This window comes from Eucalyptus grandis, chromosome 3, assembly GCF_016545825.1.
Source record: "Eucalyptus grandis isolate ANBG69807.140 chromosome 3, ASM1654582v1, whole genome shotgun sequence".
Taxonomy (NCBI): domain Eukaryota; kingdom Viridiplantae; phylum Streptophyta; class Magnoliopsida; order Myrtales; family Myrtaceae; genus Eucalyptus; species Eucalyptus grandis.
This window is the reverse complement of record NC_052614.1, coordinates 21163521-21235609: the sequence shown is the minus strand read 5'-3', so window position 1 is coordinate 21235609 and position 72089 is coordinate 21163521. Positions and strand designations below refer to the sequence as shown.

The window sequence follows — 72089 nt, the reverse complement described above, 5'->3', positions numbered from 1 at the left end:
AAGCCAACGCTCAACGTAATTGCCTCTTCTCTTTGGCATCCTTCTTGGCTTGCTTCTCAAGTTCTTCAATCTTCCTCTTGTGACGATTAAGCTCCGCTTGCCGAGTGGGCCTTTCAGTCACATCTAGGACCTTTGGGAGATACTCGGTTGGAATCTTGTGCTGACGGATGTATCGAGTAGTGGCATAGTAAGTCTTTTCCCTCCCTTCAAGCTCATCTTCAGGCAAGCTCAACTTTTGCTCGTGACATGCAAGCCAAGCTTGTTCGATACAACGGAGCCATTTTTTGTGATCACCATCCTTGGCAGTGAATCGGACTTGGAACAAACCAAGCTTGAGAGGGGGCGGTAGATCCTGCACGACTCGATATTGACGGGCCACTCGAGTGGGTAGTAGGAAGTGGCACCGATGATCCCCAATAGCGGGATCGGCTCATCATCACCATGAAAGAGACGTGCCTTGGAGACTTGGAACCATTTAGCATGCCATAGGAAAATCTTGGTATTGGGATTTTTCAACAATTTGACCCATTTTGAGTAAGAAAGATTTGGAGTTCGATTCTGATGATTTTTTAATACCTCGATGGGATGATGGGAATTAGTGACATTAATAATATTCATGCGAATATTGATCTTACTCATATGAGAAAAGAACCAAATTTGTAAGAGTTCAATTGGTGCATGAAAGGTTTTATCTTCATTTTCCTTAAATCGGTGAGTGACAAAAATGTTTCAGCTAGAATAGTGTTGACAAAACTAATCCTAGCACACACTTGTTTAACCACCCATGCGACAGCATGATTAATGGCATCTTTACGAAGGGGAAAAATAATAAACCCAAAAAAGGCTAGAAGGAATATTTTGCTTTTTAAGAGAGTGTTAGCACTAGCAAAACTCCGATCTAGGAAGGAAAAAGGACATGCAAGACAATTATCTTTCAGCACTCTTTTAATCTGATTCTTATCCATCCTAAGAAAGTTAGACAAAATTGATTCAGGTTCTATTCCAAGAGGTGGGTTTATTATTTCCAACTCCAAAGGTTTTCCTATGGCAATGCTATATTCCTCCAAAGTCGGGGCCAACTCGTGCTTACCGAATATGAACGTTGATGTTTGGGGGCACCAAAAATGAGCGAGTGCTTGCATGACGCCACTTTGAACATCAATGTCGAGGAGGGGAACAAGACGACCAAGTCCGCTTTCCACATAGCTTTGACCATCGTGGCCTAGACGATCCCACCATGATTTGAGTTCACCCTTCGGTGTAGGCACGAATCGAATGTCGGATCTCCCCATTGTTTATAGACCAAGACTCGACCAACCTAATGTCATGGACCGACCAAAGACATAATAAGTAAATTGCAAGAGTAAAGGGTAGGAAACTTACTTCACCAGACAATTAAAGCAACCACATAGACAAGCGCATGAAGTGTGAGGTTCGATTTCTAACTAGGAAGGCTAAACAAGGTGGAGTTAAAAGGGTGGGATGACTTAGTTGCAGCCTCGCATACTAAGTCAAGTCCTCCTAACTCCGGCTCAGTCAAGAATGATACCCCAATGCGACGCAGCCTCGCGGGCAGAGGTAAACATCTTTAACACCAAGAAAAAAACTTTCGGGATTGAGTTGGGCAACCTCTACTACGCGGCCTCGCGGTCGAAGTCGTATCCAACTCAATACCATCCTAAATGTCCTAGTGCGGCCCAGGTCCGGCGGCAGGTTGTGTGTGCAATAATGTAATGTTAGATGCAAGGCATGCACGACAGTTTATATCAAGCAACACTTCATTTATGAAAATAAACCATACATTCCTACATCTCCCTGCAAAACAAAGGTTAGCAAGCACTACTCCCTTTATATCTCCCCATCTGCAAAAACATTTAACACCTTAAATGTTAGGGACGTACCTGGGATCCTTGCTGCCAAACAAAAACATTTTTCAAAAAATAAAAAATTGGCCTAAGTCCACTAAGAGTTTTAACTCAAGTCCCCAGTGAGTCGCCAAGCTGTCGTGACCAATTTTTCGGGTGTGAAACCACCTAGGGTTTGGCTAATGGATTGTTAAGCCTAAACTTAACTCGGGCTCTCCCAAGCCCATACCAATTTGCGCGACTTAGGTTCAAGTTCTTAACATGCAAATGATTTTTCAATTAGGAGTCGCCACTAATCTATTTTTGGTGGTCGATTAGAAACCCAAGTAAAATAACGGGAGATTTATTTTACTCCTACGAACCAGAGACTATGGTTCGGGGACTTGGTTACGCTAGACTTTTCTAACGCCCTTTCGGTACCTTTCTTTTATTTCAAAAAAATGTTTTTGCAGGCAGCTTTGATTGATTTTAAATCTAATTCTCTAACATGTGAGGCATTCATGCGGGTACGCAATCCATCAATTCAACACCTAAGAAAACAAATATAAAATGCAGGATTTACCTCGTAGCAACAAAAGTATCTGCAATGTTAATTCAAAATCCACATCAACAACCTTGATATGGTTTCTAATTAACACACAATTTCTTTTTTTTGTTTTCACTTATTTAATGAAAATTATGCAATATGCAATGCAATATTAACTAAATGACCTAATTCTAATGACATGTAATTTCTAATTGAATTGACCTAGCAAAAATACTAAATGACATGCATTTCAATGAATCTAACCTAATGATGACGTGACATTTTTATTTTCTTTTTTTCTTTTTTTTCCTAAAAGAATGCATTTTATCCTAAATAATAAAACTAATTCAACCTATGACATTTTTTTTTGTATTTTTTATGAAATTCGAAATTAGGTGAAATGTGAAAATTACCTAATTAGATTAAGATCCTATTTAATTTATATTAGGAATTAGGTTGAGCCAAATCCTAATTTAAACTAAAATATTATTTTAACCTAAATAATCCTAAAATGCAATCTATTTAAAAATACCTACACTTATAATAAATTAAAAAATATTATCTAAAATTAAACTAAGTGCAATTTAACCCTAATATGCAATGACGTGCAAAATATGTCCTAATTCTACATGACATATGCATGATGATTTTTTTTTGCTGTTTTTATTAATTTTCGAAATTAATAATTACCAACTAATTAAATATGCAACCTAAATTAAAATCTAACAACCCAAATTGATTTATTTGAATTTTGATTTTTTTTTCTTAAATTTGAAATAAAATTCATATTCTAAACATGTAAACCCTAAGACATGCAATATTCTAACTCAAATATATCTCGAGATAAACAAGGCAATTAAGACGAGACAATTCATTCAAAATCATCAAAAATATCGCACATCATTCAGATCAAGAGATAATATTTCGCTAATAAAATCGATAAATTGATCTTAAGCCTTAAAGATCAAAATATCAATTTTACTCCCGCTTGATTAATTATTTCATCTAAAGCCTTATAGATGAAAAAAAAAACTGGCGCGGTTGCGAATCGGGTGATATATTGGGATCTCCAATTATGCATAGATGGGTATTTCAACTAAAGAAAACAACATATAAAGAGATAATAATAAACCAAAAAAAAAAAAAAAAAAAAGCCTAAACTTGCCTAATAAAGTAAAGTTATTATCTTAAAGGCAAGATAATATTGTTCATTATCTGAAAATTGATTTCCTGGTTATCTCTAAATTTAGATTGATAGAGTAAAATTACTGCAAATTTCTTCTATTTAAAAACTACACTCTCCTTCTTTGCCACAAAATTGATGAGAGCTTTCAGTGCCTTTAGAAATTTTTATGAGGTATGATATTTTGCAACTCCACATCACTACCGTCAATAGTGATCCCTCTCATGATATGGCATGAGAACCATTAGCATCTTTGAAGCTTTTGTTCATCTTTTAATAATTAAAACTTTACTATTGATTGTGTTTGGTTGAGAGTGTTCAAAATTTAGTTTGCAAGTTGAAAGTTAAGTATTCAATCCTCCAGTCTATCCCTAATCTCAGGATTCCTTGATTAGTTAGCAAATAATGGGCTTGAACTTAGGTGTATCATTGGTTTTGGGCTTCTCCACTCACACCTGGTAGGACTACTATGACGGGTGGCTTGCCTCGTGGACAATTGATGTTTCATTAGTGCTTTCACCTAAATATTTCAAAGACGGATGAGGTATATCCTGACCCGGTCCAAATTTTTTTAGCTTATGAAGTTCAATTTTCTTACCTGATAAACAATAATGATATTAGTGAATTGAGACGGGTTCTTTTAATGTTATAAAAATAAATGGATGTGCTACTTTTGTTATTTACAACTAATTGATATTTATAACAACTATATAGCTTATGAATCGTAAAGTAATAAAATAAACAAAAAGCATATTATCATTTAGACACGTTAACCATTGTTTACAGCTATTACATAAACGCTTATTATTTTCAATAACCAGATACTGTTTTGATGAAAAGATGCGTAAACAAATCAGAACAAGATGAATGTTTTCACTATTTATAAATAAACCCAATATAATACGAAGCTGGACCGTCGGCGAACGCGTGCGGGCAGAGAGGTCTGTCGTCTCTTCAGAGGGTGTGGGCTTGGGGCTTTTGAACTGAACGTGGATTTGTGACTTTTCCAGGACGGGCCGACCCATCAATCGGGCATGAGCCCCTGTTAGTAAATCCTGAAAGTTATGACGAGTGATGATCCATTCGTAATGTATGAATATCGAACATAATGCCTTGAAACAAGCGTGCATCATGATTCTGAAAAAAATAATCATTTTATATGTTATATCTTTAAGAGACAAGAAGCTCATTTTATAATTTTAATCCTTGAGGTGTGTTCTCCAGTATAATCAAATCGTGATGAAGCAATATCGCATCTGCGAAAGTGACTTGCGTGCTAGGGCTTAGCAAAGGTCCAGGTTGAATTGGAACCGGCTCAATCGGTTCCATTCCAAAACGACTTTCAGGAGATCTTGATTTAGTTCGCAATTTCGAAAATTTGGAGTCAGACAAGACTAGTTTGATTCTCGATTTTGGCCTTGGAATCGGCATTTATATTGGGAAATGAGGCTGACCAAGGTCTTTTAGTGAGATCTGATGTAACATGAATTTTAAGCACTGACCTTTATAAATTTGTTTGATGACGAATGCATTTTGAAAAAAAAAGTCGCATTTTTACAGAATTATCCTTATAAAAGAAATGATGCTGAATGATGTTGCATTTTAAAACGTAGCCCTTATAAGTGCCATTTGAGAGCATAACTTATAAGATAAAGCCCTAGAAACTTTTGTGAGGTAAATAGAAACATTTTATCAAGGAAATATTATATCAACAGTTCTATACATTTTGGCCAATAAACAATCAAATCTTATATGTTTGAAAATGTGCAATGAAATCCTAAACGTTTTAAAATCAGTACAAACAAGTTCTTTTGGCAACTTCTTCATCAATTTTACTAACGTGGCATGCCGGAATCCAATGTGGCGTTTCTTTTGTACTTTTGAGCATATGCGACAGTGATGTGGCGTTACTTCATAAAAAGTCAAAATTTTTCAAAAATTAAGAAAACCATAAGGCGAAGGAATGAAAAAAATTGGAGGAAGAAATGTCCAAAAAATAAATAAAATTGGGCTTATTCAAATTTTGCATTTTTCTAACATTACGTTACATTACCGCCACATATGCTTAAAAATATAAAGAAACGCTGCGTTGAATTTCTAGCATAGCTCATCAGCAAAATTGACAGAGCTATTGTTGCGAAAGACTTGATTTCATCAATTTTAAAACATTTAGAATTTGATTATACTTTTTCAAATGTTTAGGACTAGATGGTACATTGAATAAATATTTAAGACTGTTAATACTATTTTCCCTTTATAAGTTACAAAGACTCATGCAAATATTTCATTGGCTAAATAAGGGCTTGGAAAACAAATATAATATGAAGTAGGGATAAAATTGTCAAAAAAAATTATGAACCTATCGTGCGTAATAGTTAATTCAGTCATAAACTTTTTAATCTGATCAATTTTTTTTGGTAGAAAAAGTCATTTATTGATAATATTAGGGAAAAGGAGAGCCCATATAGCAATCATTACATGACAATTCTGAAAGGACCTGAGGGGAGAAGATAACCAGTGACTTGGCAAGGCTTTTTTCTAATGTGTTTTAGCAACCTAGTCAGCAATCAAATTGGCTTTTCTAAAACAATGGGGTACCCATACATCTGAAAATCAGGATAGCAGCTCGCTACGCTCATTGATAAGTGCTCTCACTTCCCAAGTGAACTGATCTGAGGTCCTTAGATGCATTGCTAATAATAGGTTGAAGTTATCTCCTTCAAAAACAACAGCTTCGTTCTTTCGAGATTGGAAGTATTGAAGAGAGAGGAGTAAAGCTAGGGTTTCCGTCTGTGTGAATTTGGTCAATTTAATCCCAAATTTTTGCGTCAAATTCTAATATAGTCCTTTCGGCTCTAGAAATCATTAATGTGGCAATGTGCCATATAAAATGGCCAATGATGAGTAGATCGTCATGTCAATGATTTCGACGAAAATTGATTGAAAGAACTGTTAGGATATAATGTGCGAAACGATAGGATCTTGCAATTTATGTTAACGCGAAATTACCAGAGAAATAAACGAGAAAAATAAGGACACCGAAATTTACGTGGTTCGGTCCGAGATCGGCACTCACGCCCACGGAGAGAATGCCAAAAGAAATAATCTACTATAATCGGAAAGATCGTAGTTTACAATCGCCGATCGCCAGTGTTTTCTTACACTTAGATTTAACCACAAACCCAAAGTGTTTATAAATAAACAACTCATTTGGAAATAAATTCACGGCACAAAATTACCGCACGACAAAACTCTCTATGTACGACTTCACGAGACTTCAAGATCTTGCGAATCTTCTTCAAGCGGCCTGGACGTCTTCTCACGTACGTAGGGCTTCGGCCGAACGTGGAGCGGCAATTTCGAAAGAAGGGAGAGAAACCTGCAAAATTCTGCTTTTATATGTGGGTGTGCGCAAGGTCAAAAGTTTGAGCTTGGGCCCCACCTTTTGCAATTCTTCACGTTCAGAGGACTTCACGCCAAAAAGGGTTTCGGCAATGGAAATAAAGAAACAGAGACCTGGGCCCACTTATTGGCTTCTTTGCGTCCCCAGCTTCTTGCGCGTGCAGACTCTGACTCGGCAGCGTGCGGCTTCTGCAGGTTCCGCAAAATAGAAGAAGAAACTTTGCTTAATTTTTTTCTTTTTCATATTTCCTCTTTTGTAAATCTAGCAAATCGCATTTTTGTAAATGCTCAAACTTGAGTCATAATTCAACAAGAACTATATTGAAAATTTGCAAATGTTCAAATTGAAAAAATTGAAAATTTAGGATTAAGTTGAGATTTGTATAATAAATTTAGGATTGATTGAATAATGTTGATAAAGTGGAGTCCATCGACAATAGAGTTCAACTCTAATCAAAAGAGATTATCAAGGACACGTCTAAGTATTGGAGCAAAGAAATTGATAGAGAGAAGAGGTCGTGTAACCGTAGTGGATGCAACATTTAAGGTGGTAACCATCAACGAAGTGGAGATGATGCGGCAATGTTGGAGTAGATGCTTTGGGAAGTAAATCTGAATAAATAGCACTGGCCACTGCATAGTGGAATTCATGTATATCTAGTGCATTTTTCTTAGTAACCGTTATTAACTATAAGTACCTAAATTGAAATCTATAGAAAGGATCACCAATCAAGTAAAGAACACCATTTGTATCTTTACTTCCGGTTTATCTTTACCTTTAGGTACTTTTACATGGCCGGCAACAATTATTCTCAGTCTTAATACTTGGTAATGTTAGAATTTTCATAATTTACATTCTATGTCCGGTAATCAATAATAAAAGAAAAAACCCTTCACAATTGTCGAATTGCTTCTCGATCTATTAAGCTCAACATATTTCATCCAACTTTCCGGTGAAATACAAAGTTATCACAACTTGATGTACCCAAAAAACCGCTCATGAGATCATAAATATGTATTAACGCACGCCCGAGCAAATGGATTGAACTAACCCGAGTCGAAAAAGTTTGTAAGCTAGTCACTCTGTCAAGCATCCGCATCGGGATGAGCCACTGACACACATGGAAAGTTAGACTTGCGATAGAATAAGAAAGCATCGAAAACTAAACTTGAGGCGTGAAGGATAGGGTTTGAAAACAATGTTCGATTAAATGAAATACCCACAAAATTACAGCAACATTTAAAGACCGAAATCAACATTAGAAAATGAAAATCGACATTGAAAATGCAAGCGCAGCCTATTTGGAATCACATAAGACACAGAGGTCGAATCACGTCGTGTTTCTGAGGGATATCACGGGATTCTTAAAGCTTTCATGCTCCGACGATGCGCAAAAAGATTGTTTCATGCTCCGACGATGCGCAAAAAGATTGTTAGCAGGTTTAACATGAAGTAATTCCACTGGAGAGAATGAATATAAAAAAATAAAAAATAAAAACCGAATGTTCACCTTAATGCGAAGTCGGACCAAGGCATCATGCGAGGAGCATCGAGGTCGTGTCAGGACTCGGGCGGATGTTAGGAAATCCCTTGAACGGCAGGCAGCAGCGAATCCTCGACCTAACGATCATAATCATCGATCTTCTTCTCTCTGTTTTTTTTTTTTTTTTTTTTTTTTTTAAAGCTAAGGGGAGAGAAAGAAAAAGGACGAGGCTGGCCTTTCGGGCTCGACCTTGAGTAACGGAATGGGCTTAGACCTCGCACGGATGTTAAGGTTCTCTGTCCAAAACCTCTAGAAGAACTTCATGCCTAAATTTACTGCTAAAATTTGCTGGTTCAGGGCGCAGAACGGGGGCTCGCAAAAATTCGCGATCTTGTCTAAATTGACGTTGGATACGAACATGCTATTATTTTTGAGTAAAAAAGTCACCCTAGTTTCTAAATTCACAGGATTGTAATGGTGAATGAGAATGCGATACATACAATGTTGATATTTTTGTTTAGGGGTTAAATTCGAACGTTACCAGTGAATTTAATCCCTAATTTTTATGAAATGAGAGGAGATTGGAGCATAACATTTAGATGTCAATAACACATATTGCTGGTTACATTACAGTTTAAAATTTGCTTATGCGTGATGCACATAATTCGTAATTCACCAATTAGAGGAATGGTAAAAGGAAATTCCTTCCCAACAAAGATGGAGAAATGCATAACTAGGGAAAAAAAAAAAGAGTTGTAATAGAGCTAAGACGTCACATTAAACAATTTTTACGAGATATCCAGTTAGCAAAGATTCATTTGATCAAGCTCTAGAACCATATTGAATAAATTTACCGAAAAAATTAAACTGATAGGCGAGATAATGTGAATATGTATTAGGGATGTGTTAAGACATAAGGGTCACAAATTTAATAAGAAAAAGCAAAGTATAGTTTTTTTTTTTTTTTTTTTTGGCTAGAAAGCAAAGTACAAGAGGTATGCCACCTGCTCGTCTATGTTACTGCTCCATGGATGTCCCAGAGTATACGATCTTGTCCGCAAATACAATGATCCGCCGACGCACCTCAAAGTCACCAAATGCATCTAAGCCTCTCCAAGTATACTGTTCCATCGATGCGGCGCCGAAAACACCTAACAAATTACGTAAACAACCGCCACAACTTGACATACACCAAGAAATCGCCTAAGAACTAACCGAAATCGCACTTAAGATCAACTGCTATCTCATTTAAACTTGTGATCAAATGAAATCCCTTCCCATTAACAGACTATCACAATCTCAAAGAGAAAATTACCAAAAAGTCCTAAACCTATTGCAATTGTGCCAATTCGGTTCCAAACTTATTTTTTTGACCAATTGAGTCCTAAGTTTTTTACAATTATTTCCGATCACCATCCAGCCAAAATTGGCCGGCCGGCGTTGATGTGGCATCGGCCGGCGCCCGGCGAGCTTTTTTAAATAATATTTTATTATTTTTTTAATCTTTTTTTTCCTTTCTCCTCTTTTTTCCCCTTCTCCTTCTTCCTCCCTCCTCCCTCCTCCTTCCTTTGGCTCGCGACCGGCCACCCTAAGGCAATCCAAATGAGCTCGCCTCGCCAATCGCCGAGCTCACACCCAGCGACGGCGGGGCTCGCCCGCTGGATCGCATTGCCGGATCCGGCGGGTTTCGCCGCTAGATCCGGCGGGGGCTCGCCAAACGCAACGGCGACCGCCCTTCCTCGCCGATTTGGCGAGGGCTTGCCTCGCCGACGACCGCGAGGTGAGCCTCACTAGATCTAGCGGGTTTTGCCCCGTCGTCGTTGGACGCGAGCTCGCCGATTGGCGGGGCTCCTCTCGTGAGACCCGGGCCGACGGCAAGGCCGCCCTCGCCGGATCTGGCGAGGCTCGCCCTACCAGTGGCTGGGTGAGCTCGCCCTCACCTAGTGACAAGTGAGGCGAGCTAGCCTAGTTGTCGAGCCAAAGGAAGAAGGAGGGAGGAAGGGATAAGAAAAAAAAAGATAAAAAGGGAAAAAAAAAGGATAAAAAATTAATAAAATATTATTAAAAAAGCTAGCTAGCACTTGCCGGCCAATTTTGGCCGATGGACTAATTGGGAATAATTGTAAAAGGTTTAGGACTTAATTGGTCAAAAAAATAAGTTTAGGACTCAATTGGTCAAAAATAAGTTTAGAACCGAATTAGCACAATTACAATAGGTTTCGACTTTTTGATAATTTTCCCCAAGCTCAAAATCTCCAACATTTCCTAGAACCTAACTTAGAACCTATTGAGATCGAGCATAAAAACCAACCGAAAGAGTGACAGAAGTACGAAATCCTAATAAAGCGGAAACCATCAACCTATAATCTGGCCCAAAATTTGAACCCTAAGCGAAAGAATTGAGTATGGTCGAGATAGACCGACCGGGCCAATGTTCCGTGGAGCAAACCAGCAATAAAATCTTCGGGCATGAGCTCCTGAAAGTTATAATGAATGATGATCTATTTGTGATGTATAAATATAGAAAATAATGCATTAAAAAGAATAAGCATCTCCACCTTTACACAAAAGTTCTTCTCCATGACTCTGGAAAATATACTTTCATATTTTTTTTTTTTTTCAGAAAGAGATAAGAAGCTTATTTTGTAACTTTTATCCTTGAGGCGTGTTCTCAAATATAATCACATCATATTGAAGCAAGAAGCTCTTTTTTTTTTTTTTAATAATCAATAATTTGCCAAAGTGCCTTTCATGATAGAGGTGAGAAAGGTTCGGGTAGAATTGGAACCGGCTCAGTCAGCTAGCCGTTTTCAAGGCGAATTGATTTAGTTCGTGGTCTCGAAAATTTGGAATCAACCAAGGCTAGCTTGATTATCAATTGTGGCCTTGGAATTGGCATCTCTATCGGGCAATGAGACCAACCAAGGTGTTATAAGATAAATGCGAAAAATTAAGCTCTAAAAATTAAGCATTGAATTCTAAGTCATAATATAAGTGCTGAAACTCTAGTAAAATTTACTTGATATAACATGAATTTTAAGCACTGAATTCGATAAATTTGTTTGATGACAAATGCAGCCGAAACTTCAGAAAAAGAAGAGGAAGTCAAAATTTTACGAAATTATCCTTAAAAGAAATAATGCTGAATGATGTTACGTATTTAAAAGTAACCATTACAAAGTGAATGGCCATTTGAGAGCATAACTAATAAGAATTTGATATGTAATCATTTGAACATTTTCAAAGTCATCCTACATATCATGACAAGCCCATGAAACTTTTGTGACGTACACAAAAAATATTTCATCAAGGGAAAACTATACTTACAACACCATACATTTTGTCCAATATACAAAATCTTAAACTTTTGAAAATGTACAATGAAATCCTAAACTTTTTAAATTCGGTGCAATCGAATCCTTTTGTCACCACTCCATTCATTTTGCTCAGGTGACACACCAAAATTTAACGTGGCCTGTCTTTTATATTTTTCAACATTTGTGATGGTGTTGTGGGGTCACTTAAAAAAGATATAATTGAGAAAATTAAAGAAAACCCAAGGCAAGGAATTAAAAGATGGGAGGACAAATAAGTCCAAAAATTAATAAAAGGAAAGTCAAAGTCAGAGAGAAGGGGGTCGTGGCCTCTAATGGAGACCAAACAAAAACCACCCCAACAGAAACACGGCCCCCCCGGGGCGGGGGCCGGCCCAAAAGGTAGCTCCGCTCTCAACTTGTGGCCTTTTTCCTTGAAACTGGGCTCTTTTATTTTCTAATTCTGTCATTTTATGACATGACGCCACATTACTGTCAGGCCCAAACGGTAGCTCCGCTCTCAACTTGTGGCCCTTTTCCCTTGAAATTAGGCTTTTTCATTTTCAAATTCTGTCATTTTATGACATGACGCCACATTACTGCCAGATATGCTAAAAAACATAAAGGCAACGCCCTGTAAATTTCTGATGTGTCCCATCGACAAAATTGACTGAGTTTTTTTTAAATCCTTAAGAATTGATTACATTTTTAAAAATATTTAGGACTTGATTATATAGTGAAACAAACATTTTAGACTATTAATGCAATTTTCCCTTGTATGAATTATAAAGACGAATGCAAATATTTCATTGGCTCTATAAAGGTTTGAACAACCAAATATAATACGAAGTACATGGCAAAAACAAAATGTCTAAGTACAATGACTGCCCGAATTTTCCTATTAAACAACTATGAACGTTTGATATGTAAATCATGATATAAGAATTGAGTCTGAATTCGTGCCGTTTCTTGAAACGAAGGCACCAGAAAAAGTCAATAATGCCATCACTAGATAGTGAAAAAGGAGAAAACTGCCAAAAAAAAGTCATAAATATTTTAATTGTGCTAAATTTAGTCTTAAACTTTTCAAAAATTTATAAATGTAGTCTATTCGGCTAATTTTGATTGAAAATTGTTGATATGTATGTCAGCCATCTTACATGGCACGACCGATTAGATAGTTGGCATTGACGTGGAATTTTTTTTATTAATTTTGTTAAAAAAATTTAATATTTGTGTCGCAACCAAATTTTCAGGGTGTGAACCACCTAGGGTTTGGCTAATGGATTGTTAAGCCTAGACTTAACTTGGGCTCTCCCAAGCTCATACCAATTCGCGACTTAGGTTCAAATTTTTAACATGCAATTGATTTTCAATTAGGAGTCGCCACTAATCTATTTTTTGGTGGGTCGATTAGAAACCCAAGTAAAGTAACGGGAGATTTACTTTACTCCTACGAACCAGAGACTATGGGTACGGGGACTTGATTACACTAGATTTCTCTAATGCTCTTTCGGTACTATTCTTTTATTTTAAAAAATGTTTTTGCAGGCAGATTGAATTGATTTTAAATCTACTTCCCTAAATGTGAAGCGATCATGCGGGTGCGCAAACCACCAATTTAGCACCAAAGTAAAGCAGTAAATAAATTGCAGGACTTACCTCATAGCAATGAAATCGTCTGCAATGTTAAATTAAAATCCACATCAACAACCCTAGATATGGTTTCTAATTAACAAGCAATTACTCAATTTTTGTTTTCTCCTTTTCAACGAGAATATAGTCCCTATGCAATGCAATGCTTCTAATCTAATATGAAATGATATGGCATGGCAATATGTCCTAAATTATATGAATGTGTAAAAAAAAAAAAAACTAATGATTTCTTAATGGACATGCAACAATTAGATATGCAATCTAAATTAACCAAAATGACCTAATTCTAATGACGTGCAATGCAATGCAATGACGTACAAAATTATTTCAACTAAAATGACATGCAACATGCAATTTAATATGCAAGCTATATGTCACGCGACATTTATTAAATGACCTAATCTAATGACGGGTAATTTCTAATGAACCTAACAACAGTCACTAAATGACATGCATTTCATGAACCTAATTCTAATTTTTTTTTCTTTTTTTGTTTTATGAAATTCGAAATTAAAACTACCAAATAATTAAACGTGCAATTCAAATTTAAAACTAATATCCTAAATGAATGCATTTTTGATTTTTTTATTTTTTTAACAAATTCGAAATAAATCCCTATTCTAAATATGCAAGATAACAAGAGATATTCCAAAATCAACCTAATCATTATTCAAATATTTTTTGGATTTTTCCTTTTACGAAAATAAAATTGATTCAAACACCACGACAACAAATCAAGCAAGATAAGATTGATATTCAAAAATTGGTGAACCATATCTTGCGAATGAGATCGGGTTGACCAATTTTAAATTAAATCACGAATCGAATTCCGGGCATGAGATCGGATTGACGATTGTGCAAGAGATTGTGAGTCGGATTTCGGGCGTGAAAATCGGACTATCAATCATAAACTTCAAAGGCAATTTCATGTCGTGAATTCTCATCCTTACACTAAGGAATAATTCTACTAAAAATAATAAAAAAACAAAATAAAATAAATAGAAAGAAAAATTACCTACTTTGCTTTCCTTTTTTTTTTTTTTTTTTTTTTCTAGGGCTTGGCACGGCTAAGGACGGTACGATGGCGACTGAACTAGGGGCTCGTCGCAATAGTTGAACGTCGGTCAAAGAGTAGTTTGGCACAGAGACAAGAACCCGCGATGATATCGACCTTGCTGATCTGGGCGTGACTAGAGCATATGGCAAGGTGTCACCGCAAGGCTTGCCGGAGATTCTGATTTTACTGCGAGAACTAAGCAAACCAAGCCAAAAACCTTCGCTTTGCTTCCTCTCTTTGGGTATCAAGCTCCTTTGTGCATGTCCTTTGTTGACCTGCAGAGAAAGAAGACAAGAACTCTCTCCATGTTTTCTTTTACCGAAAGATTGTGTGCCCTTCTCTTGCCCTCGATTTTTCCTTCAAACAAAACAAGCAATATTAGACAATATATGTGAGAAAATTTGTGCTCGTCAATATTGCTCCATGCGGTGGTGTTTGCTTGCGATGACTCAGGGTCAAGAAACTCCGGGATTCGCTTGGGACGTTGAATCGTAATAGTGGGCAAAGTGGCAACGCGTGGCAGCAAAACCCAAACATGAACAAGGGCGTGCGTGCGTGCAAGGCATGAATTTTGATGGATGCCTAAAGTTTCAAGAGATGGGGTTGGTTCAGGAAGACTCCTGGACTCCAAACTGATGTGGTGCTTTTGACCAAGTTCACGTGTTCTTCCTTTGCCATGAATTCTTCAATTTGTAGCCGTAAAAATGTGAATTTCGTGGCTTGCGGCATGGTGATCGACAGGTGAGACTAGGGCAGCTGCATCGTCTAGGTCGAGGACAGCGATGCTCGGCACAGCAAGGACTAAGAAGCGCTGGGGATCACTAGAAACCTGCAAATAAGGAACAAACGACTGGACGGCAACGTGATCGGACTGAGGCTTGTCTTTTAGCTATTCGTGTGTGGTTCCCGCAATGCTTTTGACGCTGGGCAGAATTTGGAACGATGAAAGATGACGAACGGCGGCTAGATCCGAGGTCGTGGCCACCTCCAATGACCAACGCAGATTATTTTCCTTCCAGCCAATTCCTCTTTTTTTTCGAAGCACCCTCACGTCGTTGGCTTTTCTTCTACCGATCCCCCCTAAAAAAAGTGACAGCCCCTCTTGTGCGGCCGTGTATTCAATTGTGTGCCCCCTTCAAACCCTACGCATTTAATCTATTTATAGGCCACGATTAGGGTTTTAATTTTTCCAAATCCGTTTCCACGAAAATTCCTTTTTCCAAATGCAATATTTGTTTTTGATACGATTTAGGATTGCAAGAGGATTCTTCTAAAATTTGAAATCTCGCACAAATCAATCCGTAAAATCTTTCCGAGGATACGGGCTTGAGCCGATTTACTCCCTTCGTGGACTTAGTCCAATTCACCAAATTAATATTCTGAACCATCAATTTGAACCCATTTGTCACCGGCCCAATGTAAATGCAAATTAAAATAAATGCACCTAAAACTATATGCTATGCAATTAATTAATTAACTAATTTTTTTAAGGGTTAAAATTAATCCCTAATTTTTAATTAAAAGGGTCACCAAAATTTAGGTGTCAACAATTTTTTTTTCTTTTTTTTTTAATATTTGTCATTTTTTTCTTTTTATTTATTTATTTATTATTTTTACTCCTTACTTTGCCAATTGCCCAATCTTGGCGGTGGCCGGTGACTGGCCATAGGCTATGACTAGTGAGGTCACCCTCATCGAGATTGAGATTTGGCTGGAGGCAACCTCGTTGGCCTTGGGCAAGGCTCACCCTTGCCAGATCCGACGAGGTCAAGGCTCGCCTACTTCGAGAGAGATCGGACTAGACAAGAAGTAAGGGGTCGAGCGAGTCATTATCATATTTTTCTTGTACTTCAACCTCGATCTTGCATTTGTCAATTCCCGTGGGCGCGGATGGAGGGAGCAATTTCTTACTCAAATTCGCGAATGATGATTTGGAACTGCACCTTGCTTGGCACTCTTCGCACAATCGTTTTTCACGTAGCTATTGTTGCAATTGTTGGGTACTTACTTCAACGCCTTCCTTCTAGACCGGATTGAAGCTAGTGAGGTTGCCCTTGCCTGAGGCCCCCGCCAAATTCGATGAGGTCGAGCCTTGCTTGAGTTTGGTGAGGGCAACCCTCATCGATTGTAGCTTGTGGCCAACTGCTGGTCATCACCGAGGCCTGGTGACTGGTAGAGTAAGGAGGAAAAAGAAAGAAAAGAAAAGAAAAAGAAAAAGAAGATATAAAAGTGTTAATAAAATCAATAAAATTTATACATGTCAACGTCAGTCATGCTATATAAGACGGTTAACATCTATGTCAATGATTTCTGAATAAAATTAACCGAATAGACTACACTAACAAATTTTTGAAAGACTTAGCACTTAATAGGCACAATTGAAAGGTTTAGTACCGAATTGATACAATTGCAATAGGTTTAGGAATTTTGGTAATTTTCCTAGTAAAAAGGACATAGTTTAAAGGTATCAAAAAAAAAAAAATGAAAAATTGAGAAAATATGTATTCCTTGCTATGACACTCAAGGTTGGCAATTTCTAATAAAAAAGATAATAGAGGTAATTGTCCAATCAATTCTAAATCATGCTAATTCACTCATAAGTTTTCGAATTTATCAATTGAATCTTAAACATTTGTGCAAAATTCCAATGTAATTCTTCCGGCTAATTTATGTCAAAAATTGCTGACGTAGTGGTGGTGGTAGGATGGTTGGCCAAGACTTACCACGGCAGAGGCTTCCAACATAAATTGAATGAAAGGGTTATATTGTTATTTCATGTAGAAGTTTAGACTAGATTAGTAAAATTGAAAATTTTAAAATTGAATATCTATACAATATGTTTAAGACTGATGGAGTAATTTTTCCAAGCAACTCAAATGTGGAGCGAAGTTGTTTTTTTTTTTGGTCGGAAAGATAGGTATTTCATTACTAACTGGTAGCATTACAAAAACTGGGCATTACAATCGGAAGCTATGGCTTTGGCGGCTACCAAACTTTGTAAAATAAACGGAGGAAATATATTCCAGTTATGGACCAGATTAGATCTGCCGTGGGCCTTGGCAGCCCAATCAGCAACTCCATTAGCCTCCCTTTTGCAATGCTACGGTTGCAAATTAGGGCACAGTGATAGCAAGTCTTCGATCTCAGCGAACATCGCACGTTCTTCCTAGGGCAGCTGCCATTTCGCTTTAAGAATCTTGATCAAGAACAAGCAGTCAGATTCGATGATAAGATTTGCCATATTGAGGCCCTAATGCAGTAGATGATGAAGAGCAAAAGCAAGCTCCTGTATTCGGCTTGAAAGGCTGAAACTGCTGTAAATCCTCAAGTGTAGACATCGATAAGAACACCTTGATAATTTCTGCTGATACACGCCATAGTGCCTTCATGACTGCCCGGATGATGAGATCCATCTATATTGCATTTGAGGAATCCACGCTCCGGAGGTTTCCAGATGAGAGCTGATCAACGAGCAGTGGAGTCCCCTGATCACTGATGGTTGGGAGAAGAAAGACAGTGGATCCATGTTTGTGCAAGAGCGTCCACCACAGCTCGGGTTGGATTAGGATGGATTCGACGGAAGATGCTATTGTTGCATAGGCACCAAATTTGCCATAGTACATGGGGAATTATCTCTAGTCCAGGTACAAGTTTCGAATTTTTTGCTCTTGCTATGACCCACTCATCTAAACGGTGAATAGTGAGAGGAGATACTGAAATGTTGAGCTGCGAATGATTCCAAATCTCTTTTGTCCATGAACAAAAGAAGAAGAAGTGTTCAATTGTTTCTGGAGAGTGCTGATTGCATATTTCACAAATAGGATCAGAGATGATATGCCTAGAAAAAAGGTTAGCCTTGGTAGGAAGGGCATTCTGGCATGCTGTCCATAAGAATAGACGGATTTTTTGTGGTGTGTTGATTGTCCATATTTTGCACCAAAGTATGTTGGGTTGTTGGTATGATGATGATGCTTGGTGACCCCTTTGTGTGACTATTTTGCTGACAAGAGTCTTGTAATTGCTTTTAACTGTGTGATGTCCATCCTTTGTGGCTATCCACACTAACTGATCAGTAGCATGTAACGGTCTGATAGGGATTTTAAGTATTTCTATCGTGATATCGACATCAAATAATCTTGTTATAAGAGGAACATTCCATGTATGTTGGATACGGTCAATAAGATCTGCCACCATTCCTGGTTCCTCTCTTGTAGCTGGTCCTCCTATAGGTCCAATTGGCAACCAGCTATGCTCACATATTTTGATATTCTTCCCATCCCCAATAGACCATCGTACATTAGGTAGGATGGCATCTCTACCAAAAAGGAGACTCTGCCAGCCCCAGGATGGCTGCGTTCCATTATCAGCTGATTGAAAGTCTTTTGTTTGGAAGTATAGCCTCTTGAAAATCCGACACCATAATAAGTTAGGCTATTGAAGTAGACGCCATGCCTGCTTACCAAGTAGCGCCTTGTTGAAAGCTAACAGATCTCGGAAGCCTAGCCCGCCATTCTCCTTGCTGGTTTTTAACAAATCCCAATTTTGCCAATGAACTCTGACCCTTCTTTTATCATTCCTCCACTAGAAATTGGAGATTTTCTGTTCAATCTTATGACAAAGTGATATAGGAAGTTTGAAAATGGACATAGCATACTTTAAGGAATAGCCTCGTACAACAGATTTAAGTAGGATTTCCTTACCCCCCCCTTCGACAGTAAAAGCGCTTTCCAACCCTCAAGTTTGGCATTTACCTTACCTAAAATCCACCCAAACATTTCTTTTTTGGATCTTCCCCAATCAGACGGAATGCCTAAATATTACCCATATCTTTGTAACACCGGCACCCTAAATTATGCCGCGAAATTGTGTTGAAGACTCAAGGGACATGATTTTGTAAAAAACATTCCAGACTTATTCCTATTTATGACTTGGCCAGTGGCTAGACAATACCGATTCAAGATATTAGCCAGATTCTGGCATTCCATAAGGGTGCCTTTTAAGAAGAAAACTGAATTATCAGCGAAGAAAAGATGGGAAAGAGTAGGACAAAACCTGTTAAGCTGTATTCCTTGGAGTTGGCCCATATGGACAGCTTGATGAATAAGGGTGGAAAGAACGTTTGCCACTAAAATGAAAATATAAGGGGAAAGAGGGTCCCCCTGACGTAATCCTCTTGACGGCCGAAAGTAGTGCAGTTATTCTCCATTAAAGCGTACACTTAAAGATGTGGTTGTGATACATTGCATCACCAATCTAACCCATGAGGGATGAAAACCCAAAGTAAGTAGATAATCCTACAGGAAATCCCATTCAACCTTGTCGTAAGCTTTCTGCATGTCCATCTTGAGGAGTGCATTAAAATGACGCTTCCTTATCCTTGTCTTGAAATGATGAATAACCTCCTGAACAATTAACACATTATCTTGAATTTGACGCCCACTAACGAAGGCAGCCTGTTCTATTGAGATTAGTTCACCAAGCCAAGGTTTGAGACGATTCGCCAAGACCTTAGAAATAATCTTATAAGCAAAATTACACAGGCTGATCGGTCTAAACTGATCAAGGCTTTCAGGGTGGTTGACTTTAGGAATCAACACTAGTACCGTCTTGTTGAGATCGCTAGGCATGACCCCCGAAGTAAAGAACTCATGAACTAATCGGAATATGTCATTCTGAATGATATCCCAATGGGTTTGATAAAATAGTCCATTCAGACCATCGAGACCTGGAGCTTTCGTCGCACCCAACTGAAAAGTTGCCTTTCTTACCTCCTCTTTTGTGACCACATCAGTTAAATGTTCATTCATCTTTGCAGACACTAACGGTCATTGATCTAGGATCGGTCTGTAATCGCAGTAACCAACAGAGGTGTATAATTGGGAGAAAAAAACATACGTCATCTCCTTTAATATCGGAATATCTCTCACCCAGTTGAGGCTTTCATCCCGTAACATCCCAATCCTATTTCGCTGCCTCCATTCAACTGTAGTGGCGTGAAAAAATTTGTTGTTCTTGTCGCCCCATTGTAACCAGTTAACTCTGGAATGCATAGCCCAAAATTGTTCTTCCTGCTGCCATAGTTTCCTGATTTCCCCTCGCAGATGATCTGCTTCTTTGGCATCAGTGGTGGAAATGTATGGCTTGTTAATAAGAGATTGGAGCTGCTGTTGTAAGGCCGGCACCCTCAAGTGACCATTTTCGAACTTTAACCTACTCCACTTTCGTAGATTATAATAGACAATTTTGAGTTTGTGCAATAGATTGGAATTGCGTACCTGGACTGAGTTCCATGTATCAGAGATCACTCCTCTACACTCCGGATCTCGATTCCAATAAGCCTAAAAAACAAAAGGTCGTCGGTTTCTTGGATATGATATTGATATGGACAAAAGAAAGGGGCTATGATCAGACCCCAGGGCCGGCAAAGCAAAGACCTAGGCTTCAGGGTAAAGAAGTCGCCACTCCGTCGTGCACATAACACGGTCCAACCGTTCTTTAACTTGTTCCAAACCATTCCTATTATTCGACCACGTGAAAGTACATCCCTTGCTTTCAACCTCCATAAAGGCACAGTCATTTATAACAACTTGAAAAGATTGAAGTCTATACCTTTCCGGAGACCGCCTGCCTACCTTTTCCCAAGAGTAGAGGACTTCATTAAAGTCTCCGGCACATATCCAAGGGAGATTGTTTGATGTGCTGATCAATCGAAGATTGTCCCAGAGCAACTGACGATTATGGTAGGAGTATGGGGCATGAAGACAAGTAATTTGCATAAGCTTATCTTCCACTAAATCCCGACAGATCATATCAAAATATTCCACCGAGAACTTTCAATGTCTATCGATAATGTGTCATTCCAAAAAACTGATAGGCCTCCTGCTAAGCCTACTGGATTACATACAAAAGAGTGACTGAAATGTAAGCGTTGTTGCAAACGATGAAGCACAATCTCATGATTCTTTGTCTCCATTAAGAACAATAAGTCGGGCTTTTCTTTGGTCGTCAAGGTCTTTAAAGCTTGAACTGTCAGGGGATTGCCCAAACCCTGACAGTTCCAGCAAATCATCTTCATTTGTAAGGCGGTGGCTATTTAGGGTCAGCCACCAAAGCCCACGGATTCCCTTCAGATGATTCTAACACAGGTGTTTCTAGTAATTGAGTATCATCAAAATTATCTATCATGACATTCCTCATTTCATAGGGAGAATATCTTTTCTATTTTTTTGCTGGTCCCATCTTGGGATTAACTTGGGTACCTTTCAGTTTCTTCTGTTGCGGAATGTCCATGAAATTGCTTATTTGACCCTTCTGATTTTCTTGTGCAGGGATTAATGCCGTCGTAAGGATATGTCCCTGCTGTAGAGAAGGCTGCCGAGGGTACTAGTGTGGCGCGCTCGGGATAGAATGAGGCTGCGCTGCTGGTGGAGCACTAGTGACTGCATTGGTATTTGTCGTTGTGGGCAGTAGAGGGACAATCGACAATAAAGCTGGAGGTGTCTCAGGTACGGTCTCCTCATTCTCGTTTGATTTTCCGGGGGGTTGTAGAATGCTTGCCAATAAGGACTATATTGTCGAACCTCCGCTCTTAACCAGGGACCAAAAGCCATCTTTTCTTTACCATCCATTTTGGCTTCATCAAAAGGATATTCTTCACAATATGTGGCATAATGGCCAATCCTCCAACATGAGTAACAGAAATGAGACAACTATTCATAACGGAAATCCAACCACATCATTTGCCCATCAATCCTAATCAGTTTGCCAGTCTTTAAAGGTTCCTTAAGCTGAAGTTCTACTCTTACCCGCCCAGCCCTTAAAGCCGAACCTTCTTTAAAGTCAACTCGAACTTCTAAAACTTCGCCAATCTGATTCACTGCCTTTCTTATCATCTGTTCCGTAGTCCATTCCAAGGGCAAACCAACAACTTGCACCCAAAATGCACAGCGGGTAAAATCATAACAGTAATGGCGTGTTAGGAATCCAGGGCTTGAAATAGACTAAGTGACTAGAAAAGAGCCACGGACCACCCTCTAAAACTCTTTGCTTCTCAATTTCTGACCGAAATTTCAACAAATATAAACCACCCTCTCGTTGAGCAAAGTCGACATGGTCATTCCGCCATACACGCTTTAATGTACTCTATAAGGCCGAGAAATTAACAGAGGATTGTGTGAGGACTTTACCCACTAGCGTCAATCAACATTCTTCTAATATATCTGGTGTTGGTTCCTCCTCCCATATTTCCATTTCCTATGCAGAGCATAGGCGGCCCAATTGTTGTCACAAAGCGGCTAGGCGCACAGATTCTTCCTGATATCCGAAGCCATAACCGGAAGATGTTTAAGGTAGAGCTAATTCGAAGTAAAAAGAGCAGAGGCCATGATTCAAACAGAACACCATGCCGTCAGACAAATCATAGCAGACTATGGATGAACAGAGAGAAACCAGGGCAACAAATGAAATTAAGTCACCTCGGAATTGAAGCGCGCAGCAAACCGATGCATGCAACCAAAGAAAATATACTGGTAGGATTCCAAGATTCCTCCATAGATGGCTACCTCAAGTGAAAGTCACCCGAAGGAATAAAACGGGAAGAAAGGGAAATCCTTCGCTGAGAGAATGGGCATGCGGTCGCGTGAAGACAGGGCAACAGGTATACGGTTGGGTAATGGTGAGGAAAAGGAATTAGGGCAAAGATGGAAAAGTTAGACTACCATTAGAGATAGACCAAGCTTTGCATGTCGAGAGAAAATTTCGTCGTTGTGCGAGTTAAAGCTCTTTTTTTACCATTAGTTTGATACCATGTGGAGCGAAGTTAATCAGTTTGATTTGAGACTAATTTTGTTCGAATCAAATTCATGTCGACTCATGAGATATGTTTGATAATCATGTCGTATTTGTTTTAAATTCATTGGACACGAATATTAACTCATGCAATCCGTCGTGACTCCTTGACCCGTTATTTTATCATGCTAAATTTCCGATCGCATTCATATCAACTAAGATAACACTGTTAATTAATCGCGTTTTGTTCGAAGTGGTGTATTTTGGGTGCGTTTGGTTCAGTATCTTGAAAGCCCATTGGGAAAATGCAAAGTAATTTAGCTTAAAGGACTTTGGGCAAATGCAAAGGCTGTTTGGTAAACTATGCTTCAAGAAGCAACTTTGAAATAAATGTCATTTGGTAGAAAACGCATTTGAAAAACTCTTTGGATGATTAATACTATTTTTTTAAAATTTTATTCGTTTAAAATTAAAAAAATAATGTATACAACTTTTAAATATAAATTTTGACAATAATACTAAAAAGTTGAATACATATATAATTTTTTTATCAAAAAAAGACCAAACCCTTCATCAGAATTTTTAAATTTTAATTTCTTAAAATTGAAAAAAAATTATGTATGCAACCTTTTAAATATAATTTTCACAATAATGCTAAAAAAATCAAATACATGTATATAATTTTTTTTTAAAGACTAAACCCTTCATCAAAATTTTTAAATTTTCAATTGTTTAGAATTGAAAAAATAATGTATGCAACTTTTTAAATATAAATTTGACAATAATGCTAAAAATAATCAAATATATATATTTTAAAAAAGACCAAATCTTTCGTCAAAATTTTTTAATTTATATTTTTAAAATTTGAAAATAATGTATGCGACTTTTTAATATAAATTTGAAAATAATGCTAAGAAATCATACACACACACACACACGTATATATATATATATATATATATATATATATTTTAAAAAGATCAAACCCTTCGTCGGAATTTTTTAATTTTTATTTGTTTAAAATTGAAAAAATAATGTATCCGACTTTTTTAAATATAAATTTTGACAATAATCATAAAAAAAAAAATCAAATATATAAATAATTTTTTAAAAAGACCAAAAATATATTTAATTTTTTTAGCATTTATATATTTTTTATTTTTTAGCATTGTTTTGGCATTTAAAAAAAATAATGAGGGCAAAATCATAAATTTGAAGAATGAGTGAGGATAATTTTGAAAGAAAAAAGTTCAAAGATTTGGCCAAATGCTTTGAAAGCTCAAAGTTGGTCCTTACTAGTATTGGACTTTCAGCCTGCTACCCACGCCGACTTTCAATTAAAAGCTACTTCAAAATGATTGCCAAACAGTCCATTATTTCCCAATGGGCTTTAGAAGCTGAAAGCCCTTTGGAAATGCCGACAATGCTACTTTTTATATGGAGGCGTAATGAAAAGTAATAGCAAGATTGCTCTAATTGATTATTAATTACCAGCAGTTATTAGGGTTGTGCTTTTTTGGGAATTCAAGCAAATGATCAAGGATATGATTTTCAGGTTGTAAAATACCATACTCACCAGACCACTGACCGTATCGAGTCATTTTGAATGAAGTAGCTTTCCCTTACTAAACCAAAATAGTAATTTTTCTAATTCAAGTCAAGTGGGGGTCATATGGACGTTATCAAACACATCGAATGCCATTTTAATTGTTGAATCTTTTGATTTTGGCACCTGATGATGTTATCGAACCGCCCTTAAGTCGGTTCCCAGGTAGAACCGATGATTCCAGGCCGGTTTCAAAATGAGACCGGCCCCATAACAGATTCGAGACGTCCATAAAATAGAAAGGCTTAATTTTATCCAATTATATTGAAATCATTAATTATTTTAATAAAAAAAAAACTCTATCAAGACCGATCGATTCTGGAACCCAGTCATTGCCGATTCCACGTCCTGAAATTCCACCACCAAAATCGGACCACACGACCCATCCATACGCTCATTACACGCCTTAGTCATATAACCCTGTCAAACGTGTATCATGGTCTATATCAGTCAACATATAGCCTTCTTCTTCTTCTTCTTCTTCTTTTTAAATACTTCAAGATTGATTTAGGGAAAATTATAAGGAGCTGTAATTTGTTCATGACGATGCATTTGAGCCCCACAATTTTTCTTTTTTCCGCACTTTTAACCTCTAGAACTTGCAGCTTTGATGTACTTGAGTGTTTCCATTGATTTGGTCCGTTTTAAGTAGACAAAAGTCTGAGAGTGAAAGTTAAAGTAAGAATAGAGTAAGATCAATAAAAAAAAAGCACAAAAAAAGGTTGTGTGGCTCTTTGTATTATAAGCCACTTACCACTCAAACCTAACAGAGCTAACGAAAGTATTAAAGTTGACAAGTATGATTTAACCATACGAAAGAGTAAATACTAAAAAAAAAAAAAAAAAAACCTTAAAGTATGCCCACCGTAACACAAATACTCCAATTATTTTTTGTATCGCTAAAAACCCTAAACTTATCTATTGTGACACAAACGCCCCCATTTTTTTGTTATAAAAATTTCGAATTTATACAAATGTGACAAATATACTCTAAGGACGCATTTGGCAACCAGCCAAATAGTGAAAATTTTTATTCTTTTGCTTTTGGGGTAGATTTAGAACAAAAATCCGTTTGGTCAATTTTTTTTTTTTTGAAAATAAATTTCTATTTTTTTGTTCCCGAAAGTAAATTTGGAACATAATGGAGAAGTAAAAAAAAGTTGATTCTTTGATCTCGGTAACAATTCCAAAATCAAGCCAACCTATTTTTTCTCTATTCTTTTCTTTCTTTTTGTTCTTCTTCCCTCTCTCTTCTTCTTCAACCACTACCGCCGTTGCCATCGTCTGCCGCCGCCGCCGCCAGTCACCGGTGACCGGTTGGGCAAGGTTCAATGAGCTCGCCCAGCCACCAACGAGGCTCGACCTCACTAGATCCTCGCAAGTGGCCAGGCGGTCCTTGCTCGGGCCTCCCCAAACCACTTGACCTCACCTAGTTGGGCGAGGCTCGACCTCGCCCAAATTTGACAAGCTTGAGCTCACCCAGCCGCCGGTGGGCTTGACCTCGTCCAGCCACCACAAGGTGGGTGTCGCCCGGCAAGGCGAGGCCAACCTTGTGGTGGCTTGGCAAGGTCAAGTTAGGCCGGCGGTTGGGCGAGCTCGCCAAGCGTCGCCCAGCTGTTGGTGAGGCTCGACCTGGCGAGGCGTGGCCTCACTGAGGGCGGCGATGCTCGGCAAGGTCGCCGCCCCTCATTTGGCTGGTCGCCGATCATCCCAAGGTCGGTGACTCGGCTAACCAAAAGGAAGAAGAAGAAAGAAAAACAAAAACAAAAGTAATAAAATTATTCAAAAATTAAATGAAAATTATTTGAATTAGAAATTTTCAGAACGGTACCAAATGCAATTCTATTCTAGACTTAAAAATTTTGGACAATTACCAAATAGTTTAAAATGTTTAAAAATGATTTCCGAATAGAATAAATAAATCATTTATGATTAAAAATTGTTCCCGAAAATAGAAAAGTTATCAAAAGAGCCTTAAATAAAACTGAAATTGAGGATATATATGTCTTACATGTGTAAGTTTGGATTTTTTTCACTACATAAAAGAAAGTTTAGGGTATTTGTGTCATAGTGGGCATGTTTAGGGTTTTTGGTGATATATTAAAAAAAAAACATTCAAGGTATTTGTATCATGGTGGCATAATTTAAAGTTTTTTTCAATGGTATTTGCCCAGTACGAAATGAATTTTTAAAATTTATGTAAATTTATCGTGAATTCGTGATGCGTTTTCTGACTCATATCGCGACAGCTCTCTTTCTCTCTCTTCTGCTCCTACATTTACGCACTTCATTCGTGTAGGCTTTCTATTTTTCTGCTCCTACATTCGCGCACTTCATTCATGTAGACCCTCTGTTTCTGCTCCCAGATTCACGCATTTCATTCATGGAGACTTCCGGCACCGGGCATCCGATGACTTTGGTTTCAACCGGAAGGCAGCAAGCTCGAAGAGCTTTCGTGATCCAAGAGACTCCCTTAAATAATAATGTAATAATGGCTTGAACGACAAATAAGGTTTGACAAGCTCTTTCCCTTAGTTCTCTCCAAAGAAAAATATTCATTGACTTGACTAGGGCACAAGCTTCATCATAAATGCTAGCCAAGCTCAACACGTGCAGCCCCTAGAAGTTACCACTGAGGAAATAAAATAATTGCAAACTCACACTTTCATCATTGACTTCAAATTTGTCACAAATCTCTCGACTCCAACTTCAAGAAGAGGAGAAACAGACATTTGCCTGTACGTGTCTAAGTATCATATAATTTTTTATTAAGCATAGTAATATGAGAAGTAGTCTGTCTTCATTGCATATGGCTCGTTGATGAATACAAATACAATAATCACCGCGAGAGATGAACGCACGTTATACAAAAAAGTGACGTTGATTATGTCGATCTAGTCCAAGGAATAATTGGATTTTGCTCAGTCTTGATTATGCATAACACGAGAAAATAAATAGTATGTTGGAAAACCACAAAATTTCCTTAATTAATTGCTTAACAAATTTTATACCAATACAGCTCAAAGATATTGGATACTTTAAACCCGATTTACAGAGTCGACATGTTAAGCAATGTGGTAGACAAAAGGCGGGATGTGCAACAAACTCGTAAATTAGATCATTTGATACTAAGATGCAGGCTATGTCAACTACATCCAACCATAATTTGACTGATGGTTTATAAATATGAGTGTCGGTCATATTTATACTAAGTTAATTTTTCATGTAGGTGATGTTAATAATTTGTAATCCACCAATTAAAGGTATTGTTGAGAAAATTTGGAGAAAACAATAGCCCCTAAATTCAGTCCCACCTTGGACTTGCAGCTGAAAGTCAAATAAGATCTTCCTATATCACCAACATTTTATAAGCATTCAGGAAAAGTAGAAATTTTTTTGAAAATTCTCGAACTTGCTTACTTGATGCTCATTCAGAGAGAGAGAGAGAGAGATCTGTGAACTTACCTTCTCTTCATTGCTCATGTTGAGAAGAGATGGCATCCATCAACTTCCCTTACTCTCAATTCTCTCTTATTCCAGCAATTTGTCTCCTCCTCCTTTTGATCTTTCTCCTATTGGAAGATATGATTTAGTAATTTGTATCGATAGGGAATCAAGTTTATTTTAGGATTAGAAAGATAGGAAAAGATAGGAGAATATTTAATTTCATTTATTAATTATTTCTTTGTAATTAAAGTACATGATACTGTACAGAAATTACATTATCGAATGAAGAAACAATTTCTTCTTCTACGTCTTCTATTCCTTACGAATCCAGAAGACACATTGCTCTTCTTCATCTCCTTTTGTGACATGGTATCAGAGCCATCTATGGTTCTGAACTGACTTTGGCTTCCGCTCCGATTACCTCACAAAGGAACTCCAAATTCCAGAAAAGTGTTGTCGTAGGAATCACAACCTTTTGATTGCCTAAGAGAGGAACCACATCTGCAGAAGGAGTTACCGGAGGAATCAACTCTTTATTCACCATGACAAAGCCGCAAGACCTTACCTCAACTCCAGTCGACCAATCTGCAGCCGAAGCATCGCTGCAAATCGTGGGAGACCAAGATTCATCCATTGTAATTCCTGCATCAGAACAATAGGAAAGCCGGATCCAGACCCAACCTCAACACGCTCAATGGCAACAGCAGGCTCAGGCTAATCCGGGGCAACCCTTCATAGGCTACCCCTACCAATGGATGCCGTATCCATGGTACCATGGGCCGATCCCCAATGCATCATTGCCTGGCTACCAAAGTAGCGCGCGAGCTGATGGAGGTCTACCAACCAGCGATGGGGCAAATCCAACCATCGGCCTAGAGCAGATGGGTGAGTTGACTGGACCGGGTATGGGAACGAATCCCTACCCGGGTTTTCACAATGCAGGTCACGGATTTGGGTTGAGCGGTCCGGGTCAAGACACAAATCCCTACTCGAATCATATGCCCAATTTCTTTCCATATCAGATCCTCTCTACCAATGGCCGGCCAGAACCCAGCGATCCTCTGTATACAACAAACGGCGACGGACTAGAGCTAAAATCATAAGTCAGCAACTAACAGGTGCTGACAATTATTCAAGTTGGTCGCGCAAATTTCGGTGGGCACTTATAACGAAGGATAAAGAGGATTTCATCGATTGAACATTCCCAATTCCATCCGACGAGCGGATGGCACGGCTTTGGAAGAGATACAACCAATTGGTCAGGACCTGGATTGGAAATTGCATCGCACCTGAAGTCGCGTCCGGACTCCCCCCGACGGAAGATTCAAAGAAAATGTGGGAGAACATAAAAGAGATGTATGGAAAACTTGATCAAGTCAAAATCTTTTCTCTCACACAACAGATCTTAGATCTGAAATAGGGGAACATGATCGTCGCGAGGGTATACAATAAACTCTCGGCTCTATGGAATGAATTAGAGGCAGCCGAGGAAAAGTTCAACTGGCCCGACCACATTCAACAGCAGTACAAGAAAATGCGAGAAAGGGAGAAGGCGATGAGGTTCCTCCTCATCCTCAATGAAGCGTACATGTCGTTCCATTCTTAAATACTGACCATGGAGCCCATACCGAGTCTTGGCCGTATCTATCAACTCGCCATACAGGAGGAGAGCCAACAGAAGACGGCGGACCATGGCAAGGGAGGAGATGGAATGGTCCTGGCGGCAAGGAGCTAGTTCCGCTCCTCGCAGAAGAGCACGGGAAGAAAGAGAGGCGGATCTAGGGTTATTCGAGAACGAAAACCCTAGGTCGCTTTTAAGGAAGGGAACAGACGGTGGAGATTACTTCCACCAATCGAATGGATCACGTCTCTTCCAGGGAGCGGTTGGATCCGACAGCTTGCGTGTCATCCATCTAACTTGATCAAACGGCCCGCGATCATCAAACGTTCATGGGCCGGATGGCTCGCGTGGTCTATTTTTTGCAGGATCCAATGGTCCATATGGGCCCATTTTGGCCCAAGCTTTTCAGCCCATAATCAGGCCCTCATCAAATGCAAAAAATAACGGGCCAAAAGGAAAAGGTAGAATGTACTGTGATTATTGTAAACGTCTGCACCATACAATTGAGAATTGCTGGAAATTGCATGGGAAACCAGAAGAAAATGAAAAAGGGAAATTCTCCTTAGTTTTTCAGGTATTGGGCCAACCAATGGGAAAATCAATTACCCGTGAACAATATCACGAGCTGATGGAAGCATTGAAGAAATTGGATGCCACTGATAAAGGAGGAAGCTTCACAGGTACATCTTACTATTTGATGACCTCAATTTCAACGGATGCATGGATTATTGATTCGGGTGCTAGTGACCACATAGTTTATGATAAGGTTTTTCTTTCCAACATTACGAAATTATCTTTCCCCATATCAATACAACTCCCAAATGGATCTACCACCAAAGTCACCATGACTGGCACTGTGAATCTTAGTTCCCTTATTACTTTTCGAAATGTGCTTTATGTTCCCGATTTTCACTTCAATCTAATCTCAGTTGCTCGAGCTTGTGAAGAAAATTCATGTTGCATTATTTTCCATTCTGATAAATGCTTCTTTTAGGCCCTTTCGACTGGCAAACTGATGGGCTTGGGTAGAGTCAACCGGGGGCTGTATTTTTTGGTGGAATTTCCACATCTTTTTAAATTACCCCTGTTGAGTTCAATAAATCATTGTGTAATGCTACTGCCAATGATATGAATTTTCTTCATCATAAAAGATTGGGTCACAGTGCATCATTTCCTTGTCCTGAATGTCCCGTTTGTCCCATGGCTAAGCAAACACGTGTTCCTTTCCAGAATAGCACTTCCTGAGCAGATGCCATTTTTTCTCTAATTCATGCTGATGTTTAGGGACCTTATCATACCTTGAATCATGATGGGTCTAGGTTCTTTCTCGCAATCGTGGATGATTACTCTCGTGCAACATGGATATTTCTTATGCAATCCAAAAATCAGGTCTTTTCTCATCTAAAGACCTTCCTTTCCTTATCCAAAGCTCAATTTCAAAAACCAATCCGTTAGATACATACTGATAATGGAAGAGAGTTTTTCAATGCTGAATGTGCTTCATTATTTTCTCTAAATGGAATCTTGCATGAGAGTTCATGTACCTATACACCCCAGCAAAATGGCGTTGTTGAGAGAAAGCATTGTCATCTCTTAGAAGTGGCACGTGCACTTAAATTCCAAGCTTCTATTCCTGAAAAGTTTTGGGGAGATTGTGTGGTCACAGCAGCATACCTGATCAATCGCATGCCGTCACGCATCCTAAAGGGAAAGACACATTTTGAGCTATTGTATGGAAGGAAACCAGATCTGAGTCATCTCAGAGTCTTTGGATGTCTATGTTATGCAACTACAGTTGGACATAAAGATAAGATGGCACCCCGTGCTAGACAATGCATATTCATGGGCTATCCAACCTTGCAAAAGGGATATCGGCTTTACGCACCATCTACAGGAGATTTCTTTGTAAGTAGGGATGTTGTCTTTCATGAAGATGTTTTTCCTTTTCGAAATTCACTTCTTTATCTGAAGATGAGAAGACAACGGATAGGCAATTCTTATTGGAAGAGGATTTATCTTCCGGAGGAACGTTCATTATTACTTCCCCTCCAAGACCAGCTGATATCTTGCCTCCAATGCCTTCTGAGAATGCTGTTGAGGATTCCATTTAGCAGCCTCCTGTAGAAGAGCCAGCATTAGAAGAACCAGCACAGTTGAGGGATATTTCAGAAGCAAGAATCACTGATGAATCATCCTTGACACAACATGAGCCACAGCGGTGCTCTAGTTGAGCTACTCGTCCACCTACTTGGACGAAAGATTATGTATGCGGTTCCTCACAATCATCAGGTACTCGTTACCCTATCTCGTCTTATATTTCCTTTGATAGGTTATCATCAGAACATCTATGTTGTATAAGCCGTATTTCTGAAGAACAAGAGCCTTCTAGTTATAATGAGGCAAAAAGTGATCCTCATTGGTAGAAGGCCATGGAATCTAAATTACATGCCTTGATGGAGAATCGTACTTGGGATGTTGTGACATTACCTGCTCATCGCAAACCAATTGGCTGCAAGTGGGTATATAAGTTTAAATACAGAGCAGATGGCTTTGTAGAAAGGTACAAAGCCCGGTTGGTAGCTAAAGGCTTCACACAGCGAGAATGTTTCGACTACCATGAAACATTTTCGCCCGTAGCAAAGGATGTCACGGTTCGTGCTTTTCTATCTGTTGATGCTTTTCGTTACTGGCCACTACATCAAATAGACGTCCATAATGCCTTCCTGCATGGTGATCTCGACGAAGAAATATACATTGAGCTTCCATCAGGATTACGGAGACAGGGGGAGTCAAAGGTATGTCGTCTCCGCAAATCTCTTTATGGATTAAAGCAAGCTTCTCGACAATGGTACGCCAAGTTCACCAATGCACTCATGGCCGCTGGGTTCAAACAATCCAAGTATGACTATGCCTTATTCACATGGACAAAAGGTATGTAATCTATTTATTTGATGATCTATGTTGATGACATACTTATCATGGGAAATGATGATTCTGCTGTAAAGAAACTCAAAGAGTATCTGCATTCCACTTTTCATATCAAAGACTTAGGGCCACCTAAGTATTTTCTTGGAATTGAGATAGCTCGTTCAGATCAAGGAATCTCATTAAGCCAGTGGAAATTCATAATGGATATCATATCAGAAGCAGGATTGTCAAGCTGTAGACCATCAGTTATTCCTATCGAGCAAAATGTCAAATTGACTTCTATTGACTATGATACTAGCATATCTTCTCCTTCTGATGATCCATTATTAAAAGATCCCTCAGGATATCAGAGGCTCGTAGGGAAACTGATATACCTCACCATGACTAGGCCAGACATCTGCTATGCAGTACAGACTCTTAGTCAATTTATGTACAATCCGAAGCAATCTCACTTGAATGCAGCTTTGAAGATTGTGAGATACTTGAAGACATGTCTAGGGTTAGGAATACTCCTTTCTCAAAAGTGCAACATGGAAATGACGGCCTATTGCGATGCAGACTATGCCACATGTCATATGAGCAGAAGGTCTATCACTGGTTTCTGCATCAAATTTGGGGAATCATTACTTTCATGGAAGACAAAGAAGCAGTCTATTGTGTCCTTATCTTCAACTGAAGCCGAATACCGATCTATGGCCAAGACTGTTTGTGAAATAGTCTGGTTAAAAGGGTCTCCTTTTGGATCTCGGAGCACAAGTTAAAGGACCAACTTTACTCTTCTGTGACAATGATTCAGCACTCAAACTTGCAGCAAATCCTATACTGCATGAGAGGACAAAGCAAATTTGAGTATGTTGTATTTTAAGATGTCCCCTACAACTTTCATGAAGAAATCGAAGAGAGATTCTTAGCACAAATCAACATGCAACCACAAATCCAACAAAAGGTCAGTGAAATCTTTCCAGATCTGAGGTCTCCTTAGGATGAGAGTTTAACCCCTCAAATCTCCATCATTTTCCACGAAATTTCAGTATGTTATATTTTAAGATGTTAGCTACAACTTTTATGCAGAAATCGAATCCAAAATCGGACTCTAAACATGCATGCAAACTCACACAACATTCTGACTCAAACTGCTCGAGCGAAAACAGCCATACCATTCAAGATCAAGCTACCCATACTTCGGTTTTTCTCTTCCAATCACCCAAATTCGACACTATATCAACCATACATGTAACAAACACACATGCAAGAGCAGCAAAGGACCCCCAACTTGCCTCTAGACCACACGAACGGTGGTACACGGCGGCGAACACGGCGGTCGGACGGCGGCTCCTCCTCGGCTCCTCCTCCCTCTTGGCCGCTCTCCCTCTCTCTCGCACAATCTCTCTCTCTCTCTCTCTCTCTCTCTCTTTGGGCGAATGAACCGGCCACCCCTCTCTCTCTCTCTCTTCCCTTTTATCCCCCCTAAACCTCATCATTAGTAATGATTGTTTGCCTTCAAATTAGCCAATGCATGGCATCCTCCTTTGTGCCACTTGTCTCATTGCATGCATAATGGGCTTGGGCTTTTGGGCCATCCGGCCACTTCTTGGGCCTCCTCTTGGGCTGGTCGACAGCCCACTTGTGGGCTTCAATGGGCCAGCCAACTTGGCCCATTAAAGTTCCACTCTTGGGCTTAAGGCCCTAATCAAATTTTTACCCCCCCTTTTTTTTTTTAATTTCTTCTATAAGTTTTTAAATTTTAATTTTCAACATGGCCAAAGTCTTGTGACATTTTTATTTAATTTATATATAGTGCATGGCCAAGCTTAGATTATCATCATTAATCCATCTAATTTAAAATCTCACAAACATATGCACAAATCATCTAATCTTAAAAAGAGACTAATGGCTAAAGCATAAACCATAGGTAATTTCATTACCCAATTAGTGACTTTAACACACCTTATAATTTGACTTTGAATTTTGGGATGCCACAAACCCAAAGGCAGCGAGCGCGAAACGTATTTTCGTGATCCAAGGGACGCATCAAATTCTAGGGAGGATGTAGTGGCAAGTGTGCAATAAAATAAAATTTAACGGTAGCAAGTTGTTTCATTGAAATTCTCCTAAAAAAACAACCGATTAAGTTCCCTAGAAGCAAAAACCACTATAGCTCCATTTAAAAGCTCTCCCTCTCTCTCTCGAAATGTAGAGCATCCTCTACCTCAATGGTAGTTTCGTTTTACCTCAAACCCTAACAACCCTGTTAACATCCCTTCTCCTTACTGTCCACTATAATTCTCACTGTCTTTGCAATTCTATCAATCCCTGTCAATGTGGTCATCTCTGGTTTTTCTCAATTTCCATGGTTTCCCCCGAAGTCGTATGGGAATCCGTCGAAGCTCCCGTACCCATGCTTTCATCCATCTTTGCCCTGACCGGTCATCGCATGTCTTAGATTCCCTTTCCACCTAGTTTAGTAGTGCCACAATTCAGTCTCTCCCAACTTGAGCTTCTGCATGGATTAAATTGCCAAATTTTGCGTTCCCTTCTACAATACACATCTCTCTATTTTGGACATTTTGGGTTTCACAGCTTGGCACTTACTCTCTATATACTGCCATATGTTGCCATGTTTGCTTGTCCACATGGACCCAGATGACTAAGAGGAATCTTCACGACTAGCTGCCCTCTGTAACAGGTTGGGCCGTCTTTGTTCTGAACAAGAAATTGAAGTCTGGGATGATGAGCCCCCACCTAAAAAATTGGAGGAATGCCGCTTAATGATAGTAGGTAAAATCCTATCCAATCCCTCTATTAATTTCCAAGCTTTTCAAAGTACCTTGAAGCGAGCTTGGCGAACTGACCAAGTTGAGATATCCCAAAGAGAAGCAGGCCTGTATGTAGCGAAATTTCAATTAGATGCATAAAAACAGCGAGTCCTAGCAGGTGGGCCTTGGCTTTTTTCAAGTCATGGATACCCAATACACCACTATATTGTTATGATTTTTCTAGCTGCACATTCTGGGTACAAGTTTTCGGCTTGCCTTTGGAGTGGTGTACAGAGCAAATGATTAGCAAAGCAGTTAAACATGTTGGTCGAGTTTTATAAGTGAAGGTAGACACCAAAGAGGGCGCAACACTTAGAGCTAGGAGAGCAAGGGTAGAAATAAACTTACGAGTCGTTGGAGACAAAAAGCAAACCGATTCGTATTGATAGATAAATCCTATGGCCAAATTTTCGCTATGAACAAACTATCCAATTTCTGCTATTCTTGTGGCAAGCTATGACATTATGCAATGTATCGTAAGGACTTTCCTTTTGACGAGGCAAAACTAGAAGGCAAAGACAAGATGACCTATGGCCAATGGTTACGCGCGGAGGTCAAAGAACATAGCCCTTATTGGCTAACCTTTTATAATCCGCAGGAAAAATCAGCACAAATTGAAGAAACTGTACCTAAAACACCTCCCTCTTCAACCCAGCTTGTTCCTTTACTGCCTCCAACTGCTCATGTCGAAGTAGTGCCCCTGATGAAACCAGCAATCCCAATTAGTCCTATCGCTACAGCGCCACATCAGCAATGCCATTAGGATGAAATGCTGCAGGGGACCTCTCTCACCACTGCGCTAATACCTGTAACAGCAAAAATGAAAGGGATTCAGACCCAAACTATGGATTTACCGTAACCAAAGAAGCTTAAAAGTACAAGATTTACTCCTAAAGTGGGTGTTGCCAAAAAGTTTAAAAAGCATAATCCCCATGAGATGAGGAGTATGACACAAGAGAATCTCGATGAAGCACATCTATTGGACACAACAGTCTATGCAGCAGAGGAAGCGGGACAGTGGGCTATGGTGGCTGGCCCTCAACAGCCACCCACCCACAAATGAAGTTGATTAGCTGGAACTGTTATGGTTTGGGCAATTCCCTGACAGTTCAAGCTCTTAAGGCCATAACGGCCAAGGAAAAGCCTAACATTGTATTTTTGATGGAAACAAAGAACCAAGAGCTAGTGCTTCAACGTATTCAGCGTCAATTATATTTCCTCAGCTCTCATGTCAGTAACCCAGTAGGGCTAGTTGGAGGAATGGCAGTTTTTTGGAATGACCAGATCTCCTTAAGTATGGTTTGGTCTACGCAGGACTTTTTTGATATGATTTGCAGGGATGTGATGGATGTCAAAACTATGCGCATACCTGTATTCATGCCCTTGCCACCTATCGAACATGCCAAATCTTATGGGATGAGTTACGACAGATAAGCAACTCTAATACTTTACATTGGGTTTGTGCTGGTGATTTTAATGAAATTATCTATCCGTGGGAAAAGGTAGGAAAGAGGTTAGCAGACCCTTATAGACTACTTTCATTTTGAGCCGTCCTAAATGACTGCTCCCTCATGGAAATAGATAACAAGGGCTGTGCTTTTACTTGGATGAACAATTGTGAAGGGGATGACTTAGTGAAAGAACGCTTGGATTGGGTGATGTGCACTTTGGATTGGCACTTTATGTTTCCTGAAGCTGAACTTTTTGCATTGCCTGCTTTGGGATCTGACCACAGTCCCTTACTATTAAACACTTCAGTAACAAATAGAAAACGACGCAGGCCTTTTATTTTTGAAGCCTTTTGGAACTAGGGCCATGAATGCCGTGAGACCATTGCCAAATCATAGAATTCGGAACAGTGCAAGATTCTACTTTGATGCCTAAATTAAAGGCTATTTCTATAGCTTTGGCTAAGTGGAGTCGCTCAAAGTTTTCGAAGGGCCATCTTAAGGTGACAGCCTTGCAACAACTTCAGAATCTCATAAACCAACCGCATTGCAACTTTGATAAAGTGGCAGCATCTAAATTGTAAGAGGAAATCGGGTGAATATGGCAACAAGAAGAACGATATTGGGTTATGCGTTCTAGGATTAACTGGTTGAGATGGGGTGATAAGAACACAAAATTTTTCCACGCTATTACCATTCAACATAGGCAAATGAATAGAATTAGTATGTTGCAGGACGACAACCAAAACTGGGTGCGTGACCCTCATACTTCGCAAGAGATGACGTCCGCCTTCTTTTCAAGATTATATACAACAGTGGGTTATTGCGACTACGGACCTATCCTAGATCAATGCCCACAAGTTGTTACAATAGAGATGAATGACCAATTAACAGCTTTGGTCACTTGTGAGGAGGTTCATAAGGCAACTTTCCAGGTGGGGACTACAAAGGCTCCAGGCCCAGACGGCTTGAATGACCTTTTTTATCAGACTCACTGGGATGTCATTCGAGATGATCTTCTTCTAGCAGTGCAAGATTTCTGTAGGTCAGAGGTGATGCCCACTGCTCTCAATAGGACCATTATTGCTTTGATCCCTAAGATACCACACCTAGAACAACTAGACTAGTACTGCTCAATCAGCCTATCCAATTACGCATATAAAATTATTTCTAAGGTACTTGCCAAATTGTCTGAAACCTTGGCTACCTGATCTGATTTATATGGAATAATCTACTTTTGTGAGTGGGCGCCAAATTCAAGATAATATTTTACTTGTTCAAGAGGTATTTCATCAAATTAAGATTCGAAAATGGAAGCGAAACTTCAACGCAATCCTCAAGACGGATATGCAAAAGGCGTACGACAGAGTTGAATGGGATTTCTACTCAAGTTGGGATTCCATCCAAGATGGGTACAGTGGGTGATGCAATTTATAACATCTTTCAGTGTCAAATTCAATGGCGAGCAACTAGGTTATTTCCATCTGTCATAGGGCCTTCGGCAGGGCGATCCTCTCTCCCCATATATTTTCATCTTACTGGTGAATGCCTTATCAATTCTTATTAACCAAGCTGTCAACATGGGGCACATCAAGGGTATTAAGTTAAACAAATGGTGTCCTACCCTCTCCCATCTATTTTTTGCTGATGATGCAATTTTCTTCTTAGATGGTAACATTCAGGAATGCCGCTAGAACCTCGCTAATATCTTGAATTAGTATTGTGTAGCTACGGGTTAGGCTATTAATTGTAACAAATCTGGAATGTTTTTCAGTAAACATTGTCCTTTGAGACTATAGGAAAATTTGGCGCAGGAGTTTAGAATACTAGTGCTTCAACGGTATGGTAAATATTTGGGTATACCATCTAACTGGGGGCGTTCAAAACGGGAGATGTTTTCTTGGATTTTGGGGAGAGTAAATGCAAACTTGGAGAGATGGAAAGAAAAATTAATCTCAAAGGGTGGTAAGGAAATTCTACTTAAGTCTATTGTACAAACACTCCCACAGTATGCCATGTCTATTTTTAAACTTCCCCTGTCTCTTTGCAAATCAATTGAACAAAGCATCGCTAGGTTTTGGTGGCGGACCGATAATAGCAAATCAGGAATTCATTGGCAGAAATGGGAAGCACTTAAGAGCAGCAAGGATAATGGTGGCCTAGGTTTTCGTGATCTTATAGCATTTAACAAGGCTATGCTTGGGAAGCAAGCCTGGCATTTAATCCAACATCCACTATCGTTATGGGGTAGAATCTTCAAAGGCTTGTATTTTCATTCAAAGGATTTCCGATCTACAGATAGAGGAACTCGGCCATCCTAAGGTTGGAAGAGCCTTCTGCTTGGTAGGGATTCAATTTTACTTAATCTTAGATGGTCAATTGGTGATGGGAAAATGACCAGCATCCGTGAAGATAGGTGGTTACCTATAAGGATTCTCAATGGACTTGCATCAAGAGAAGAACCTATGTTAGTGGCTGACCTTATTGATCCAATCCACCACACTTAGAACATTCCCCTTCTCCACTAGTTTTTCGATGATCGAGTCATAGCAAAAATCCTTACCATTCAAGTAAGACCTCTCTATGCCAATGATCAATTAATTTGGACGGCCACAAAACATGGCTGTTACACTGTGAAAAGCAGTCACCATGCTCTCACCAATATAGCTAGCAACTAGAGCAGCAACAGGGCCTCGACATCATATTAGAACCCCAGGATGTTATGGCGAAGAATCTGGACAATGAAAACAGCCCCCAAAATCCGTACCTTCCTATGGTCTGTTTGCCACAATGCACTAGCAACAAAAGCAAATCTATTTCAACAACACATTATCACAAATCCAATTTGCAACCTCTGTCATCAACACACTCTAGAAACCCTAGAGCATTTATTTTTGTTCTGTTTGTGGACTCACGGCGTCTGGTCTTACCCTCAACTCAATATCAAGCCATCGCCTCACACAGTGCAAAGAATAGACGCATGGCTCACAGAGAGGGTTACAACACCGAAACTCTTACTTGGTCTGGAGACCATTGCCAATGTCTTATGGCAGATTTGGAGGGCGCGTAACAGCCTCATTTTCCATCGTCAGCAGCTGGATCCAACCTTTGCAGTGGAGGCAGCTTTAGCACAGACCTGTATCTCTCAGCTATCTACTTGAAACCAAATGCGAACAGGGCAATTTGTTTTGAATCCTAAACAGCTATGGAGGCCACCAGATCTGGGAATCCTGAAAATCAATATCGTGGAGCTTATCGGCTGGCAAAGACGAAGGATCTATGGCTTGTGTATGCTGTGATCACCACAGTCAACTTACAGATGTTTTCTCCAAACGATTCCTAACCGCTTTAGCCCTGCAAGCGAAGATCTAGGCGCTTACCTTCACTCTTCACCATTTGCTGCAGCAGGGCTTCAACAACGCACATCTCTTGATCGAATCGAATTGCCTCACCCTAGTCAAAACTATGTGAGATGGCAGATCGCTGACATGGGAAGATCGTGCCCTGTTTGCAGAAGCCGCCGATTTGTGTTCCCATTTCCCTAATCTTCGCCTTCGACATTGTAGGCGTGAAGCGAATGTGGTAGCAGACTGGGCCACAAAGGCCCATGGTAGTGCAGCCTTGACCCACGACTGGATTGTTTCCCCTCCTTTTTATCTACTAGATCTGGTTTATGCTCATTCTATAGCCTTGGATTGTAAGTGTTCTATAACCTGAATACAATCTTCCTTTTCGACAAAAAAAAAAAAAAAAAAAAATCCCTAGAAGCTACCAAATTGAGGAAGAAAAATAATCGTATACAAAGAACGGTTCACAAAATCGATAAATCGAATGATGTGACAGAATATTATTGAGTGTTGAATATAGTTCACCTATTTAAAAGCTCGGTTGCAACTTACCTTATTTGTTTATATACCAAGTTTGTAAATCAATTTTAGCACGCCTAATGATTGCACTAGCCAACTTCAGGGGTTTTACAAATATGGCTGATTTGTCTAAAAGAGATTATTGCAATTTTTGCATGAATAGTGCCATATTTATTAAAATTGGTTCACGAAATTCATATGTTACATGATAGTATAGACTAGAAAGAGGGGTTTAAATAGGTGGCTCTTGCTCAACTGCCGGTAAGAGTTTGCCGACTCATTCAAAATGGCAACTTTGTAAATCAATCTTAGCATATTAGCTATTGTTATATACCTATGCTCACCAAATCATATGAGAATGGAAATTGTATAACCAAGCATTAAGGACTGACAACAAGGTTGTCACCATCATAGGTTGAAGGCATGATAGCCCAAAAAAAGGAAAATAAATGGTGGAAATTGCTCCATGAACCTTCTGTTACGATGAGTTGGAAATTTTTTGAGCCAAACATCACCAGTAAAAGTCCACAAAGACCATGACTTCCCAGGAACCGGTATAACGCGTATTGATGCACCAATCAAAAGGCATGAAACCCTAATAGACCTTGAGTTCTTGAGTTGGTACATGTCTATTCTACTGTGTGATGGTTGTACAATCAACGCGCTAGACCTTAAAGGCCTTGACTCCTTGACCATTGAAGTGTGTACTCGACAAGGACCTTGACTTGTTCATGGATATGTACAAGATCCATCCATACATGCATCCGGTTTAATTTCTTCTTCTTCTTTTTCTGTTTTTTTGGCTGGTATGCTGATTCAGTTCTGATTGATTCGTAAAACCACCAAATTTAGAGATTCACATGAGCAAAATATTCTTGGTGACGGATACGATGATAAGGTTTCAAAGGTGCTCATTGTAGGGGACCATGCACAGAGGGTGGAAGAAGGGCAATTGTCAACTTAAAAGGCAGTGCAAGAAAGGATTTGATTGCACAACCACAAGACCCCCATCATTTTTCTCTCTTTATTATGTGTATTTCTGTTATTTTCTTTGGCCAAAAAATGACTATTGTTGCTACCTGCATTCAATTTGGTTAATCTTAACCACCAAAAGAAGCGTGCCCCATGTCCAGGTGATAGCGTTGTACCGTTGTCCCACAGAAGCTAACCCTTTCTCGTTGCTAAATAGTGTCCTTATTACACAAATCTTTTAAGAGGATAATAAAGACTTACAATTTCAATGCACTGAACTTTTTCATAGTAGGTGTAACGAATGCTTTGGAAGGCAAGAATTTCTTATAATAAAATATACTTAACAAGTATGTTGAGAGAACTCGTTAACATGATAAGACACAGAAGACAATGTTAGTGGGGTCAACATAGTGCCGAGGGATGGATTTTTATTACATCACGTAAGATAAGTGTGAAAATTACCCCACTTGGTGAAAGTGAAGTGAAAATGAAATTGTTAAACTATTTAGGACCAAATGGTATAAGTAAAAGGTTTAAGATTGAATTAACCACCGTACAATAGATGTAGGGTTTTTTGGACAATTTTCGCCTTTCTTATGCCCTTTTTCTCTTTTGTATTTGGTGAAGTTGATCCGATTTTTGTATGCTTCTGGATTCAGTTGTAAGAGTTAAAGAAAGCATTTCTACTTCTTGGCATGCATGAGATATTCTTAAAGAAATTATATTTTAAAAATGCATGCATACGGAATGAATATGGAAAATTGTCAAAAAAAAAGTCCTAAATTTATTGCAGGCAATAAGTTCTAGACCTTTTAATTTTGTCAATTAAATCCTAAATTTTTTCATGTTTTGCCAATTGAGTTTATCTGGTCAGCGTGGCATAGTCGACATGGATGCTTGCTATCTATGTGGCACAACTAATATTAATGTGGACAATTCTTAATATTATTTTAAATATTTTTAATAATTTTTAATTTTTTTCTCTTTTCTTCAATATTTTATTTTATTTTATTTTATTTTTAATATTTCCTTTTACCTTTTTCCCTCCACCGCCACTGCTGGGCATGATTGCCAAAGGTTGCTGACCTTAGATGAGGGCCGCCCTCACCAAATCAGGGGAGGATGTCGGTTGTCCTCGGCTGCCTAGGCAAGGGCTGCCCACCTCAGCCATGTGAGGGAGACCCTCACTAGGGGCCGATGAGGGCCGATGAGCACAGCCCTTCCCTCCCTCCCTCCCAAACCAAGGCAACCCTTGCTTGAGGCCGGCGACTTTCACTAGTCATTGACAAGGTGCAGCGATGGCTAGTGGAAAGAAAAATGACAAAAGAAAGAAGAAAAGTATAAGAAAAAAATGAAAAAGAAGGAAAGAGAAGAAAAAAGGAAAAAAAAAAGATAAACGTTTAGGGAATAAATATTAATATTTTATTAAAAATTGTCTATGTCATAGCTGGTTGTGCCACGTAGAACCGCCGGTGTCCACGCGGTGATTTTTGGCAAAAATTGGTCAACTTAGTTGGCAAAATATGAAAAGATTTAGGATTCAATTGGTATGATTAGAAATTTATGACTAAATTGGTAAATGTGTAATAGATTTAGGATTTTTGGGATAATTTTCACAGACCAAAGGCCAAATTTCTTCGTCATTATTGAGTTCTTCATCGTTAGAAGATGGACTCCGTCTATCCCAATTGAGATACTATGGCTGGTGACGTCGTTATTGACTCGACTTGGAGCAGTACAAAGGCCAAGTTTCTTCTTCGTGCGTGTGGGGAGGGTTTGAACTATTCGACCATTAATGACAATCGACAGAAACAAGCTTGGCTGGGTTTAAATTGGACTCGGTTGATGAAGTCTTTGAAGGACCTGTTCAATCGTGAAAGATCATTAAGAGAAAGAAAGTAATCTAGATGAAATGATGAATGCGGAACAAAACATTGGATGTAGAATAAAGGGCTAATCATCCTGACACTGACCTATTTAATAGTTCGAATTATGTATATGTAGATCCGTTCACTAACCATGTCTATTCTATAAACGATTTTGAAACAGCATGAAGGGATTAGCTCCACGTTATTTAAGTGTCTTCCCATGGCAGGCTGGGAATCGCCATTGCTATCCCAAAATGTAGGATACCAAGTTTATGAAAATTTACCTCACAACAAATATTTTTTTATGCCATATGTTGATTATAATTAACGAGTTACTAGTAATTTATCTCATTTCATCTCGGCTATTAATTAATATCCTTTCCATTTTTTTTCCTCGTAAACATTGGTAGGCTGCATCTGCATTAATCTTAGTAGGAGCTTGCCTTAAGGAACCATGCTCATTAGTCCTTCTTATCAATGTCTTCAGCATATATCCCTTGCTGCTTTCAACTTCTTTTTAGAATGCATTCATCAAATTTAATCAAGTTTTTAAAACAGATTGATTATTTAAATGATATTCACAGATCTTTTCCAGCATGAGACACAGCTCGATCGACAATTATATGAACTCTCTGTCTGAATACATACTTGACCTTTTAGATAGGAGAAAGTCAAACAGGATGCGTCTAACTTGACCCTCTTTCGCTGCAAAAAGTATACAAACACAACAGAGAGTGTATAATCAGGAAAGTGGAGAAGAAAACGTGTCAAAATTACTTAAATCAATTACTTCTGTTTTTGTATATATAGCCTTCAACAAAATCAGGCCAAAATTGGCTAGAAATGACTGAATTGGCACAACGTAAAAATATTTAAGACTTAATTGGCACCAAAAAAAGTTTATAACTAAATTGGCACAAATGCAAAAGGTTTAGGATTTTTTAACACTTTTCCCTTAGCCAAATCATTAAGTATGGAAATTTTGTAAATCAATTTTAGCATATCAACTATTATTATTTACTCGTGCTCACGAACCACATCAGACAAGGAGACAAAGTATAACCATACATGATAAAGGACAAAATCGATTGTTGTCGTCAACATCATATCATATGTTGAAGGCATGTTAGTCAAAAAAAGAAAACATAAAGGTGGAAAATTGCTTTATGGACCTTCCTTCACGATGAGTTAGAAACTTTTTTGGGCCAAATATCACCAACAAAAGTCCCCCGAGAGTATGATTTCCCAGGAACCATTGTAACGCGTATTGGTGCGCCAATCAACAGACATGAATCCCCCAAAAGATTTCGAGTTCTTGACCAGGAACCTGTCTATTCTATCGTGTAGCTATGATCTAATGATGGCAGCAAAACACGCCAAACCCCAGAAGACCTGGACTTCTTCAGATTTTAATTGCACACTTGACGAAGACCTTGACTTGTGGATGGATATGAAGACGATCCATCCATGCATGCATGCTGATTTAAGTTCTTTTCTTGTTTTGGGCTGATTTGCTGGTTTAAATTGTAATCTAATAGTAAAATCATGAAATTCAGAGATTCGCAATATTCTTCTAGATGGACATGGTAATAAGGGTTTCAAAGGTGCTCATTGTAGGGGACCATGCACAAAGGGTGGAAAATGGCAAAGGCCCTATTGTCAACTTATAATGCAGTGCAAGAGAGGATTTGATTGCATAAGTACACAATAAGAAACATGCCCCTTGTCACGGTGACAGGGTTAATGCCGTTGTCCCGCAGAAGCTAACCCTTTCTCGCTGCTAAAAAGCGCCCTTAGGACACAAATTTTTTAGAGATTAAAAAAATAAATATGACAGTTTCCAATGCACCGAATGGGTATTCAACGCTTTGGAAGTCGAGCATTTTTTTATAATAAAATATACTTAGCAAGTGTATCGTAGCATAATAAAAGACGTATAAGACAACCTTATTGGTGGGGTCAATAGCCATGCTCCATAGTGTCAAGGGATGGATCCTTATCACAGCACGCAAGATAAGTTGAAAGATGACTCCCCACCTAGGGCAAGCGAAGTGAAAATGAAAACCCGAATATGGTGCTTATGACAATATGATCCCTATATATTTCTACCAATAAACATACAAATTCTACTGATACATGTGAAAGATTTATCATTAAATTGACAAATTGTTAAAAGACTTAGAATAAAATTGGCACAACTGAAATGTTGAGGATCGAGTTGGCCGACGTATAATAAATTTATGACTTTCTAGATAATTTTCTCATTCCTTATACTTTTTTTTTTTTTTGTAATTTGTTGAGGTTAATCCAATTTTTGTATGCTTCTGGATCATTTGTGGGAGTTAAAGAAAGCATTTCTACTTCTTGGCATGCATAAGATATTCTTAAAGAAATTACATTTTAAAGGTGCATGCGTATGGGGAAAAAAAATCTTTTGGCTCCATCTATTCTTATTGAGAAACTATGGCAGGTCACACCGTTATCAAGCCGACTTAAATATGCAGTACAAAGGCCAAATTCTTCTTCTTGCGTGGGAGAAGGGATTGAACTATGCGAACATTAATGGCAATTGACAGAAACAAGCTTGGTTCAGTTTAAACAGGACTCGGTCAATGAAGCGTTTGAAGGACCTGTTAAATCGTGAAAGATCATTAAAAGGGTGAGAACGTATGATAGATGAATTGTTGAATGTGGAACAAAGGGTTGATCATCTTGACATTGACCAATTTAATAGTTTGAATTACGTATATACAAATTAAATCCAGGCATGATCCGTTTACTGCGATTTTGAAATGGCATAAATGCATAAGCTCCATACTATCTAAGAGTCTTCCCATGGCAAGCTGAAAATCGCCATTGCTATTGCAAAATGTACAATACCGAGTTTATGAAAATACACCTTATAACACATTTCCATGCTACTGTTAAGTTCCTGCGACTTATTTCAGGCTTTCTGCTTTGGTCAAAATGTATGTTCATTATGATTGTAGAAGTTACAAGTGATATATCTAATTTCGTCTCAGCCGTTAAGTAATATCCTTCTCATTTTTCTTTTTCTCGTGAACATTGGTAGGCAGCATCTGCATTGATCTTAGCAGAAGCGTGCCTTAAGGAACCATTCTCGTTATCCTTTTTAGTAATGTCGTCAGCATATATCCCTTGCCGCTTTCAACTTCTTTTTAGAATGCACTAATTAAATTTAATCAGGTTTCTAAAACAGATTGATAATTTACGTGATATTCACAAATCTATTCTAGCCCGAGACACAGAAGGATCGACAATTATATGAATTTTCTGCCTAAATACATACTACATGAACGATTTTTAGATAGGTGATAGGCAAACTGCTAAACTGAGTAGGGCCACCCTCGCTCCATTAACGGAAGTGACGTCTTCAAGTTGCAGTCGAAATTTAAACAGAAAAAGTCTACCTAGAGCATTTTTCGCTGCAAAAAAGTAGAGGAGATAACGTAAGTGTCAAGCTTGCTTAATTAGTTATTTCAGTATTTGTATATATAACTCTCTGCAGGCATACCTTCTCATGTTCATGTTCAAGAAGATGTCATCCGTGAACTTCCCTTATTCACAGTTCCTTCTAATTCCAGCAATTAGTCTCATCCTTCTTCTTGTCTTTCTCTATTACACTCCGTTCAATGGAAATCACGATAATCCTGTTTCCGACCTCTCTTTTTCTTACAACAGCCTCAAAATTAGACCATCGTCGTCTGCACTTAATGAGCTTCTCTCGACCTCCATGTATAAAAGCAGTTCGAGACATAACACCAGTCGTATCAAAGTGAGTACCGTCATGTGTATCATTGTGTAATCTATTTCGTATTACCACTTTACAATGTCTATTTTAATGTTTGTGGGTTAACGAGTGAAGTTTTTCTGGCGCATGTAGAAGAAGAGTAGTTTAGATAGAATCGAAGACGATCTGGCTCAAGCCCGTGCGGCGATTCGGAAAGCCATTCGGTCCCGGAGCTATGTTTCCAACAAGGAAGAGACCTTCATACCCAGAGGAAATGTGTATAGGAACCATTACGCCTTTCATCAGTTAAAAGTCCTACACTCTCTCGAGTTCCCTTAGAGAACACAGCTCTTATTTTATAAACGGTTTGAGTATATATTAATCTTCATGATTTATGTTAAGTGCATGCATGCATGCCTAACACAGAGCTTTTCTTACCTTATTTCTGGATTACTGGGACAGAAGCCACATAGAGATGATGAAGAGATTCAAGATATGGACATACAGAGAAGGAGACCAGCCTTTGGTCCACTATGGACCGATGAGAGGCCTATACGGCATCGAAGGCCAGTTCATCGACGAGATGGAGGACAAGCAGAACCCGTTCAGGGCTCGCCGTCCTGACGAGGCGCACGCCTTCTTCCTCCCTTTCAGTGTGGCCAACGTCATCAACTACGTGTACACGCCGATCCTCTCCATGAGCGACTACTCACGCGAGAGATTGCAGAGATTCGCGGGTGATTACGTTAGCGTCGTAGCAAATAGGTATAGGTATTGGAATCGTAGCGGTGGTGCTGATCATTTCATGGCATCTTGTCATGACTGGGTAAGTAAGATCATACTTGTGCCATTCAATGTTTTGAAAATTCTAAATATATTGCATATATGCGGCATTACTAGATATGGAAATTCTTATTGAATTTAGCTTCATTGCTATCATATAATTCCAATCCGAAATTTTAGGCAAATAGGGTGATAGAGAATTAATATGTACATGACCTGTCGAAGCTCTAAACACCATCTCTTGAGTTTAAAGATGGATTTAAAATAGCCCTTGAAGTTAGAAGGGTCGATGAGAGCATAGAGCATTAAATTTTGGAATTTATACGATATTGTATCCGGCGTTTTTTTTTTTTTTTGGTCGGTTCATTGTACCTGGCATGGGCAATATATTAAAAGAGGATGCACAGATCTTCATAGCAGTAAATCCTTTAAGAAAGAGGTTTTTATTTTCTATGGCTTTGCCAAGGATATCAAAATCAGTTTCGTTCTGGTCAAGGTTATTATTAAAAGGAATCTCTTGTAAACTCACCGTGAGGTCCTGCGTTAGATAGCTGCTGTTCAAAGTTTTGAGATATTTGAAGATCAAAAGTCCTTTTATTCTTTTTATGTTATGTAAAAAATTCCCTTTGGATAATTTACATAAAAATCTCCATTACCAATCCTTTATGTATTTTGGTGTTCCTAACCATCCACTAATTTTTGCTCAATCATCTGTTATGGTAACGCATGGAAACCATAGTGAAAACTCTGGTTGATCTTTTGAATTGAACCGCTTCAAGCAAAAATGACTAATCAACCAATCTTCGCGTAAAAGTCTTGCTTGTATGTACTTCTTCTTTTTCTTGTACCAGGAAATGTAACTCAATCTTTCTACTGCTGATTTCTAAGCTATTTTCTTTCACTTGTTATACTTATTTTAGTGATTGGGTGGAAAATTAGTCACCATACAGAAAATACAAGAGATTTATATATTTTCGTGAATTTGTTGTGAGTTGTTCTGTTTTGGGTGTATGAATATAATATTCATATTTCACTATTTTTTTTGTTTTAATTTTTCTGTTAAGAGAGTCAAAAGGAGGAAACATAGGTGATGACGTTTCATTTATCGCCTATCATTCATTAAATTACTGGAATCGAATATCGATCACCCTTTGTGGATCTTTTCTCAATTGCCACCATTCGCAATTTGACTCTCAGCAACATGTTCATATCTTCTTCTCTTGAATTGATCGTTATTCCTGAAGGGTCCAGATATCTCATCAGCCAACCGTGAGCTCTTCAAGAACTTCATCAGAGTCCTCTGCAATGCCAACACTTCAGAAGGATTCAGACCAGAAATAGATGTCTCCATGGCGGATGTCTACTTAACTCGTGGGAAACTCGGCCCTCCTCGCTTAGGGCTAGATCCTAGCAACCGCACAATCCTCGCCTTCTTCGCGGGGGGAGCGCACGGCTTCATCCGTGAACTCTTGCTCGAGCATTGGAAGGACAAAGATGCTGACGTCCAAGTACACGAGTATCTTCCTAAGGGCCAGCACTACACTCAATTGATGGGGAAGAGCAAGTTCTGCTTGTGCCCTAGCGGGTTCGAAGTAGCAAGCCCGAGGATCGTGGAATCGATTTACGCAGGATGCGTTCCTGTGATAATCAAGGACGATTATTGGTTGCCATTCAGCGATGTTCTCAACTGGAGTAAATTCTCAATTCAGATTCCAGTTAAGAAGATAAAAGATATCAAGACGATTTTGCAAGCGATCCCAAATCAAAAGTACGTGAAATTGCAAAAAAGAGTGGTCAAAGTTACAAGGCACTTTGAGTTGCATCGGCCGGCAAAGCCGTTCGATGTGATCCACATGATACTTCATTCCGTGTGGCTAAGAAGGCTAAATTTAAAGCTGGAATAGATTGATTAATCTCTGTCCTTCCTAGTCTTGTAAACAAAAGAAGGTTTAGATGGAAATAATAAAAAAAAAATTGTTGTTGATTTGTAGGAAATAACTAAAGTTACTCACCTTAAAAAAATGACATAGCCCATTAGGGCCCATGGACTTGACACTGCTTGGTAGGGTTGATTGATTTCCAATCAAATCCAATCTTATCCAGAAACTAAGAATCAGACCATGTGGTCCTAGAGTGGGTCCAATACCCAGGCAATCCAGTCCAACAAAAACAATGTAAAGAGAGGATTTTTTTTTTACAGAGTGTATATGCTCTCAAATTTCTCGTCCAGCTGAACGAAACAGATGCTTATATATGGTTAGAGAGAGTGGATTCTGTTCTGGTGTCGTCTCCACGGTGTTCGATTCAATTCAATTTGCTGCGTTGAAGCGCTCCATTTTGCTTTACGTTTGCAGACGTGAGAGAGAGAGAGAGAGAGAGAGAGAGAGAGGGCCTTCTTTTATAGGGCATGGGCTTGGGCTTTTACTTTCTCTAAGCTCAAGTTATTTCTCTTTCGAATGGGCTTCTTGCGTGGCTCACTTGGGCTTTAAGCTAATCGGAGACTTTCAATATCGGTATGGTCTGATCCGTCCATCGCCAGTCACCAATTCCAATTTTTTGGAACTCGGAACAACACCGGTGCTCCTAGGAGCCACCCATAATCGGCTAGTCTAGGTGGTTCCCAGTTCTGAGTGATTTGCACACCCTCACTGCTTTGGTCCAAAACAAGGCACAACCCTATATGAAACTGCCCACCCTTATTTTGAAATGACACGATTTACTCTCAATAGGGATGAGCCAAAATAATGTGAAGGGGAAAAGGATCCAAAAAGGAGCCAAAACTATATTTTTAAAAGCCAAAAATCGATCATAATGAGGAAAGTTGTACTAAAAGAATGTTCGGTACATTGTTCCTACAACAGCTTCAGCTCTGTAAAGGGATGTGCTCGCATTTATAAGATCTTCGACATACTCCTAATAGCTAGGGCACCTTCAGTTCTACCTTAAAACGGCTTTTAGGAAGTTACTTCACTCAGTTTTGAGGTGCTGCAGCTGTAAAATATATATTGCCAAACATATAAGCTACAAAATTTTATATTGCAGCGCCAGCTGACCATGGCTCTAGCGCACCAGAGCTACAACACAACCATAGCTACCGTACAGAATACATAGATTGAGTTGTATCCAAAAGCGTTGGCAAGTATAGATGCCTCCACGATTGATCAAAGGATTAGTGAGGATTTTTCTTCTAAGGCAAAAATTGAAGTAGAATTCAAACCTGCAATGAACCGAATTTCATCAGGGACCATGAGAAGGGTCACGAATAATATGGCCTTGAGAAGGGTCACTGAAGCAGATAGTGTTGGACGGTTCTCTTGCATGAGCATTGTTAGTGAACCAAAGGGTGATCTCGGACAGATTGTGGCAAACCCAAGTAAAACAGTTGACCAGTTCATGAATCGCCGCTTGCTTTCATTGGAACCCACCAAGAGGTAAAGACTAAGAAAGCCTCTAACATATGCAACCCTCACTTTGACTGATTTGCCATAGGATGAATCTGAGAGAACCTTTATATGAGATTTTCTGGACATGTGACGCTTGTTTCGTTTTTAATCCTGTCTATCTGAGCAACTAGCAGCTTGTGAACACTTTGCTTTAGCTGCAGAATGGAGACATGAGGTCAAGTTGAAGAATCTAACAAATCATAAGAAGGCAACGCAACTCACAAATCACAAGCACCATAAAGACACGGAAAATGATTGATCATTCCTCAAATTATCCAAGACAGACCTTCAAATCAACAAGCAATTCAAACATAAGATACTGCTGCAGACCTATGCAGCTTAAATACACGCATCAAGTGTAAATTAACATATATTAAGTTCAAAATAGAGAAGTAAGGTTAGTATATGGCCTAAAAAGGAAAGGTTACTAACCTCATTGAGCCCTCGTTCACTCTTCACAGACACATGAATTGCTCCATCAGGTCCTTCTTTCCTGTACTGGACCATCTCATCGTCATCAACTGTTGTATCTTCAGAAACAAATACAACAGGGGACTCTTGCAACAGATCACTCTTGGATATAACATCAAGCCAGAGTTGATCATTGAACCGTTCCTTGATTTCTTTGTAGATCGAGTACTGCAGAATACAAAATCCAGTGCGTGCAAACTTATTTAATAGCCAGGAGATAAGGAAGCATGCTGCAAACTTTAAAAAGTGGAAAGGTGCGCATAGGGAAGCGAAGCTCCTGTTTCAACTGAATTCGGCACAAACCAAATCTTTGCAGAAATGTGGTGTGAGGAATAATTTGGAACAGCAGCACAAACAAAGCTCAATATTTCATATAAGTGAAAAAGACAAGGATTTCAATTTTCAGTGCTCAAGACCTAGTTTTTCTTGGAACTGAGAGAAATGAATACAGGCACTATTTTATGTCGATCGAATATATATATACATGAACAAAGATTGTGAAAAAAATAATAATTTTTCTATGACACTGTCAACTGTGAGAAATAACTACACGTTTCCCTCCATAACCTTGCCTACATATTAGACACGTTTAAAATGCAAACAATGTAGTTTCAACAAACAACATTTCTCCCAGTAACCTTTGATGTAACAGTGCTGTTACATCAAAGAATTTTCAAAGAATGGGATAATTTTCATGCTAATAACATAGTTGCACAATTGTTTTCAAAAACCATAGTTCACCCAAGCTTGGCCCAATTTATTTCGAACTCAAGTTTAAGTCAAGTATCTTGTCGAGCCAAATCTAATCCCAAAAATACTCGACCCATGCACCTCACGAGCTTAATCGAGCAATTTATCTTCTAAAGTGTACATTTTAAGGTTTCACCATTCTATCTTCTAAATGTCTATCAAACAAAATACTCAAAGTAAAACCTCCACCCTAAATCTATTTTCCAATTTCACCAAAAAAAAAAAAAAAAGAAAAAGAAAAGACAATGCAGTTCCTCTCTTTCATGAATTTTCCATTTTGGTCACTAAAAGTGTTCAACTAGACAGGGCATCCACTCTAGCTTGGGGTCATGAGTATTCCACCTTGAGAACCCCATCAATTTCCCATTTAGAGGAACAAACCCTATGCATCCCAGAGTTAGAGTTGAACATTTCCCCCATTCATACTCCATCTCCACTGTGACTCTGACAAGGCGTGTTAGGCCCTCTGATGACCACCAAGTTTGGGAGCGGGGTACTGAAACTGATTTTGTAGAACAAACCCCTTTTAAAAAAATTGGTTTTGGACCCGCAGGTGAACAAGGAATATAAACAGCAAAAATTAAAAAATTCAGGGAAAGAGAAATTGCGTGCTCAGTTTATAGAAGTTCATAACTTTGTGCCCTACGTCCTCTCTCAGCTCTAGCAACTCAATCAGGCTGAATTCTAATAGACTAGCCAAAAGCACAAATACCGCCTCGCCATAGGAAGGAGTTCCTGGAGTTGACAGTTCATGTGGTCAACTCAAAGCAAAAGATCTAATTATAATCGTTCGCCTGTTTGCTCTCCTTGTAGTCAAGTTTCCGTAGGTACCAACACCAGCTTCCACTTTTTGGCAGCGTCAGGATTGTCCACTGTGAATTTTTCAACAGCTTTCAACCTCTCATCAAATATTCCCAGTAGTTTCATCATGTTTTCCATAACCCCTTTGATTTTTCCAGGAATGCTCTTGATTTCATCTAGTGATTCGTGAGGAACATGCCATGTAGAAGATCTTGCAAAAGGTGGAAGCTGATATTGGTACCTACAGGAACTTCATATGAGCAGGGCAAACAAATGAATGCCTTTTGCTTATCAAGCAAAACAGATGTAGAAGCTTATCAGAAGGGCTTTAGCTCTCAATTGACTCTCATGAACAATCAACTCAAGGAGCTTGTTCTGGGCTTTCAAAGGAACCATAGGCAATAGCGAGCTCACGGCATCAGGTTTATCTTCCACCGGAAAATTGAATTTCCTAATGCCTTTTGCTTAACCCATCTACCTTAGTCTAGGAGCAAACCTCTTGTCTTCATGTACAACTGCTAAATATTTGCCTTGCTTGACTTTTTATACTAAATAAAGTGGAGGTTTCCTTTATACGTTTCTCTCCAATGCTATGTTCTTATCTTGAATGTGTTTTGTGTTTCAATATTAGTCATGTGACCAAATGGGGGACAAGCATCTAGCAAGGGGGAGTATGTTTTAAAATCCTTGGATGAATGCATTTGCTGGTATATTTGTTGTGAGAAACATATAGCAACATGTTGAAGCACACATTCGTTTTGGTTCTATAAAACTTTGGTTCTAAACTTTTTGCTTCTGCAAATGTATATCATGCACACACACACAACTCATTTATGTCTGAAAGCTATGTGTTTTATGGGTTTTGTCATCGTCAACATCCTCCAAGGGACCTTACCAAAAAAAACATCCTCCAAGGGATATTTTCCAACAAGGAGTTCTTCTCACATTTCAGATAGTCAAGCATTCAATTATCCTCAAGCTGATGTTTGAGTTTTCTACAGATTCTCAGCTAGTTCATTGTTTGATATTTGGATATTCTCTACCTTTTCTTTTAAATAATTCAATGACTTCTACATACACAACTAGGCAGTTTTGCATTGTGAAAACTTCAGATTTACGATTTTTTCCCCTTTCGTGAAGTAGTTTTCCCGATATTCTCAGCTCTATAATTTTCTTCATTTGATTGCTGCTATACTCTTGCTTAAAGGCTTCTTCTCTCTGTTCCAACATGCTTGCCCAAGATTTTCTGTAGATAAATGGAGAAAGAAGAAAGTAGGTCCTACTTTTGCATTTATCAACAGGTTGATTGACATTCCACCAAAACAGAAGAACTTGAAATTGGATCAACATCCTTGAACGCGACTTCCACCTCATTCCATAAGATTTGAACATTTATTAAAATAATTAAGCAAACTTCTTGAAAGTCCACTACTGGCCAATGCAACACTGGAGAAAGCACACTTCTTGGAAGTCCATTTCATTTGACAGCAATCAAGTTGAATACTTGACTATCTGAGTTTGGTATCAAGTGAAGCTTGAGTAGGGAAGTAGATACTTGATCAGGCTAGATTGAGCTTCGAGTTTTCAAATTGAAAAACAAGTTCAAGTATCTAATATTAACAACTCGACTCTGCTCGATTGCACCCTAGTTGTAAGTAAATGACTTCCAACTGACTTCTAGGAAAAGAAATAAATCACTCCCAACTGTCCTACTCCACAGCCAGAATGAAAACGTTAACATTAGCAAATATGGATGAAAAACAAGAATAGGAAATAAATATAGCAAAATGTGTTTGAAAAGAAGTTAAAGATAAAAGCAACAGGAATTAAAGACTTCATCACCTCTTGTGGAAGGTCATGGGACAGGATTTGGATCTAATAAAATTTGACAGCTATGATGTGTGTGTTTGTGTGGAGGTATGTATATTTTTGTTTATTTACAATCATGACAGAGATACCTGATCTGAAGCCGACATTCCACATTCTCCAGAGAGATCATGCACATAGAGTATTGCTGTTGGCAAATGTGATAGCACAGCAAGTGTTAACTTCTCCAAATTATTCCTGTTTTCTGCAGATCGACATAAGACAACTGTAAGCACATAGAAAAGTTTCCTTTTAGGTGGATGCATGAAATAAGAAGAAAGCTGATCCTCTACATGGAACCAAGGGTTCAACTCTAGCTATTTGAACTACGCTGAAAAAAAAAAATGTTATTCTGCCAGAAAAGCCACATCTTTTGGTGAATTTGTGTCCTATGTCATCCTAGAAAGCTTAAGATTTTTTGTTCGACTATCAACAGCTTGCTTAGACAAGGCAAAACCATCGATTTAGCCTCTTTTTTTTGACATTTGGCATATCCACATTGACAATGTTACATTGCTTATTCCAAGTGACTCACCATCATGTCTCCTTAGCAAACCAGGGGTGTCTGTCACCTGCAATCAATTCCAAACAATCATCAATACAGCATGAAAATGAATTGAGCATGATTTGGACCTGAGCAATTGACTTAATAAATTCCAAGCAATCCATAACCCACCAACATGTCCAATCTTGGAGATGACAATAAAACAACACAGAACTCCTGCCTTAACATCGTCTAACTAATAATAGAGCAGCTTCAAGATTTGCAGCTCCTGGCTGTCACCCAAAGTTTCCTCAACTTAAGGATTGGAGGCCACAATCAAGAAAAAGAAAAACCTGTTTTCATATCCCTCACCATTTTCATCCCATGATCTTCCAACAAATTAGTTAAAGACACAGCAGCAAGGCAAAAGTAGCCAAACTTTCATTTGCTATCAGAAGAATCGTTTGTGCAGCCAAGAGTCCATTTTAACTGTCCCAAATTTCCTCTTAAAGTATGAAATATTTAACAAGAAGCTATATTTTACATCTCTAATCATTCTCATATGATCTTCCATGTGAAAAAGGTAAATCTGTATGGTGAAATATTGTCCATAAACCTGCTTTCAGTGTGCCAGATTAGAAAACTATGGTAATACATCTTTGAACAAAATTTGATGTTTTACAGTCTGAAGCAAGAAAAGAATGGAAAACTACAACAGATAGTAGACACTAATAAAGATAAAGCTACCAGAAAAACATCAGAACCACCAAAAAGAAGTCAAGGTAAAAATTTCCCCCCAGTATTATATAGCACAAGCAAAACAGATACTCGCTCCTCCATCTCCGGCTCCCAGGAGAAAAAGAAACCCTAGTTACCACTCCACTGTGATAAAGTAGAGCAACCACAGGTAGTCAAGTGAGGGGCTTATCAAAGACAGAAAAAGGTAGTCAAGTTAAGGGACTGGACCTGAAAACGTTGGTAGTTTAAAGCAATGTGACCCATAAGAATTCCTCGTGTGGTGAAGGGGTAGTTGCAGATCTAAGCAAAGAGAAGAAGTGATCACTTAGCCTCAACAAACATCAATGAGCAAGCAATAATTTCTTGACATTAATATCCAGTAGAGTCAAATCAGATTCAGATGCAAATACTTAACAAAGGATGCACAATTTAAGGTTCCCTTTTATTTTCAATATACTTCTAGTTATGATGTAGACAAGTATCTGATGGAAGGGCTCAATGATTGAAATGCATATATTTCCAATCAAGATCAATAGATATGCATGCTAGAACATCCACATTTATGAACATAGTGCACCATCACCAAAGTAGACAATAGGAAACAGTACAAGAACACCTTGGACTACCCTATTCTCCTCAGGATGAGCATTTGCACAGTCACACTAAAGAGGATGCTGATGGGAGTGCAAGAAGATTCCCATGCAAAAATAAGAGAGAACGATAATGGTCTCACAAAATCCAAACCAAAATAACCAAACCATACATATAAAGAGGCATATACTAATTCTTACTGTGACAAAATTGTCACACTGAATAAATAAAGGATATCTCTGCAAAGCTAAGATATTGAATGTACCTCAGGCTTTCCTGTCGAGAGTATACGGACCAAAGAGGACTTTCCCACGTTCGGAGCTCCAACAAGACAAAGAGTTGGGGTTTTAAGATCAACTACTGGCATTGCCCTCAATGTCTGCAAAAGTATTCATAATCAGAGATCTTAAGTAGTCCTCTATTAAACAACTAATAAAAGATCTATAAGCTGAAAATCTTCATGCATAAAGGAGCCCCCTGGAATGAGCTAATGAGTACAGCTAAGTCTAAGACCATGACAGAACTATTAGACTCTATTTTTCACATACAACATAATGTATAATTTCACCAAAGGTTTCGGAAATCAAGCTGGAGGTTGTCAGTTCAAATTTCCTTGAATCAACATAATCCATCAAACACATGTACACAGGCTTTATTGGTGCAATTAACAATTATCCCTAGCATTTCCATAAAACTTAAAAAGAGCCGTCGCTAAAGTTTACCAATAACCAGCACCAACAGACCTTGTGGACATTTTATACTAAGAGATCTGGAAATATTCATTTTATATCAGTCTCTTGGTAAGTTAAGAACTCTTCAGTAGAAGTAAAATCGAAACACCAATGAACAATAGAAAAAGGCTGACAAAAAATTATAAAGAGGAAAGAACAGAATGGTACATGGAGAAATGATATCTACAGTCACTCAATACCTCCCCAATCAGCAAATCAAACAATACCTGTATAGAAATACCCCCAACTCCGTAACTTTTACATCAAGTGTATATAGCGCATGCATAAACCAGGATCCTATAACAGAGCCCGGCATACAAAACCAAACATGTGCCGAAGGTCATCTTATTGAAAGTTGTCAAGTTACTGAATGTGATGGCCCTGGTAGAAAAATCTGTAGCAGGTTGATGTAAGAAAGAAAATAGTATCTTCAAAATGCAAAGCACCTTTGCGATGTCCAACAACTCGTCGATAGCCTTCCCTTCGTGATGAAAGATTTCTTCAAGTTTTTCTTTACCCTGATTCAACCTTTCCTCTGCTTCTCTCTTGGACAAGGACTATACAGTTCACATCAAGTCAGGTGACATATACTGAACACAACCATAGCAATTTCACTACTATTTGCAGAACTGAAAGCAGATAAATCATGACAAGAGAAGGATGAAATACATAATTCTTGCATCAATTTCATCAGGTAAAAGGAATAGCTACAATAACAGTCAGTTGCCAACCAAAGGTGCAGAATGCAACTATATCATTACTGAAGGATACTAAATCTAAAATTAGATATTTACCTTAGCACAGAGAGAAGCATGTTCTTTACCCACAGATATCACCTTCTTCCTCAAAGTATCTACTTTCATCAATACCTGCCACAGAAAGTGTGTGGTCATGAGATTGACAATCCCAAGCCCCTAGAAGAGAACTTCAGTGACATTGTATAGCATCCACATCATCTATATCATGTGATATTCTATTTTTAATGCATATAACACTGTTGTGAAGTCCCACTTGTTTAAGTCTCTGAGTATAGATTTTACAATGTATGTAAAAGATAAGAAGGGAAAAGTGAGCCTGTGAAGATCCCAGCACAACTACATCCCAGCAAATGAAAATGAAGAAGTTGAACCATTCATTCTTGTATTGCTAAGGCGAGTGAAAGAGCAGAATGATGGAGAAGAGAGGTAGTGAGAAACAATTCATAGAAATGTGCATACTCATATTAAATGTTTCACAATGACATTAAGCAGTCATCTTATGTGAAAATATTCTTCAACAGCACTACACTAATTAAGATAGAATAGTGCTTATCCCAATATCACCAAGGAAAAAAGAAAACTAGGTGTTCTGTACACATTGAGAGATTATTCAAAAAAATACTGCTAGTCCTCTGGTAAGTAAAAGAAGGTACAAATTACTTTAATCAAGAACTACCTCTTCATAATTTCCATCTCCAAGGGTCAGTTCAACTAGTGATCTTTCGTACGGGTGCAAATATTTTTCTTAGGAAAATTATCCACATAGTCTCTTAGGGGAGCCGCCAACTCCTGTAGATGTAGACAATGGCAATATCATAGCAGTAAGAAAACTTGGTCACACAAGAGAACATGGCTTCATTCACATATTAAATGCTCAAGATAGAAAAATAATGGCAAGCTTACTTTCATAAGTGCATCAAGTTGTTTTGCACCCTTGTTCCTTTCCCTTTTTGCAACATTTGTGATACCTATTGATATAGATGAATTCATACGTGTTAGCTGTCAATTTAATTGCGTGCACATTAGAAGAGGCTAAAACTTTCTACTTGATCTAAACAGAATGTCCTGATTCAGTACCTTTTGTAGCTGCTATTTTCTTTGCCTTCCTGAGAGATGAATAGAGAATGTCAACTGAAGGCATCACCATTGGTAACTTTTGAAAAGCACCAACATTTTCATTTTCAATGGACACTTCACCCTAACACGATAACCAGAGAAATGGTGAAATTTACATAGGGTATCAAATGACAGTTTATTTAAAAAAATAAAGGAAAGCATTAAAAAGAAAAGGTCTACTATTAAGAGAAGACATTTAGAAGTAAAATAAAGAAACCAAAACTACTTATGGAGAGAATCACTAAAACCCCACTGCAAAGGAAAATTAACACATACAGCAATCCAACCAGCACAACCCAAGTATTCACTAAAACCGACTCATTTATTTAATCCAAAAGCACCAGTATCAAATGCCAGAGAGCTTAATGTAAGTAATGCAATAATGTACTTAAGCTCATATGATCCGTCTATAAAATTATTAGAGACTCAAGCAACTGGAAGTTGGGGTGCAGGGATCTCAAAGTGTTCATATTTGCAGCTTTGCAGTTGTTCTGGCAAAGAAAAGAAAGCAAGGTCAAATTCAAATTTAATAAACATAAGCCTAAAATCCTGCATAGTGAAGCCTGTTATTAGCCAATTAAAGAATTTGGTTTGTCCATCTTACAAGTAAATGTGAAAATGAGTCATTTTATCTTCTTGGCTCTTGGCAATGCTTTCTTTTCTCAGCATAAGTGCTAGAAAGAGCACTGTACTTATGCAGTTAGTGGATTTCAATGTGGTTCAATAGAGTAGGAACACAAAAACATAGCATAAAACATCTATTATGGAGAGAATCGTAGTTAAAATTAGCCTTAGAAAATGCTGAATCACAAAATGGCAGACTTGACTTTTATACAACTATCAACACCAGACCAAAGTCAGGACCACATTTTGACATACTATTCTGCGACTTAGCAACAGAATAACAAGCAGAATGCCAAAGAGGCATTGATCATCCGAAATCAGAATTAAAGAATTTTCAGTAGCTAGACCTATATATTATTAGATCCCATGCTGGGTCTGATGATCCAAAATGATCAGTTAGCCTAGCAAGAGGAAGGACCAAGCCATCATTTGGTCTTCCTGTGATTCCTTGAAAGAGAGTATCATAATCCAAGGAAGAAAATGGCTGAGAACCTTCCACCTAGTAACTAGAGGCATCCGCAACACATGAGCTTAGCATAAGGGTCCAAGTCTTAGGGATCCCAACTCTACGTGTACCCTAACCTACTGATTATTCTTCATTTACTCGTGCACAACGACAAAAATCAGTCCGTTCACTCAGGGTAAATCCTACTTGGTGCAGAGCAGCAATAAGAACTCTTCCCCTCTGAAATCATTTTTATAATGCCTAGCAAATTCAACTCCGCCTTAATCTCCAGATCATGGTTAGGTTTCAGAATTGCCTTTACTCTTGTCCGTGTATCCTTCTACCATAATCGCAACAATTCAGCAATCCCAGTTCCCCTAATAAGCATCAATGTCATACTCGGATTCGACACAATGCGTAAATTGTTAATACAAAAGATACAAATAAGAAGCGCCTCGCCTCGCCTCGCCTCGCCTAGCCCCTTCACCTCCGACAGCTACTTCCCATGATTACATCACCAATAAAGTCAGGAGGTACCTTGGACTTCGGATTTTGTGCAGTTTGGGTGGTAGGCAGATAGCTTCCCTTCACGACCTCATAAGCGTTAGTTTGCAAGCTCTTGCAAAAGCACACGATTGGATAGACACAGCCACGACGTGACAGATATTTCCCTGCACGCGGAACCAGCTTGAGGATCAAGAACTCGCATTCTTCACATGAATACTAAAGAACAACCTCATTCTTCCAATAAAGAGGGAACCGAACAACAACAACAACAACAACCCAGGGAGCGAAACGGGCAAAAGAACGGCACAAGAGCGCCGGAGACAGAGGGACAGAGAGAGGGTCCGCGCGTGTGCGCGCGCGTACCGTGCAAGTGCCTTGAATTCCTCAGCAGGAACTTGGAAGAAGGCAGCAGCTGCCATTGCTGCATGAGGCCGTAGACGCCGTTCATTCTCCCTCTCCGCGAAATGGGTTTTCGCGAGCTGAGAAGAAGATGTCACGAGGGGGGGTTGGCGTGCCTCTCTGTATACGTTCATCTCAAGCTCGAGCTATCCATGGCTGAGCCCGAGCGGTACATTTTGCAGCGTGCAGCTTATGAAGGAATGGCCTTTGGAGAATGAGAGACTCCAGGGGAAGACGATAGAGATTCGTGCGGGCTGGGAGCGGGCCGGGTCCCAAGATCCGGCCCAAGCCCAAATTATTGTCCGATCCAACTCACCCTCAAGTTTTTTTTTTTTTTTCATTTGGTTAAAAATAAAATAAGGCAAAGGATCGAAATGAGAAGTAATTTTAGCAATTATTGCATTTGGTGATGCATCGGAATTTATTCTATAGAATAGTTACCAAGTCTCGGGCTTAATTAATTATATGCTTGTATGCATCCATTTTTTTTTATTTACTCATCTTCATTGATTCTCGCTCATTCTCATGTAATGTGGCAATGAAAATGGCAGGATTGTGGCAATTTATTTCCCCGTATTCCATTTTTGTTCTGCATACATCACAATTTATCAAACGATGTCAAGAAAGGGGATGCGGCTTCCATTCCCATTTCAGATGATTTCATTCTCGATATCCAAATGTGTCCTTAGGTTTCACATGGCGCTTTATCTCTTTCTTTTACTTATTCAAATTTCTTTTGATTTGGGAAAACTTTTTATATATTGTGTAGTTTTTTTTTTATAGCCACAAGGATACTAAAACGGCATATAAAATGACTTCATAATCATTTGAGTACTTTCCTCATGCTTTTCAACGAGAAACCTCATTTGAATCGTAAATATATAATTTAATGATATAATTACATAAATAAATCCAATTATTACATTAATATTTAAAAAAATATAATGTATCTCTTTCTGTCATGAAGAGTGGGACATGGGCAGTGTTATCGTTAAGATAACTGCTTAACATTTCTTGGTATATTTATAAGAGCGCCTCTCTATAAAATTGGGTACATGCTTTACTCTAATAAGCGATGACAACCTTAGAGACCTCGCATTTAGGGAACATTAATTTGTATTAGATGCGATTGGTTCCGGAGTAGGCAAGTTTCAAATCAATAATTTGAAATTTACCCTCAAAGTTGATTTCTAATTTTGTGAGATCATGAATCAAATTGACTCTACAATTGACTCAAGAATGAGGATTAGATTCAAATTTGAAGCAAATACTAAGTAGGGTAAACCATTATCTTAGGATAACAGATTGGGCGAGCAATTTATGTCATAACTAACTAAAAAAAAGATGTTGCACTTTATAATGCAATTGTAAATGAAATGGCGTATAAAAATTTGTGAACTATATGTGAATGTATTATTTACTTATGCATAGGGATCATAATGCCCTTGAAGTTGACATTTAAGGTGAACTAATATGTTCTATCACAAATAACTTATAATCCTCTTGTAAGCAATTCTAATTTCTCACGTACACCCAATTTGTGTGAACTAAATGCGGATGCAAAATGACATTCTACGAAAAATTACTTGAATCCAAAGTGACATAAAATAATTGGGTAGTTAATGCTTAAGGTGTGAGACAACTTCCTCATGTCACTTTTCTTTTCCTCTTTGTGGTATTTAAATAGCAGTTTCCTAGTCGCTAAAGTTTTGCCAATAATTCTTAGAAATTTTCAGAACTAGCATAAAAGATAATTTATTAAGGAATATTTTGTCAAATGTTTTCACAAAATCAAAATGAGAATGTGCCATTGTTCCCTTTTGGGGATTAAACAAGATAATGATTGTCTGTCACTTATTTTTTTTCCCAAAAAGTCCCTTAAAGTTTTGACATGACACATCATGTGAGTAAAAGTTCTCCATATGTCTAACATTGCTTAGCATTTCTTGATAGTGATAAAAGATCAGTGAGTACATGGCATATGCGAAGTCTAATTGTTTAATTTTCTAAACTACGGCTTCGACAAAGTGATTTTTGTTTTCTTTCATTTGATGAAGCTATACAAAATATATTATTCTTGATTTGTAGCTGATTTTATGTGTCAATTGTTAGCCCAAAGTAAAAGGAAGAAAATAAAGGGTTGCAATCACCCCATTTTCCACTAAAAAAGCAAAATTGCCCAAATAATTCCATTGCAATTTAAAGTGATAACCCCAAATTTATTTACCTTCCTTCTTTTTTATTTTTTCTACTTTTATTTAGAATCTATTTTTTTTTAGAATGTAATTTTCATACACAACATTTCACAAGTTTAAAAGAATTAGGTTTCTTGAAAAATTTTCTTTTTGACAAAACTATTTTGTGTAAGGAAAATCTAACAATAAATTGAAAGCATACTACCTTTAATATACAGGGATACCTTAAAAAAAAAAATTCTTAACTATGACAACAAGATCCTACATGGAAATAGGGAAAAAAAAGAAGAAATGAAAAGTATGAATGATTGATGGCAATTTTGGTAAAACATTGGGTGGATTTAGTTATATAAAGAGTGGAAATAGTATAGCTTCTTTTTTTCTTTTTCTTTTTTTGACCAAAAAAAAAAAAGAGGAAAGTGTCACGATCACAAGGTTTTTGCAACCAAGGGCCCGTGCATTTTCGAGGAAGACCTCTTGCGATTGTTAGGATTTCCAACAATAGAGCTTCCGGAACATTCCAAAGGCGAGCGATACGGTAATTGCGACAAGGTCTAGAACTCCCTTGCCATTAGTGTTAGTAGTTGGTAGGTTGGACAGTACAATTTCGTCCATCGAATGAAATATCGATCAATGGTTATAATTTGAGGGCCTCTAGTATAAGAAGGAGTGTCCTCCCCCTCATTTGCATCCATCCAACCATTAGTAGTCAAAGGTTCATTTTCTCTTCTAGAGTTTCTTTCTCTAGAAACTTTATCCCTCTACGATCTGAGTGAGCGAGTGAGCGATCGATCCGAGCAAGGTTTGGCTTAGGCACCCTAACGATTTGAGCCGATCCAAAAGAGCCTAAGTTGCCACACAGTCATGATCCCAATTGATCGGCTCGTGATAAGTGGTATCGGAACAAGAAGGGAGATCCGTTTCAAAAGATAGAGGAGCACCAATTGTTCGAGAAAATGTCGAGCCAAGAAGCTGTCATGGATGGAGAGACTGTCCAAGTCAAGGAGACTCGTGGCCGAACCAAGAGAAGAGAAGCCTCGATGGACGTCGTAGCCGTGCTCGATGAGAAGCTTGCGAAGGTATGGAGTGCCATGGCCGAGTTCATGGAAGGACTCGACGACGTGAGAGACCAAATCATGGAGGTTGAGGTCTCGCTCCATGAAGACTTCACGACCGGCATCAACCAAGCTATGGCCTTGCTGCACGATAAGGACGAAGCACTTGAAGCGTGAATTGATTACTGAGGGAACGCGTCCAAGTGATCAAGGAAGAAAGCCCTTGTAGGGATGAGATTAAAGCCATGAAGGCGAAGATCCAAGAGCTCAAGACTGAGCTCGCCTTGTGCAAGTTGAGCATCGCCAATGGGTCAACACCCACACAAGCAATGCCGAAGCCTAAGGGATTTAAAGGCAACCGATCCGCCAAGGAGGTGGACAATTTCATATAGAGTGTGGAACAATACTTTGGCGTCATCAACATCCAAGACGAGTCGATCAAGGTAAGAACCGCTTTCATGTTCCTCACGGATATTGCAATGCTTTAATGGTGCAATAGGTGTGATGAGACCAAGTGCGGCGCCGATTCTACGCATACATGGGATGATTTCGTGAGGGAGTTCCGAGATTACTTCTTCCCTAAGTTTGCTCGACAAGAAGCTCGTAGCAAGCTCCATCGCCTCGAACAAAGAGGGACGATCCGAGAGTACATGAAGGAATTCACGGAGCTCAAACTCCAAATTCGCAATCTAGGAGAGAAGGAGGTTCTCGGAGCGTTCATGGATGGACTCTAGCCATGGACGCAACTCGAGCTCAAGTGTTGAGACGTGAAGAGTCTCGCAAGGGCACTAAGTGTGGTCGAGCCCCTCGTCAACCTCCCCAAAGATGATTCATCAAGGAGTCGAGCAAGGGATTGGAGGTTAGATCAACACTCCGAGGACGAAGGTGGAGACACTCCCCGTGCGCCGAAAGATCAAGGCAGCCAAGTTAAGTCAAGGGGAGAAGGAACGTCCAAGCCGTGCTCTTTCCAAAAGGGTCAACTCCAAGCGGACTACACCACGAATAAGTTCAATCAACCTCCATCATCCCCTTGCTTTATTTGTAAAGGTCCACATTGGACCCAAAAGTGCCCGAAGAAGGGCAAGATCAATGTCCTCCTTGCCATAGAAAAAGATGAGGAGGAGCCCAAAGAAGAGAAGCAGCAAATCCGGCTTGGAACAGTGAAGTACGTCAATGGTGTCCAAACCCGATCCCTGTCCGAGAAGAAGGAAGCCACCCCGAACACGGACATGTTCCTCGTGGAGATTGAGGTATGTGGGCAAGCCCTCTATGCCTTAGTCGACACAAGTGCTTCGAACATGTTCATGTTGACCAAAGTAGTCAAAGCTTTGGGGCTTTGCATGGAGTCGAACGAGAAATCCTTCAAGGCCATCAACTCGGATGGACTCGCTGGTGTAGGGATGACTCCTTACGTGGACGTTCGGGTCGGAGGATGGAAGGGCAAGCTTTCCTTTAAGGTAATCCCTCTCGATGACTATGATCTCATTCCGGGCATTCGGTTTTTCCATAATGTGAGATCCATGATAGACATGAGGACCAAGACCATTATGATCCTCAATTCATAATGCCCGGCGATGATCCCCATGATGAAAGGAGTAAGACCATTGCCACGATCCAAAGCCTTGACAAGAGTCCGAAGGCCGAGAAGCGCATGAGCAAGCCACAACCAAAGTCGCCATCCATGGAGAAGCCAAAAGAAGAGTTGGATCCTTCTACTCCAACTCGTGACATGTTGATCCAATTACTCTTCCCCAAGGTCAAGTGTTTGCCGTGTGCCATACCCGAGCTAAAGTTGGGGACATATGGTCCACCGTTCGAGAGGCTCCGAACCAAACAAAATTGGAAAAAGAGAGCCCGTGCTCATACCAAGAAGACCGCTCTTCGAGCCGAGAACGACGAGGGCGTCGCTCGAATGAGTGGGGGAGACTATCACAGTCACGAGGTTTATGCAACCAAGTGCCCATGCATTTTCAAGGAAGACCTCTTGCGATTGCTAGGATTTTCAATAAGAGAGCTTCCAAAATGTTTCAAGGGCAGGCAATATGGTAGTTGCGCCGAGGTCTAGAACTCCCCTAGCATTAGTGTTGGTAGTTAGTAGGTTGGGCGATATGATCTCATCCGCTAGATGAAATCTCGATCAATGGTTATAATCCGATGGCTTCTAGTACAAGAAGGGGTGCCCTCCCCCTAATCAAAAGCTCATTTTCTCTTCCAGAGCTTCTCTCTCTAGAAACTTTCTCCCTCTACGATCTGGGTGAGCGAGTGGTGAGCGATCGATCCGAGTAAGGCTTGGCTTAGGTGCCCTGACAATCCGAGCCGATCCAAAAGAGCCTAAGTCGTCGTACGGTTACAATCTCAATCGATTGGCCTGTGACAAAAGTATGGAAGATTGATGGCAATTTTGGTGAAAAATGGATTTAGCTATATAAGGGGTAGACATAACACGCCTAAAATAGACAGTAAAAAATCCGATATTGTGATATCCAGACTTTGCCCGAGCCTCGAATACGTAATGGTTCATGCCCCGTCGACAAGCTTGTTGTTGGACTGCGTTGTTGGCGCCATTCATGGCCACCATTTCGCTACCACCATCACTGTACCGAACCGTCTCGTCTCATAACATTCTCGCGGCATCACCTTATCTCACATCTCTGCCGTACTATGACAGCTCGACCATCACCAAGTCCATCACCTCATTTAAATTCTTCTTCATGAAATGCCACAAACGAGACCAATGCTCATTCTCCGCAACATGTCGCCAAGCTAGTTCCTCATGCGGGCTCCACCCACCCCATGCATACGTACACATGCTGAAGAGAAGAGTCGAGAACCTCCCACCCTCACTACGCCAACTCCACCACATCCCCTTAGTTGTCAACAAAGGAATGTTGACTTAAAATTGCAGCCATGTTGTTGCGATTTCAGCAAAGTGGTGGAGGGGACTTCAGCCAAGAAGCCACGTCCCCTCCACATGCCTTCCTGTTGCGCTGCCATAAAGCTAAAGATTGTTGACTAAATTAGTCAACCGGCGGAGAAGCTAAAGTAAGGGAAAAGAACGCATTTTATTTCCCTTCCCTCATTCTTATTAACGTCTTCAACAAACCCTTACCAGAAAACTCTCACAGCTTCATTCCTCTTTGCTGCTCGATGCCGGCCACTTGCACCACCTCACCGCACCGCCGTCTCGCCCATTTTCGCTGCCGACTGGAGATCTTACAACTTTGCCGTCGTTTAGCTCGCGCCGTCTTGCTGATTTGCCACCAGCCGCGCACCAGCTCGCACCCCGCGGATACAAGGCAAGTGGAGGTCCTACTTCTCTATATTATGTGGTATTGCCGTTACTTAGATTTCCATTCTAGGAATCAACAAAATTAGGTTCGGATGCATCGAGCTACCATTGTATTCGGGTCTGTTTCGTGTCGAGTAGAGTTGGATTCGATATTGACCCGTATAGTCGTGTATTGTGACGACGGTTGGCACTAGTTTTAGGTTGTAAAGCTGTGGACCGCATCAATCATCAAAGAAGTTAGCACTAGTCTTCCGTAGGTCAAGTCGTTGCGGGTCGGTCCGGTCCTGGCGCGGGTCTTGTTCGGACTTGAGGCGAGTAGCATGTAGATGGTACGAGAGTAATCGAGGCCGTAGTCGTGCTAGTAAGCTATGTGGCCACGCAAGGTCATAACAAGTAGGTGTGTACCGTAGTGTTAAGACAATTCTACGTTGATGGTTTAGTGTTTCGGGTGCTAGAATTCCTTAGGCGAATCGGTTAGACTAAGTCGATTTCAGAATAGTATGGTTTCGGTTAGGATGATGGCCTTAGTCTTATGCATCAGTGAGTGGTTCAGTCTAATTATCTTTGGATGAAATCAAATAGAATCCTTAAGTTGCTGCGCCATGAGTTGAATTGATTGATATCGTCGGTCCACCGTTGCGACGATGCCCTGAGTGTTGGGATGCCTGGAGAGGCGTGACAATGGTGCCCTCTAGATGCTTGGGGTATGTGATTGATCCCCAGAGGTCCTTGCGATGCTAAGTAGGGTGCGAGATGCCTAGAGGGGCGTAACGCGACGCTCTTCGGATACTAGGGGAATGAAATAAGAACCTGGAGGTTCTCGTGATGCTAAGTGGGATGCGAGATGCCTAGAGGGATGCAACACAGGTCCCTTTAGAAGATGGTGGTAGCTAGACCTAGGCTAGACTTGATTATTGAGAGTCTCCAAATGTTTGCTTACTTCTTGGTGTGTTATTTTCGTGAAATTCATTTAGGGCGCGTTTGGTAACGATTCTTCCTGGGAACAGATTCTGATCAGAAATGATTTTTTTTTATTCTGTTCCCGGGAACAATTTCTAAGCATTTTAAACCGTTTGGTAATTGTCCAAAATTTCTGATTCTAGAATAGAATTACGTTTGGTACCGTACTTATTGATTATGTTCCAAATCAATTTTTTTAATTGTTAAATAATTATTTTACTTTTTTTCCTTTTTTTTCCTTTTCTTCTTTTCTTTTTCTTTTTTTCCTTTTCTTTTTTTTTTTTTTCTCTCCTATTCTTCTTCTTCTTCAAGTGGCCGGTCGCCGGACCGGCGACTGGCCAGACAAGGGCTGGCAACTTCACCAGAGTGTCGTTGGCCCTCGCCAAGGCCGGCCCTGGTCGACCAAGCCTCGCTGGCAACTAAGCGAGGCTCGCCTGCCACTAGCAAGGCTCACCCAGCCCCACCGAGCCTTGGCCTCGCCGTTGGCCAAGCGAGGCTTGCCGGGGCTAGGCGAGCCTTGCCGGTGGCTAGGCTTGCCTCTAGTGAGCTCGCCAAACCGGTTGTCGGCGACCGACAGTGGCAGAGGTGAACGGCGGCGGACAGCAACCGCAGGATGGCAATCAATGAAGAAGAAGAAGAAGAAGAAGAAGAAGAAGAAGAAGAAGAAGAAGAAGAAGAAGAAGAAGAGTTGGTTTTGATTCTTAGATTTGTTCCCGGAATAAGAATCAACATTTTTTTTATTCTTGATTCTATTCCAAATCTACTTCCAGAACAAAAAAATAAAAAACTTGTTCTCGGGAACAAAATTTTTATCAAACACGATTTTGTTCCAAAACTACTCATTTGAACAAAAAATTAGAATCGGGTATTGTTTAGATGGTTACCAAACAGTCCCTTAGAGTTATTATAGATTAAGTTATTTTGACCTCGTATATTGCACGTTTAGGATTTCGTCGGATGAGTAGTAGTAGACTCATGTGGTATAGTCTAATAGGTTTTCACTTGTTGAGTGGTTGTACTCATCCCCTGTGGGATTATTACATTTTCAAACACGTAACCATGCCTCTCCAACCTGCGTCTTCCACTATGCTCTATGGCATCCCCATTGATCTTACGTGGGACCAAGTGGAGCAAGTTGACCCCGATTTCCTTGATGTTACATTCATCCAGATTATCGTGATCTTGACAGTGGATGCTGGTCTCATGTTGAGCCCCGTACTGATGGGGTTCATTGCACTCTACGGCCGGGTCAATGGGTGCACAGTGGGACCGCTTCCACTCCTGAATGACGACAACGATGGTACTAGCGGGGTCGAGTAGACGGAGGGCCCAGGGAAATGAAGGTAACGTGATACGAAGATGGCCATGTGAATAGGCTGTGGGATGGTCAGGATAGAATTTTGGTTTAGCCAGAAAAAGAAACTTTTTGACCTTAATGTACCGACCTAGGTCATCTAAAATATATAAATAAACAAAGTGCCTAGTTTATATTTTGTGTGCCTCGATTTAAGTTATAATATAGTTATCATTATACGATTCCACACACAAATAATAGCAATAACAAGGGAACGTCGTGGCGACCCTAACAGGCCGAGGGTCGTCACAGATATCCTCAGTTCTTCATCCATAAATGACTTAATGATGTTAATGTCAAAGCAACGATATCCCACAACAATGAATTCATCGGTCAATCTCATATTTTGTTGTTCTTTATCACCAACTAGTTGTGTGTGAGATTTTTGGGACAAGAGACATGTTGTGATCTTCAACACTTGGGGCTTGGAACTACTCTTATATTTCATTGTAAATCGAAGAACGATGATCTCGAGATCCACACAATGATGTACAATGAAAGATGTAAATTCTCCTTTTGACCCAATATATAGAGAACGGCATTATTTTATTTTATTTCATTTTCAGCTTTGCATGGCCAGTTCAATTTAAGCGGTTTGATATGTATGTGTCAAAAAGAGAGAACTATCATTGCAAAAGGTATCTTTGGTTTATCTTGCCTATAGGTCCTTGCAGGATGCACGAAAAAACCCTAAAATGTGATGTCCGTTTGTCATGGAATACTCTATGCAATTAGGGAGGACTCGTTCTGTCTAAATGTGTGAGAGAGAAAATGATATTTTTAATTATTTTATTACAGTTTAAATGGAATAAGGAGAATCCTATTTATCTTTTAAAAATTTATATATACACACACATTTGTGTTTCTTCTAACATCCTTATCACATCGATTTTGATTGGTATATCTTTCTTTAATGTGTTGTCTCTTCGCTTTGTGTCATTCTATTTGTATTAATTTAATTTATTATCGCTACCAAAACATCTCAACATCAATCTTCTCTAATAAAAAGTCAATAAGTGTCAAGCCTTTTCGGTTTTGAACTTTTAATGCAATGCGATATCAAGAACTAACACCCTTGAGTTCGTAAGTACTTAAAACAAAATTCATTTTGAAAAATCTAGCAAAGTATGAG

General features: G+C 39.2%; 2 protein-coding genes across 2 annotated transcripts; one reads left to right on the top strand and one right to left on the bottom strand.

Moving 5' to 3' along the window:
- Positions 1 to 48059: 48059 nt before the first annotated feature.
- Positions 48060 to 50284, top strand: LOC120291735 (probable glycosyltransferase At3g42180). The gene is made up of 2 exons (XM_039309439.1): positions 48060 to 48423; positions 49625 to 50284. The coding sequence occupies exons 1-2, from the start codon at positions 48073 to 48075 to the stop codon at positions 50282 to 50284; spliced, it is 1011 nt and encodes a 336-aa protein (XP_039165373.1). The 5' UTR covers positions 48060 to 48072.
- An 898-nt stretch (positions 50285 to 51182) lies between these two features.
- LOC120291186 (nucleolar GTP-binding protein 1-like) lies at positions 51183 to 62297 on the bottom strand. Its single transcript, XM_039308226.1, is given in 14 exon segments — positions 51183 to 51978; positions 52256 to 52462; positions 55804 to 55916; positions 56247 to 56283; positions 57162 to 57233; positions 57790 to 57903; positions 58702 to 58812; positions 59050 to 59124; positions 59690 to 59751; positions 59754 to 59802; positions 59917 to 59981; positions 60091 to 60211; positions 61736 to 61869; positions 62069 to 62297. Coding segments are annotated over 14 exon segments (1335 nt in total). The 5' UTR covers positions 62154 to 62297; the 3' UTR covers positions 51183 to 51888.
- Positions 62298 to 72089: the final 9792 nt, after the last annotated feature.

Excerpts from the sequence above, each read along its gene's own strand:
- LOC120291735 (XM_039309439.1), top strand. The coding sequence starts at position 48,073 with ATGATGAAGAGATTCAAGATATGGACATACAGAGAAGGAGACCAGCCT. Across the intron at positions 48,424-49,624 it reads TGGCATCTTGTCATGACTGG|GGTCCAGATATCTCATCAGC; the intron begins GTAAGTAAGATC and ends TTATTCCTGAAG.